The sequence below is a fragment of the Bubalus bubalis genome, chromosome 4 (genome assembly GCF_019923935.1).
Source record: "Bubalus bubalis isolate 160015118507 breed Murrah chromosome 4, NDDB_SH_1, whole genome shotgun sequence".
NCBI classification, from domain to species: domain Eukaryota; kingdom Metazoa; phylum Chordata; class Mammalia; order Artiodactyla; family Bovidae; genus Bubalus; species Bubalus bubalis.
This window is the reverse complement of record NC_059160.1, coordinates 72,711,850-72,780,250: the sequence shown is the minus strand read 5'-3', so window position 1 is coordinate 72,780,250 and position 68,401 is coordinate 72,711,850. Positions and strand designations below refer to the sequence as shown.

At 40.0% G+C, this 68,401-nt stretch overlaps 2 protein-coding genes across 2 annotated transcripts; both read left to right on the top strand.

Annotated features, from left to right (window-relative positions):
• Window positions 1-14,232: 14,232 nt before the first annotated feature.
• Window positions 14,233-29,200, top strand: TMBIM4 (transmembrane BAX inhibitor motif containing 4). Its single transcript, XM_025283913.2, has 7 exons — window positions 14,233-14,428; window positions 20,621-20,729; window positions 21,694-21,799; window positions 23,970-24,003; window positions 25,893-26,010; window positions 28,221-28,266; window positions 28,785-29,200. The coding sequence occupies exons 1-7, from the start codon at window positions 14,332-14,334 to the stop codon at window positions 28,989-28,991; spliced, it is 717 nt and encodes a 238-aa protein (XP_025139698.1). The 5' UTR covers window positions 14,233-14,331; the 3' UTR covers window positions 28,992-29,200.
• Window positions 29,201-35,941: 6,741 nt separating this feature from the next.
• Window positions 35,942-41,733, top strand: LLPH (LLP homolog, long-term synaptic facilitation factor). Its single transcript, XM_006066452.3, has 3 exons — window positions 35,942-36,096; window positions 37,960-38,170; window positions 41,373-41,733. Exons 2-3 carry the CDS (start codon window positions 37,966-37,968, stop codon window positions 41,549-41,551), a joined length of 384 nt encoding a protein of 127 aa, XP_006066514.1. The 5' UTR covers window positions 35,942-36,096; window positions 37,960-37,965; the 3' UTR covers window positions 41,552-41,733.
• The last annotated feature ends 26,668 nt before the right edge of the window (window positions 41,734-68,401 follow it).

The following is a 68,401-nucleotide window of genomic DNA, read 5'->3' as shown; positions in this document are numbered from 1 at the left end:
CACATCTGTGCTTTTATTTTACTCTTATGAACTCCTTGGCAACCGGTTTATGCCATCTCTCTTCTCAATCCCATCACCTTCTCTCCCATCCTCATGCTCATCTAATGAGCTTGAGAGCACTGATGCATCAGGAGAAAACTTCTGCAGAAGCAGAATCTCATTACCACATACCTACCTACCTACCAGCATCTGTGGCAATATATACTCCTCTCCCCAACCATTTTCATGGATTAATTATCTAGGCTCCTAAATCTAATCCCTTCACTTGGGCAATAGATCCTATCTTCTCTCCTGTACTCCTAGGCATTAAAGACAGCTGTTCTCATGATCTACAAAATCAGCAATTTCTCACTGTTTACTGGATCAGCTCTGTGCTTGTGCTTAGTTGCTCAGTCATGTCCAACTCTGTGCGACCCTATGGACTATAGCCTGCCAAGCTCCTCCGTCTGTGGGGATTTTCCAGGCAAGAGTCCTGGAGTGGCTTGCCATGCCCTCCTTCAGAGGGTCTTCCCAACCCAGGAATCAAACCCAGATCTCCTGCATTGCAGGTGGATTCTTTACCTTCTGAGCCACCAGGGAAGCCCAAGAATACTGGAGTGGGTAGCCTATCCCTTCTTCAGAGGATCTTCCTGACCCAGGAATTAAAACAGGATCTCCTGCATTGCAGGCATATTCTTTATCAGCTGAGCTACCAGGGAAGCCCTATCCATTGTTTATATGTACCACAACTTCTTTATCCATTGTGTATAAATATATGTACCAATTCTTTATTGATTCATCTGTTGATGGACATCTTGGTTGCTTCCATGTTCTCTTAACTCTTAATGTCAGACCACCCAGGGCTCAGTCCATATTTCTCTGTATTGACACCCACTCCCTTGGTGAGCTCAGCCAGTTCAGAGGCTTTAAATATCAACTGTCTACCCAGGTCTGCCAAATGTACTTGTTTAGCCTAGACTTCTCTCTTGAACTTCAGGCTCAGGTCCAAAACTGAACCCTCGATCATGCCTCCTGAACCTGCCTTTCGGTACTGTTCCTCATCTAGATTACACCATCCTTCCAGTTGCTTGAACCAAAAACTATAGAATCATCCTTGGCTCCTTTGTTTCTTCATAGCCCATGTTCAGTCCACCAGCAGATCCTGTTGACTCAATTCAGAATATATATTTTTTCCACTTGCACAACTGCCACCTGGTTTGAGTCATCGTGATGTTTTGTCCAGATCACTGTAGTTGTCTCCTAACTAAAAGTAGTTTTCACTATTGCTTCCTGCAGGCTTTCCTCAACACTGCAGCCAGCCTGATCCTTTTAAATCAAATCTGATTATGTCTCTCCTCTCTTCAGAAGCCAACAATGGCTTCTAATTTCAGTGAGAAGAAGTCAGATTCTTCCTATGAGCTACATTCTCTCTCCCACTCCCCCTCCACCCTGTTACCCTGTGATCATGTGTCCTTGTTCATTCTACATAGCCACACTGATTCCTGGCTGGTCCTTGAACACAGCAGGCAGAACCCCACATTAGAGCCCTTTGTACTTGCTATTCTCTTGCCTGGTATACTCTTCCCATATTCTTCTGGTCTACCCTGACCCCCGTATTTAAAATTGCTTTGGTCCTTGTACTCAGATTTAGGCTGGCATGTGACTGGAACTGGCAACAATTTATGGCTTGGGGGACCGAAATCTCATTCAGATCTCTCTCTCTCGACCTCTCTCGATCTGAAATAAGAACAGGTGGCAGCTCTGGCTGCCTCTGGAACCATTTTGCAACCACACAGAGATAGAGTGACGTCAGTCCTAGGGATGATCTGGTGAGAGAATGACCTTAATAAGGTCATTAACCAGCTCATTTGTTCTATGCCTGGGGAATGTCCTGCTCATGGATTTATATGACATAAATTCCCTTATTAGATCACTTTTTACACCAGGGACCTTGTCATTTGCAACTAAATGTATCCTAATTGATTCACTGAACAGACATTTGGTAATGCTCCCTGATTTTGCTGAAGGCCTGTAAAACCTCTAACCTCTATGCAAAACTGGAGCTCAAATGGACATATGCAGCTATATCTGTGGAATGTGAGACGAGCATGAAACTGGATTGCAGAGAGAGACAACTGAGCCCCTGAGAGAAAGTGAATGTTAGTGGAGAATGATTCTGGCAGTGGGGGTGGAAGTATGTGAAGTCCTAGACGTGCATGTGATGTCCAGGCAAACCCAGACCCACCGCCAGCATACATGCTTTCTAGTGAAGAGAGGGCTGTGGTGAAACCTCTCAACTGCTTCACACTGTGACCTAGCCCTTCGCCAGAGAATGCTCTCCAACTCCACCCTCTCCCTCAAGTTTTGGACATTAGAAGAAAGTGTTTCCACTGCAGCTGGAGGTAAGAGAGTAATGAACTGCAAAGATGAACAGACAGAGATGCTAAGGGAAACCCTGAAGGCCAGAGTGACAGTGGCACAGATACATGGTGTTATCAGTGGTGAAGCCCCAGGTGAGCACAGGCATCAAAACCTCAGAAATCTAAAAACAGGTGAGAGAGAAAGTAAGTGAGGCAGATAGCAGCGCTTCATATGTGTGAGACAACTACCTTGGCGACAGCTATTTGCTCAGTATCTCTAGGGCTGAATGTTCAAAGGACACCCAGGCTTGTGGGTTATGGGGGATTTTCCGGTTTCAGGGCTTTAAGACAAAGATCACTAATCTGTGCCACGTTTGAGCTTCATCCCATCCCTGAGCCTTATCCTAGAAGGTCATAGGTGCCCCAGGGTTCAGGAATAGGGTAAAGATCAGTAATGGGGTGGAAATGTTTGTAGTGCACATTAACTTGATAATTTTAAAAAGCGGAAGTTCAGTGGTTTCTTGGGCTTTCATCAAAATGACCTTGTGAAAATAACATGCAATAATTATTCCCCCAGGTTTCTTTTTCTCTCTCTCTCTGTATTTTTAAAGAACATTAGGCTTACATTGTCATGTAACTCAGCCTTTTCAAAAAGTATCAAAACATTTTTCTAAAAATCTATTATTTCACAACATGATATACACTAAAATTTTAACAATTATCCTTTTTAGGATTGATAGAAAGGATTTGGGGGATTTTATTCTCTTACATTGTGTTTTCCAGACTTACTAAAGTTGGCAGGTATTATTTCTGTAATTAGAAGACCCTCAACTATAGAAAATAATTTCTTCCAGCACTTAAAAAAATATTTATTTGTTTATTTATTTGGCTGCACTGGGTCTTAGTTGTGGTATGAGTAATCTTTAGTTGCAGCATATGGGATTTAGTTCCCTGACCAGGGACCAAAGTCAGACCACCTGCATTGGAAGTGCAGAGTCTTAGCCGCTGAACCCACGAAGCGAAGTCCCTCTTCCAACACTTTTATGATTCATCCTGTTTGACTATTTCAATAAAAATAATTTTCATAGTAGTTTTCATCCCAGAATATATTTCTGTAATAACTTTTTCCTAGTCACTACTGACTTCTAAAAGTCTGACTTTTATAACTGAATAATTTTCAGTCAAGGGATTTTCATGATAATTTCAATATTAGCTAATGTTCTATATCTGAAACATTTATTTATCCTTAGAAGAACCTCAAACGTGAAAAAAATCTGAGGTCATGGCAACATTTTTTCACTTGCAGTAAAATATCTGCTCAGATTGTCTGCAATTTGAGACTAGAAAAGGGCTTAGAGATCCTAACCCAACTCCTGCACTTTGCAGATGGTACAACAGCTGCTGGGTGTAAGAACCCTGGAAGCTATTTGTTGGAAAAATCCCCACTCCCCTCCCCAGCCTCATTTGAGATTTCCAAAATTTCCTTGTCAAGTTACAGCATAAATCTTGTTTATTTTTCCCACTCTAGGAGTTGGCTCCCTTTTCCTCACTGTCCCCTCAGTGAATCCCTTTATGAAGTCTGTTTGAGCTGGCATTTAGTACCACAGACTGTGTCACTTAAATAACAGAAATTTTATTTTCTCACAGCTACACAGGCTACAAGTTCAAGATCAAGGTGTCCGAGAGGTTCAGTTTCTGGTAAGAGAGCTCCTCCTGGCTTATAGATAGCCTTTGCTGGGCTCTTGCTTATACACAGAGAGGAAGAGGAAAAGGGAGAGAGATGACATTCTGGTGTCACTTCTTAGAAAGCCACTAATCTATCTGATCAGGGCCCCACCCTATATGACTGTTAGTATAACTGGGCCATCTTGGGCCTGTTCAGTTCCTCCTGTCCTTCCTCTGACCCTACCTAGGGCTGTACTGTGTAGTGAATCTCTTTTCTGCCATCAAGAGTTTTGTAGTTAATAGATATTGTTTAGTGATCATTAGGTCCAGATGGCCTCTATGCTGTTAGTCTCCAAACAATGATGAGGACTGTTGCTGACTTATTTTCTGTGCCCACAAGGCTAGTTACCTGTTTATAAATCTTGATTTATGAGTTCACGTGCTGTTTCCAAGCATCTACCCCCATGCCCTATAAAACTGTCTCAATGGCCTCTCAGCTGTGTGGAGTGCAGCTTTGAATACTTTCAGATTGTTGTCCAACTGATCCCACCTTGTGGGTGAGTTACCCTGTAATAAACATCCATCAACTGTATGAAGCTGCCTGACTCACTTTTCAGTCTCAAGATGCCTTCTCAGCTCAGTGGATACTTTTCATCTCCTCCATTCTCCAACACACCTAAGACCTCATTTAAGCTTAATTACTTCCTCAGAAACTCCTTCTCTGGACTCAGCCAAACTGGGGGTTTAGTCTTCAACATATAAATTGGGGTAAGGGGAGTGACACAGACTTCAGTTCATAATAAACTCTCTATACATAAATTCACGTAAGAAATGACATCATGTCACCCAGGTTCCAGAGTACACATCCTAACAACACTTTGTTAATTAGTTATCCACATCACCTAGACTTTCATAGTGGTCATAGTTCCTTTTGTTGTGAATTTATTTTATTGTTCTGAACTTTTGAAAGAAAAATAAAAGCTTGGATTTTAATCTGGTGCCTTGATAATGAAAGCAATAACAAGTCTGTATATGAAAATACCCAGCATATTTGGGTCTAAAGATATTAGTAATTTTCCAGATAAAATGGCTTCTGTGTTTATTCTGACAGTTTCATAGCATCAGTCCCTCATCAGAGCATCTTTCTTGAATTTTGGCCTTTTTTCCCCTCTATGATGATGCTTGGTATTTTCTTTGTATATTCCTGATGGTTTCTTCTGTTTTCCTAACTGACACTTCTCTAGCCTGTAATATGTACCCACAGGCTGGATTCTTGGATCTTTTTGTTCCAGGTCTTAGAGATTTCATATAATCTCATTTTCATCTATTATCTCTATGTGGACCACACTCATATTTATGTCTTCAGTCCTGGTCCACCCTGCAGACTCCTTTCTCACTCCTGTCTCCAGTGTTTATTTCATTTCAGGTGTTTTTTTTTTTTTTTTTTTTTTTTTTTTTGGCTTTCATCTCAAATCAGCATGTCCCAAACTGATCACTTCCCAAAAAGTCAATTTCCTTGTTTCTGGTGAAATAGGCCAATGGAACTCTTAATAATTTAGATTGATTTATTCAGAAGAATTTTCTCAGCATCTACTGTATCAGACATCATGCTTTGTGCCTATATTCAAATCTTATGCTTCTATAATGTCACCCATAAGTGTCTGTGTTGTTTTCAATTTGTCTTTACCAGTTATTTCATGCTTGTATTTTTTTAGTTTTTTAGTATCTCCTGCCAGGTGAACCCCTACTTATCCAATAAGACCAACTGAAAAGTCACCACTTCTGTGTTGTGAATTGACTTGTGTAACCCCAAAATATGTGTTTAAATCTTAAACCTTGATACCTCTAAATGACTGTAATTGGAAATAAAGTCTTTGCAGATGCAGTCAAGACAGGGTCATACCAGATGAGGGTGGGCCTTAATCCAGTGATTGGTGTCTTATAAAAAGAGGGAGATTTAGACATGGAGATACAGAAAGTAGAGGGCCTAGTGACAATGAAGGCAAAGACTGAAATGATACAGCCACAAGCCAAGAAAATCCAAAGGTTGTTGGTACATACCAGGGACCAATGAAGAGGCACAGAACAGATTTCTCTTTAAGAGCCTCTAGAGCAGTGATCCCAGTCTTTTTGGTACCAGGGACCAGTTTCATGAAAAACAATTTTTTCCACGGACTGGGGTGGCAGGGGATTGTTGCAAAATGATTCTCATAAGGAGCTTGCAATCTCACTCACTCACATGCACAGTTCACAGTAGGGTTCGTGATCCTATGAGAATTTGGTGCTGCGAGTGATGGGGAGCAGCTGTAAATACAGATGAAACTTCACTCACTTGCCTGCCCACCATTCACTTCCTGCTGTGTGGCCCCGTTCCTAACAGACCATTAAGCAGTACTGGTCCATAGCCCCAGGGGTTGGGGACCCCTGCTCTAGAGGAACTAACCCTGAGCACACCTTGATTGGCCTCCAGAACTGTGAGAAAAGAAACTTCTACTGTTTTAAGCCCCAGTTTATGGTAATTTGTTACAGCAGCCCTAGCAAACTAAGATACTCTGTGAAGCCATTTATAATCTCCCTAAAGTTAATCAGTTCTTTTTTGGTTCCATAACACTCAGCACTTATTTCCATCATCATGTTTTTTTGTTGTTGTTATTTCCCTGTGGGCTTGTTGAGGGTTGGGGTGTAGTGGGGTAGTTCTAATCATCCTGGGTACTTTACACTTTGCATACTGCTCAATAAATGCCTAATGAATGAAAAAAGTGATGACCTTGCCTCTTGCCAATAATTACAGCTATCATTTATTGGGCACCAATAGCCTGTATTGGGCACCATGTCAGTAATTTACATTGGTGTTCCAACTACAACATGCTTATCTCAACTGAGTGTCTTACTGTTCAGTCTAATTCTAACACTCACTGCTAGAGTTAGCGTGGACCCCACAAGTTAAGGTCAAAGGCCTTCATTTCTGACACTAATTACCCAGAGTTAATATAGGTCCTTTAAGTTAAGGGCTCAGTCCTGCATGACTTCAGATGCCAGTTGCAAGTCTCAGGTATCCCCAAGCTGCCTGTTCTTCTGCCTATTTGGCTATGTATTTGAGGATTCCCAGAATCCACGCTTTGTCCCAATTTGATAATTCACTAGAATGACTCACAGAAGTCAGGAAAGTACTATCCTTATGATGACCATTTTATTATAAAGGGAGCAAATGAATAGTAAGATGAAGAGGTGAACAGCATGACAAGGTCTGGAAGAGTCCTGAGCTTCCTTGCTGCCTCCAGGTGTACCATCCTCCCAGCTACATGGGTCCTTTCATCAACCAGCAAGCTCCCAGAGCCTCACTGCTTCAGAGTTTATATCTAGGGTTTTGTCACATAAGTATGATTGGTTAAATCATCAACCACTTGGTTGAATTCAAGATCTATGAGGGTGTGGCTGAAAGTTCCAAGTCTCTAATCACATGCTAGGTCTTTCCGGAATGGCCACCCCCTTCCTTGCAACTATCTCAAGGCTCATTGTAAGCCACCTTGTGAATTAGCATACATTCAGATATGGAGGAAATGGGGTCTCTGTGAATAACAACAGATACTCTGATCAGAAATTCCAAGGTTTCTTGAAACTCTGTGCCAAGAACCGGTAACAAAAAACAAAATACATTTCTTATTATACTACACACATATATATGGGCTGGTAAAGAACCTGCATGCAGTGCGGGAGACACATGAGATGTTGAGGGTTCAATCCCTGGGTCAGGAAGATCCCCTGGAGGAGGAAAATGGCAACCCACTCCAGTGTTCGTGCCTGGAGAATCCCATTGACAGAGGAGCCTGACTGGGTCCAGTCCATGAGGTCGCAAAGAGTAGGACAGGACTGAGTGACTAAGCACTCGCACAATAAGTATTCACACAAAGACTCCTTAAAGTAGGTATCAATGCCATCTGCACCTTACAGATGAGGAAACTGAGACTTAACCTCAAAGCTGTGCTGCCTCTAGCCCAGCTTTCTCCCAATCCAGTTTATTTCCAAATTAATCTCCCTTAAACAGAGATTTCATCACATTACTTCCTTAGTGACTTTCAATGACATACTAACATTTTATTATTCAAGTTTCTTTAAAGTCTGTTTCAGGGTGGTTGTGTTTATTTTTACCTTGGGCCATTCTTAATGCTTGCTTTTCCTGCCTCCTGACATTCTCCCCATTCCTCAGTAGTTATCAGATCCTACCTATTTTGCTTCAGTGAGGGAGGGGCAGTAAAGCACCTGCTATCACAGAGCTGAATGCTTTCTCTATGTTGTCTCCAACTTAACATATGTTAATACTCCAGCAACACAGTTTAAGTGTTCTAATTCTTAGCTTAATGGCAGAAAAACTCTGTGCCTGGAGATGTAAGTTTGGGTTGCTTGAAAGTTAGTGAGTGAGTGAGCTAGGATTCAGACTCAAATTTATTTAGCTCTAAAAGCCCATGCTCTTTTTCTGTAATTCCTGAAATTTGTGAACCTCTACTGTTCTGGCCCCTAAACTTGAGTCAAAGATAAAACTCTATAAAAAAAAAAAATTGAAGATAGTAGTAGTGTAAGTCCCTACTTCCTTCAATGTCAATTGCCAAAGATTATTTAGAAGCCAAAAAAAGAAAAAAATGTTCTCAATCTAGGAATAAGGATAGAATTATTACAGGGAATAATCTAGAAGAGATTTTAGCTTGGAGTTGATAGAACAAAGAGATGAAAAGGAGGGGAGAAAGATGAATAGACAGAAAGAAGAGCAAAGATGCAAGAAGACGAGAGATGCAGATAGGTCTTTAAAACCACTGAAATTTCTTTTTTTTTAATTTTATTATTTGTTTACTTTTTAAAATTTATTTAATTGGAGGCTAATTACTTTACAATATTGTAGTGGTTTTTGCCACACATTGACATGAATCAGCCACGGGTGTACATGTGTTCTTCATCCTGAATCCCCCTCCCACCTCCCTCCCCATCCCATCCCTCAGGGTCATCCCAGTGTACCGACCCTCAGCACCCTGTCTCATGCATAGAACTTGGACTGGCGATCTGTTTCACATATGATAATATACATGATTCAATGCTATTCTCTCAAATCATCCTACCCTCGCCTTCTCCCACAGAGTTCAAAAGTCTGTTCTTTACATCTGTGTCTCTTTTGCTGTCTCATATATAGGGTCATTGTTACCATCTTTCTAAATTCCATATATATATGCATTAATATACTGTATTGGTGTTTGTCTTTCTGACTTACTTCACTCTATGTAATAGGCTCCAGTTTCATCCACCTCATTAGAACTGATTCAAATGCATTCTTTTTAATAGCTGAGTAGTATTCCATTGTGTATATGTACCACAGCTTTCTTATCCATTCGTCTGCCGATGGACATCTAGGTTGCTTCCATGTCCTGGCTGTTATAAACAGTGCTGCGATGAACATTGGGGTACATGTGTCTCTTTCAATTCTGAATAAAACCACTGAAATTTCTTTAGTGACTTTATTACAAAGTACTTCTCTTAAAATTGCAGCTTTAAAGAAATAAAGGATCCTGAGTTACTGGATTTCATATCTGTAAGTAAATGCTTTATTTTCATAACTATCTTATCTAGTATAATACACAGAGCAGTACACAAACCCTTAGTATAAGCAGCTTGCTATTATCACAATAAAACATGTGTAATCAGCCAGAAAGTAGAATATTATCAGAATTCCAGAAGTCCTTCTAAGTGCTGAGTCATAGACCTTGTTGTGTATGTTCAGCTTTGGTAGACACTGGCAGTTTTCCAAAGTGGTTTCTCTGTTACAGTGGCACTCGCAAAGCCAGCGACATAATATGTGGGGCCCCTTGTTTCAAATGCAGGGAGAAGTCCCATTAAAAGTGCTAAAACACAAAGCCTTTTCATTTCTTTTGCAGTTTCTTGACTTGCCATGATTTTTTAACTTGCTATTTAATGCCATTTTAAGTAAAGATATCATTTAAAGTTATTAGCATAAATTTTACTATTGATCATTTTTTACAAAGAATTTTTATGATTACTATTTATTTATTTTTGGCTGCATGAGGCCTTTGGGGCTGTGAGCAGGCTTTTTCCCAGTTTTGGTGAGCAGGGGCTACTCTCTAGTTGCTGTGTGGGAGCTTGGGCTTCTCATTGCAGTGGCTTCTCTTGTTGCCAAACAAGGGATATAGGGTATGGGCTTCAGCTGTTGTGGCACATGGGGGCTTACTTGCCTCTTGAACCTGTGTCTCCTACATTGGCAGGCAGGTTCTTAACCACTGGACCACCAGGGAAGTCCCTACCACTGATCTTTATATTGTGCAATGCCAGTTTTAAATGCAAACTGATGTAAGAAATGACCTAAATTGCATAATTTGTATTTCATAGCTTGAACATGCAGATGACACCACCCTTATGGCAGAAAGTGAACAAGAACTAAAGAGCCTCTTGATGAAAGTTAAAGAGGAGAATGAAAAAGCTGGCTTAAAGCTCAACATTCAGAAAACTAAGATCATGGCATCTGGTCCCATCACTTCATGGCAAATAGATGGGGAACCAGTGGAAACAATGGCTGACTTTGTCTTTCTGGGCTCCAAAATCACTGCAGATGGTGACTGCAGCCATGAAATTAAAAGACCTTCCTTTTAATTAAAAGACCTTTCCTTCCTTGGAAGGAAAGTTATGACCAACCTAGACAGCATATTCAAAAGCAAAGACATTACTTTGCCAACAAAGGTCCATCTAGTCAAGGCTATGGTTTTTCCAGTAGTCATGTATAGATGTTAGAGTTGGACTATAAAGCAAGCTGAGTACCGAAGAATTGATGCTTTTGAACCATGGTGTTGGAGAAGACTCTTGAGAGTCCCTTGGACTACAAGGAGATCCAACCAGTGCATCCTAAAGGAGATCAGTCCTGGGTGTTCATTGGAAGGACTGATGTTGCAGCTGAAATACTTTGGCCACCTGATGCGAAGAACTGACTCATTTGAAAAGACCCCGATGCTGGGAAAGACTGACGGCAATAGGAGAAGGGGTTGACAGAGGATGAGATGGTTGGATGGCATCACTGACTCGATGGACATGGGTTTGGGTAGACTCTGGGAGTTGGTGATGGACAGGGAGGCCTGGCGTGTTCATGGGGTCACAAAGAGTTGGACACGACTGAGCGACTGAACTGAACTGAACATGCTTATGTATTTCACTCTCTACCTTCTGTTTATGGATAAGGATGGACTGAAAGGAAAAAAAATTATGGTTGTGAGAATAAGCATCTTTATACGTTTATTAGTCTTTGTGTGTGTGTGTGTGTCTATTTTTCTATTGACTGCCTGTCTCTCTTTTATTTCTTGATTTGTAACAATTGTTTTTATATTCTGGAAAGGAGCATTATGTACATTCCATGGGTAGTAAATATCTTCTCCCATTCTATGACTTCCTTTTTATTCTCTTATTGTGTACTTTGACTACTATAAAGTTCTTCATTTTAATATAGTTTGTCAATTTTCTCCTTTGGGGTTAACTGCTAGTTTATACTGGAGAAGGCGATGGCACGCCACTCCGGTACTCTCGCCTGGAGAATCCCATGGACAGAGGAGCCTGGTAGGCTGCAGTCCATGGGGTCGCTAAGAGTCTGATACGACTGAGCGACTTCACTTTCACTTTTCACTTTCATGCATTGGAGAAGGAAATGGCAACCCACTCCAGTGTTCTTGCCTGGAGAATCCCAGGGACGGCGGAGCCTGGTGGGCTGCCGTCTGTGGGGTCGCACAGAGTCGGACATGACTGACGTGACTTAGCAGCATCAGCTAGTTTATACATGGTTTCAGAAATCTTTTCTTTACTCAGATCATAAAGATATCCTCCTATATATCATCTTCTCAAAGCTTTATTGTTTTGTCTTTCACATTTAGGTCCCAAATCCATCTGAAATTTCCTTTTTTTGTAATTGGTAAGAGGTAGGAGATCAAACTTGGCTAATGCTACTTTTAGTCAATAAGACAGTGGATTCCCAGTCCAATCTGGTTAGTTCTATATACTAAATCCTATTATGACTTGATAGTAAAATGAGTAATGTGTTTTTGAAATGTTTGTAAAATCATAAAAAGATAAGTTTTTTGCTTGTCATTATGAAAAAGAGGTTAGTTCTTTAGACAAAAGCTTCCAATAAAGTCAAATTTAAGAATTTAATTTCAGAATAGATAATTCCACAACTATTCTGAGTTCTACTTGCTAAGTCTTTTCCATGTTATGGTTAAAGTGAGGATGGCAAATGTAGGTGGATCAAAGTAAAGTGTTAGTCGCTCAGTCGTGTCCGACTCTTTTGCAACCAGGCTCCTCTGTCCGTGGGATCAAAGTAAATTTGTTAAAAAAAATCCAGGGGATCCTGGGATATTACTCTGAGTATATCTACAGGTTGTCTTTGTAGTGGAATAACAGCAATACCATGAATATTCACTTTGATCCATCGTGTTTGCCATCATTTCTTTCATTAGTAGAGCGCAACATCCTCTTCCCTGCCTGTGGTCATGACTCTCTCCAAAAGTCTACATTTGGCATATAGTGATCTGGCCTTTATTGTGTCTCATTCTTTGCAATCTGTGCCCTTACTCCACCTGAGCTCTGCCCCTTGTGCCCTTACTGCTTTGCAGATGTTGGTCCCTTGAGAACCTACCTATATTACTCCACTCTTCCCTGGTTGGCTCTGCTCATGTCTGCCAGCATTAAGCATTATCTCATTCAGAAAGCTGGGTTTTTAGAAAGTGATTGATAATTTTAGGGATTATTATTGAAAATGAAGTGAAGGTCACTCAGTTGTGTCCGACTCTTTGTGACTGTATGGTCCATAGGCATTCTCCAGGTCATAACACTGGAGTGGGTAGACTTTCCCTTCTCCAGGGGATCTTCCCAACCCAGGGATTGAACCCAGGTGTCCCATATTGCAGGCAGATTCTTTACCAGCTGAGCCACAAGGGAAGCCCATCATTGAAAGTAGTATAATTAAAACCAACTGTACTTCAATAAAAATAAGGTAGGGACTTCTCTGGTGGTCCAGTGGTTAAGATTCTGAACTTCAATGCAGAGGGCTTGGGTTTGATCCCTGGTCAGGGAACTAGCTCTCACATGCTGAAACCACAAGTTCACATGCTGCAACTAGGACCTGGTGCTGCCAAATAAATAAATATTTTTTTAAAAATAATAATTTAATGAAAAGTATCTCCTCAGTGTGATTATTGCCACAGTAAATGAATGAGATGGGGGCTTCCCTGGTGGCTCAATGGTAAAGAATCAACCTGCCTATGCAGGAGACACGGGTTTGAGCCATTCCTGGGTCGGGAAGATCCCCTGGAGAAGGAAATGGCACCCCACTCCGGTATTCTTGCCTGGGAAATCCCATGGACAGAGGAGCCTGGCGGGCTACAGTCCATGGGGTCGCAAAGAGCAACTAAACAACAAGAAGAAAGAATGAGATGGGTATTTGTTGAACGGAAGGATGAAAGTGGACTTCATTTTTATCACTTTTAGCAACTTCTCTTGGTCAGAGGATTTAAGAAACTTGTGGAGGAAAATCTGAGAAAACCTTCATTTCAGATGACACTGAAAATGTAACTCATTTTCTCTCCCGCCCTAACATGAAGCAAACTCCTTTTTCCAGCCTAACTGAAGCATTTTAAAAAGCAGAGACATTACTTTGCCAACAAAGGTCCGTCTAGTCAAGGCTACGGTTTTTCCAGTGGTCATGTATGGATGTAAGAGTTGGACTACAAAGAAAGCTGAGCTCTGAAGAATTGATGCTTTTGAACGGTGGTGTTGGACTCTTGAGAGTCCCTTGGACTGCAAGGAGGTCCAACCAGTCCATCCTAAAGGAAATCAGTCCTGAATATTCTTTGAAGGACTGATGTTGAAGCTGAAACTCCAATACTTTGGCCACCTGATGCCAAGAACTGATTCGTTGGAAAAGACCCTGATGCTGGGGAAAATTGAGGGCAGGAGAAGGGGACGACAGAGGATGAGATGGTTGGATGGCATCACTGACTCAATGGACATGGGTTTGGATAAACTCCGGGAGTTGGTGATGGACAGGGAGGCCTGGCGTGCTGCAGTCCATGGGGTCGCAAACAGTCGGACACGACTGAGCGACTGAAGGGAACTGAACTAACTGAATGTTCGAGGCTACCTCATCGATTGGTTGGGGCTTGGCTCGGGCGCGGCCGCTCGGCTAGTTGGGGCTGGATCGCTTCCTCAGGAAGTGGAAGGCCTGAGGCCGTTGTGGTGGCGTCGTCAATTCAGCTCCGCGGGGGCCCTGGGGGGGAGGGGGTGCTGTGCGGACATGGCGGACCTTGACCCCCGCTACCCCTGCTCTTCCATCGAGGACGACTTCAACTATGGCAGCTGCGTGGCCTCCGCCAGCGTGCACATCCGAATGGGTACGTCGCCGGGTCCCTCCCGGCCGCCCCTTGTCGGTCCCGCGGCGTCGCCGGCCTCTGGGGGCTGGTTTCCGGCTTCTGAGGCGAGCATCCTCCGCGACCAGGCCCTGGAGATACCGCAGATCTCTTGGGGACAGCCTTCCCTCCTCCTTCCGGTCCCCCTGGCTGGGAAGAAGAGCTTTCTCCCTCCGCCGGGGCTGAGAGGGAGAGGCGAGGTGGCTCCCCAGCTGTACGCCCAGAGACCTGAAACTGAGTCCATCCTATAGTCTTCGGTGGAGAAGAGGTTGAAAACCTCACTAGCTTAAATTTGGCATCTTTCAGTTAAGAGAAACTTGGGTTATTTTTTTCCGTGAAAGTAAGTTTATTATATGATCATTGTGACGTATATCTGAATGGAAAATGAAAGCGAAGTCGCTCAGTCGTATCTGACTCTTTGCGATCCCATGGACTGGAGTCTACCAGGCTTCTCTGACCATGGGATTTTCCAGGCAAGAGTACTGGAGTGGGTTGCCATTTCCTTCTCAAGGGGATTTTCCTGACCCAGGGATCGAACCCAGGTCTCCTGCATTGCAGGCTGTGTTTTTGATATAAGGGCTGATTCTGTGTCCTCGTCTGTCTTTGCAGTTTCTATGTCCTGGTATGAGGCTGTGTTCACCCATCTGGAAGCCCTGCATACCCCGTACTATTGGGGTTTAATGGTGGCTTCCTCACGAAAGCGTGATTGATTACCTGCATTTTCAGCCCTTCTCTCTTCTCAGGAGAAACGGGTGTGGGGCTGAAAATTCTAAGCTTTAGATATATATTTAGAAAATTATAATCATGGCTCCTTTCTTGGTAACAGCTCTCATCCAGGAATTCACCCAGTGTGATCTCAGTAGAACAAAAGACACTCCTATCAGGAAATTACCAGTAAGGAACCCTGTGTCATGGTCATTGGACCTGTGACTAAGCTGACTGCATCTGTAGTTTAAAATGGTATCTGGTCTGTCAAAATTTTTTACGAATTAAAAGGTAAAACAGAAATGCCCCCCTCTATTTTTTAAGCAAATTAACCTGGCTGATCTAACTAGTGTCTTAAGGTGAGCAACTGTGACTTCCAAAACTTCTTTCCTCACTGCCTTTACATGAAGGAAAATGGGGTTGTTTTGAAAAGGTAATACGTATATCTTCTGGAAAATACTTTTGGAATATTATATATTTAAATAGGCTTATTGGTAGAAAACAACAAATTATGAAGCTACAGAAAAATGATGTGAGAATGAAAGCTGAGTACAATCTCTACCTTGAGCACTTTTATAGTACCATTAAGTTAGTTTATATAATTAGTTGTTACATATGTAATATACATAGTCTATTAAACTAATCTGTTTTAGCAGTCTACTATATTTGTATTTTTGAAACACTAAGACATACTGTTTTATACTAAGAAGCACAATGTTATAATTATTTCTTACATTTCTCCAACTTTGTATTTTTATTTAATGTATCATACTGAAAAATAGCAGTACATATATTTATAGCTTTATCATATTATTTTTAACTATGGTGATCATCTATAATATGTATGTTCCATAATTTAATCATCCTTTCTTGATGGGTATTTAGATTGTTACTTTTCATTCCTTTTATTCCTTCAAATAGAGCTTTAGGGGCCATTCTTCCATATGGTTGTGAATTTCTCCAATTATTGTTCTATAAATTTTTAGCAGTGAAATTATAGATCCAGAGAATATGTGCATTTAAAATTTGGTGTCATCAGCTACCCAGGAAACACCTGTTGACTCTCCAGCAAACAATACATGAGGGTACCTTCTACTGCACTCTCACCAGCACTGAGATCATCAAACTTCTTAGTATCTGGCAATCTGGTAGATCAGGGATTAGCAAACATTTTCTCCAAAGGGCCAGATAGTAAATATTTTCAGCTTTGTGGAGTCATAATAAAGGACTCTGTGGCACAGTTACAGAATTCTGCCATTGTCATGTAAAAGAAGCTATACAATTACAATTAGTCACTCAGTTGTATCTGACTCTTTGCAACCCCATGGATTGTAGCTTGCCAGGCCCCTCTGTCCATGGAATTATCCAGGCAAAAAAAGAAGCTATAGAGGACACAGAAATGGCTGTGACTGTGCCCAGGAACAGAGAAGGCAATGGCACCCCACTCCAGTACTCTTGCCTGGAAAATCCCATGGACGGAGGAGCCTGGTAGGCTGCAGTCCATGTGGTTGCTAGGAGTCGGACATGACTGAGCAACTTCACTTGCACTTTTCACTTTCATGCATAGGAGAAGGAAATGGCAACCCACTCCAGTGTTCTTGCCTGGAGAATCCCAGGGATGGGGGAGCCTGGTGGGCTGCCGTCTATGGGGTCGCACAGAGTTGGACACGACTGAAGTGACTTAGCAGCAGCAGTGCCCAGGAAAACTTTCTTATAAAATCAGGTGATGTGCTGGGTTTGGCCCTTAGCCATAGTTTACTGCCTCTTGTTGTGGGTAAAAAAATGTAATCTTGTTTTAATCTACATTTTTTTAGCCAGGTGAGTGAAGGTGAGCATTTTTCTTTTGTTGATACAACTTTATTGGGCTCCCTGCTGATATTAAGGATATAGCAGTAACCAGATAATATTTGAGTCCTCTAGATTTATTATTTGTGTGGAGTAGTAAGGGAGATAGGCCCTAAAGAGTTAAGCAAATAAATAGACTACTAGCAGGGTTTAACTCTCTGAAGAAAAGAAACAGTGATGAAATAGACACTAGAGCCTAGAATAGTAGCTTAGTAGCTATTTTAGTTAAGGAATGGTCAGGGAAAGAACTTTTAAAGGAGATGGCAGTTGTGTTGTTGAGAAGGAGCTAGCTAGGTTGTATTCGTTATCTATTGCTTTATTAAAAATTATTCCAAATTTTAGAAGCTTAAAACAACAGTTATTACTTCACAGTTTCTGAGAATCAGAAATCTGGGATAGGCGTAGCTAGGTGGTTCTGGCTCAGGGTGTCTTAGGAGAGTCCACTCAAGATGTGGGCTGGGACTGCTGTCATCTGAAGACTTCACTGGGTTGAAGATCTGCTTCCTGGAAACCCCACTCATGCAGATGTTGATACAAGGTGTTAATTCCTTGCCATGTGACCTTCTCCATTGGCTGCTTGAGCATCATGGCGTGGTAGCTGACTTCTCAAGAGCATGCAACCCAGGAGAGACCATTAAAGAAGCTACCGTGTCTTTTATGACCTAGTTATGATAATCACGGGCTTCCCAGTTGGCTCAGTGGTAAAGAATCCCTCTGCCAGTGCAGGAGATACAGGAGGTACAGGTTCAAGCCCTGGGTCCAAAAGATCCTCTGGAGAAGGAAATGGCAACCCACTCCAGAATTCTGTTCTGAGAAAGCCCACGGACAGAGGAGCCCGGTGGGCTGCAGTCTATGGGGTCACAAAGAGGCGGACATGACTGAGCACGCATGCACATGTCATGTAGGGCTTGCTGCTGCTGCTGCTGCTGCTAAGTCGCTTCAGTCGTGTCCGACTCTGTGCGACCCCATAGACGGCAGCTCACCAGGCTCCCCCGTCCCTGGGATTCTCCAGGCAAGAACACTGGAGTGGGCTGCCATTTTCTTCTCCAGTGCATGAAAATGAAGTCGTGTCCGACTCTTAGGCCCCATAAAAACTTTAAAATTTTATTGTAAGCAGAAGGGAAAGCATTAAAAGTATTTAAGCAGGCAGTCACATGATACAGATTACTCTACAAAAAGATGGCTGTCAACAGCTGTGGGACTATAGGTGGGACCAGTGAAAGCATGCAGACCAGTTAGAAGGCTACTATAACAGTGCAGGTGCTAGATCATAAGACTGACTGGAAGTGTAGCAAAGGAGACCAAAGAGGTGGATGACTTCCACTTTGCAAGTAGAAGCTACAGTAGTTGTTGATGGATTGGGAAGAGGGGAATCAGAGGTGACTCCTACATTTTTGGCTTGGGGGAGGTTGGTGCTGGTTACAGATTGGGTAGAAATGAAAAGTTCATGTTTCAGCCTGTCAAGTTTGAGTAGAAAGGGGAGAAGTGGAAGTAGAAAGCTGAAAAGTAGAAAGGCAGAAATAGGACTCAAAAAAAAAACCAACAAACAACAACTGAAAGATTGCAGTTTGACTTGTTTTCTTATCAGATCTTTTATTTTTTTCTGTGGGTGTATGTATATCTTTTGCCACTTTTTATATTAGTTATTCAAAATGGGTGTCACATGTTACTTTTTGTGGGATTTGATTTAACTTCTATTTTTAAAGAGTATAGAGGACTTCCCTGGGCATCCAGTGGTTGAAAGTCCATGTTGAAATGCAGGGGCCACCAGTTTGATCCTGATCCAGGAAGATTCCACATGCCAAGGAACAACTAAAGCCTGTGCGCCACAACTATTGAGCTACTGAAGGCCGTGTGCCCTAGAGAGTAGCCACTGCAGTGAGAAGCCCATGCAACTAGAGAGTAGCCCCCACTCACTGCAAGTAGAGAAAAGCCCTTGCAGCAGTGTACACCCAGCACAACCAAAAAATAAATAAATAATCTTATATTTTAAAAAAGATGTAATGGGAGGGCCTTTAAGGATTAAATCTTTATGAACATTCTCTTATTCTTATATTTATTTTACTACTTGATATTTGGCAGACATGCCATCAAAGCACTTCATCATTCCTTGAGGAATGAGGTCTTTAGTAGGAATTTTTTTCAAAGAGAACATTTATCGCATGCATATTGTCATGAGAGTCAAGAGACAGTACCATATCTTTTGTTGGGTAAAAATCATTCCACAGTGTTGTTCTTGCCTAAGAACAGTGCTCTATGGAAATTATGTGGCTCCATTATTGTGTCAGAATAACACCTTTTCTCTGGAAAAATTTACTTTTCATTAATTCAATATAAGTTTATTTAAAATCAAATAAAATTTAATGAGTATTTATTCTGTGCCAAGGGCTTCCCAGATGGCTCAGAGGAAAAGAATCCACCTGCCAATGCAGGAGATGCATGAGATGTGAGTTCGATCCCTGGGTTGGGACAATCCCCTGGAGAAGGCAATGGCAACCCACTCCAGTATTCTTGGTTGGAAAATCCCACAGACAGAGGGGCCTGGCGGACTGTAGTCCACAGGGTCACAGAGAGTTGAACCAGAGTTAGCGATTAAACAATATTCTGTGCCATCCCCTGGCAGAGTGGTAGGGACTCATGCTGAGTCGTGTCCTAAAATGGGAAGCTTAAAATGAATATTATTATCCCATTATTAGGGAGCTCTTTAGTCTTCATAGTCTAATAGTGAAGGACAAGTAGACATCACTATAAAATAAAGCATTTAGAAGTCTGTTTAGGGTCCTTCAGGAATATGAGGAACTCTTTGTGACCCTGTGGACTGTAGCCCACCAGCCTCTTCACTCTGGGATTCTGAAGGCAAGAATACTGGAGTGGGTTGCCATGCCCTTCTGCAGGAGATCTTCCTGACTCAGGGATCGAACCCATGTCTCTTACATCTTCTGCATTAGCAGGTGTGTTCTTTACCACTAGCGCCGCCTGGGAAGTCTTCTATGTATCAGAAGACTTATTTTTAGATCATTGCGCTTTGGAGTTGATTTATGGATGTTGGTAATAAGAATGTTGGTAATAACATATTTTGAAAGTCAGAATTTCTTATATAGAAACTAGAGGCAAAGGTACTAGAAGTGAGAAAAATAGGTGAGTGAAAGTAAGTTTATATATTATTTGCCTTTTATGGAGAAGCTTCATTTTAGGGAAACATTTGCACCGCTTGGAAATTAAGATTTCTTTTTAAATTTTATATCTAACCATATGCTTTTTATTCCTGCTTTTCACTTTCAAGATAACTTCGTTATTTAAAGCATGTTCTGGTTTTAATCCTTTGCTTTGTTGTATGTTGCACAAATATGGATTTGATGGTTTCGTTTTATTTTGATGGAAACATTTGTATTCTGGCCCATTAACTTAATTTTTTTAAGCTCATGCTTCCTGGAGTATAGTTAACAAAATTTTTTATTTTCTGGGAGGCTTTTTTTTTTTAAGTTTTAGTTACAGTTGTGATATTTGGATTAAGATTTAAGAAAGAATTTACATAGTAATTTAATGTGTCTAAGAAGAAACCTGATTTTGCTGTACTCTGATAAATGCTTAAGAAAATAGTCATGTGTAACTTTTTTCTCTTTTCAGCCTTTCTAAGAAAAGTCTACAGCATCCTTTCTCTCCAAGTTCTCTTAACTACAGTGACATCAGCATTTTTTTTATACTTTGATTCTATACGGACATTTGTACATGAAAGGTAAGGTAATGACATGATTCAGAATCGTTTTCAGCCACTGCATGTGACTCAAAAGGCATAAGATGAGCAAGGTAGTGGGTTTTTTCTTCTATTAACTTTTGAGGTTAGAATGTAAAAAGGATTGATTAACTCTTGTAAATAAATTTTTACAAGAAAAATAATCTACAATATGGTATTTACCGCTAACATTTTTAGCTTGGTTTCATAGAGTTAACCCCTCATCTCCATTAAGAATTTTTATTGAATGTAATTTTTTGAGTGTGTCTTTATTAGACTTATGCCCTGTCCCCAAAGCCCAAGACAGTGCTTGAAAAGTTAAATTTACCTTAGTGTCAGTTCACAGCTAAGAAAATTTCACTGAAAACCTTTCAGAGGAGTTCCATATGGTTCTTCCCTAATTTGTTTAAGATTTGACCTCCAAAATAATTATTTCCATGGGTAAGAGTAATTAATATAGACTTTATATTAAAGAAAAGTAAAGAATGAATATTTTCTGATAAGTAGATAATTTCTATCCTCCCTTTACAAAAGGGGAATCTTGAACTATTAGTTTGCTATTTGGAGTAAATTCTTTAAGTTACAGCTATATAGTAAATGCCCTAAAAAAGTAGTTAGGTATAAAATTTGCTTATTATTTAATAGTTTTTATTTATTGAGTTTTAGTTTTTAAAGGCAGTATGCTAATTGAAAAAATTATTCAATATAATAGAAATTCATGACGTAAAAAGGTTACATTTTCCACATTCATAGTGGGAAAGATTCTTTGTCTTCCTGCTCCTTCCCATCTCACAGTCCTCAAATTTTCCCCATGGAAAAATAATTTCTTTGGTCAGTTTGGTTTAGATCCTTCCAAATTTTTTTTTCCTGTACTTTCATGAACACATAGAGAAATTTTATTATAAAATTGGATGTTATTTATGGTATTTTTTTAAGTTGAGAATGCTTTTAATTTTTTGTCTTCCAGTCCTGCCTTAATTTTGGTGTTGGCCCTTGGATCCTTGGGTTTGATTTTAGCCTTGACTGTAAACAGACATAAGCATCCCCTTAACCTATACCTGCTTTTTGGATTTGTAAGTACTTTGACAATGTGTTCCCTTAACATTTATTCCTGAATTTTAAATTTATTTATTTGAATGCATATATATATGTAACAGTAGCAGAACCAAATTAATGAGTTTTTAAAAAAATCAAGGCATTTCCTTTATGATAATTGTCTATCAGATAAAATCTAACTATAATAAACAATTAAAACAAAGATGTAATTAAGGGGAAAGAGGCTTGAGGGTGAAGCTCAGTATCCCTAATTCTTATTTAGGATATGAGTTCAGCTACTTTTGACATGGCTTAAACAAGATAGCTAATGTCTCTTTCATATAAAAATCTGAATGACTGTTTAGTGAAGTTGTCAGGGGCTCAGACACTGCTATAGTTCAGACATTTCTAAAGTTGCATCGAATAAGAGCTTACTACCATACCTGCATTCTATCTATTTAAAAATGAAAAGAGAAAGGAGAGAGCAAACCTCTTTGCTTCTCAGGGTTGTATGTCTCTCTATTCACATTCTATTGACTAGAATATAGTCACACTATATTCTAGCTTTTAGATCTAGATTCTTGCAGATCTAGCTGCCAGGGAAGCTGAAAACGTAATGCTTAATCTGAATGGGTATATGTTTAGGCAAAATTCTGTTACCAAGAAAGAAAAAAAGAATATTGGGAGACAGTTTCAATACTCTGCCACACCAAGTTCAGTTCAGTCACTCAGTCATGTCCAGCTCTTTGCGATCCCATGAATCACAGCATGCCAGGCCTCCCTGTCCATCACCAACTCCCGGAGTTTACTCAAACTCATGTCCATTGAGTTGGTGATGCCAACCAGCCATCTCATCCTCTGTCATCCCCTTCTCCTCCTGCCCCCAATCCTTCCCAGCATCAGGGTTTTTTCCAATGAGTCAACTCTTCGCATGAGGTGGCCAAAGTATTGGAGTTTCAGCCTCAGCATCAGTCCTTCCAGTGAACACCCAGGACTGGTAGAACTGGACATGGAACAACAGACTGGTTCCAAATAGGAAAAGGAGTACGTCAAGGCTGTATATTGTCACCCTGCTTATTTAACTTAGATGCAGAGTACATCATGAGAAATGCTGGGCTATAAGAAGCACAAGCTGGAATCAAGATTGCCAGGAGAAATATCAATAACCTCAGATATGCAGATGACACCACCCTTATGTCAGAAAGTGAAGAGGAACTAAAAAGCCTCTTGATGAAAGTAAAAGTGGAGAGTGAAAAAGTTGGCTTAAAACTCATCCTTCAGAAGACTAAGATCATGGCATCTGGTCCCATCACTTCATGGCATATAGGTGGGGAAACAGTGGAAACAGTGTCAGACTTTATTTTTTGGGGCTCCAAAATCACTGCAGATGGTGACTGCAGCCATGAAATTAAAAGACTCTTACTCCTTGGAAGGAAAGTTATGACCAACCTAGACACCATATTGAAAAGCAGAGACATTACTTTGCCTACAAAGGTCTGTCTAGTCAAGGCTATGGTTTTTCCTCTGGTCATGTATGGATGTGAGAGCTGGACTGTGAAGAAAGCTGAGCGCCGAAGAATTGATGCTTTTGAAGTGTGGTGTTGGAGAAGACTCTTGAGAGTCCCTTGGACTGCAAGGAGATGCAACCAGTCCATCCTAAAGGAGACCAGTCCTGCCACACCAAAGTACTATCTAAATATTATATTCTTTCCATGTTTGTTTGTGTGAGGTAGTGAGGTTTTTTAAATGTGCATGTGATTTGCAGTTTCAACTTTATTTACATCATAAAGAGTGAGAAAAATAGAAAATTCTATATTACTTCTAGAATCTCCCTGTTACAGATATGAAAAATCTAGTTGAGTTTAAGGAGTAATGGTATCACAACTGGAATCTGTTCTCATGGAAATACCCTGGTTGTCCTATGGTTGGGACTCATTGCTTTTACTGCTATGGTTGGGGAACTAAGATACCACAAACTGTGCAGCACAGTCAAAAAAAGAAAAGAATCTAAATATTTTCATTTAATACATTGAGGTCTGATTTTTATTATGGTGGGCTTATTATATGTCCCATATACTTCAAAAGGCTGCTCTGAAACTAAAATGAGATCATGGGTATGAAATCACCTTGAATTCCTGGAAATCAGAACATGTACTTAACAGTATAAATTTTACATGCATCTATGTAATTTCAGTCTCTTTTTCTTAGACACTGTTGGAATCTCTGACCGTGGCCTTCGTTGGTAAGCCATAATTGTGCTTCTGTATATTACAGTAACTTTTTAAAGTGGATAAATCTTTTGGGTAAAAATGTTTGGGGCTAAAGCTTAACATCATGTAATGTCATATTAAAAAATGTGGCATAGAATGAAGAATTCCTAAAATATAAGCAAAAAGTAAATGTTTATATAGTTTTAGCTGAGTTTAGAGGAAGTCGAAAAGAATTAGGAAAACAATAGGAACAGAGAACAATATTCATTTTGTTTATCCAACAAGACAACATCAGATACTTCCCTGGCAATCCAGTGGTTAATCACTCTACCCTTCCACTGCAGAGGATATGGGTTCAGTCCCTGGTCAGGGAACTAAAAATCTCACATGCTGCATAGCTCAGCCAAAAATAAAAAAAGACAACTATAGCTAATCTTTTTTCTTGTTTAAAGGGATCTTAAAAGAACTAATAACATGTTTGGAACCATGCTCTTTCATCACATGAGCTCAGTATCTCAAATTGCCTGCACTGAACTGTACCTTATTATATCCTCATATTTCATCAGAGGGCACTACAAGAAACAGTAGTCATTTCTCTCTTGTATTTTGTGTTAAATATATATAATATTTAAAAGGAAGTATCTGTTATAATTATTTGATGTACCCTATATAATAATATCTCAAGTAAAAAATTTTGTGATTAAAAATAAAAATTCTGATTGTTTCAAAATTATTTGTCTGGGATACCAAAAAAGATCAGAATGTACTGTTACTGTCAATAGCAGTAAATTGTGGATCCATATTGTTAATGTATTTTTCTCTTCTTATTTTGTCATTACTGTTTTTAACTTTTTCATGCTAGGTTTTGTTTTGTCTATATGTTTTTTGGTAATTCATCTCTTCTTTTTATAAAAGAATCAGAATATAAATAAATAATCACCACCAAACTAAATAGGGTTGAAATTTCTCAACATGGAAAGGAAGTATTATTAATACTTACTTATTATTAGTGTTATTATCTATTACTTACTACTATGTTATTAAGTCTACCTCTGTCCTCTCTGGCACCCACCATTTGTAAGGGATGTTGGAGAGAGATGGAATCCACCCAAACTTACACTGAAATTTCTGAGAAGAAGCAAAAGTGATTTCATGTTTTATCTTTTCTGCATTCATCTTCTTAACCCTGTATGGGATAAATAAAGTCTAACTACTTAGGAACAGAAGGAACTTGGATAATTTATCCCTCTCAGATTAAAAATTACTTAAATGGATTTGAGTTGAAAACACTCAATTACCTTTAAAGAGGTTATAATTCAGTATTCTGTAAAATGTTGAGCAGTTTTATTACAATTGCTATGGTCAGTCTAGATGGTCATTCTAAAATTTCTGGAGTAAATTCGATATATATCCAGTAAACCCCAATAATGTACTCCAGGATAATGCAGACTTGGATATAAAGCAATTCGTGGTTGGTTTCTATTCCCTACAGTGCTGGTAAATGGCAGACAACCCCAGACAGCCCCAATATTTTTCTTGCCTAGGAATTCCCAGCCAGCCACAGGACTCAGAACCATCACTATTGATTGTTTAAGCCATAGTTGACAGTCACCACAAATGGTGATGAACTGCAGCTGGGATAGAAATGGGTGAAAATCATTTCACCATATTCCCTAAACTCCTAAACCAGCGAGCTCTGTATTATCTTCTAGCCATTTCTTTAACTTCATAATGATGTGATCTCCTGCACTATGGGTGTGGTTTTACCATACAAGAGTTGAAGACTGAATAAGGAATCTTTTCATAATTGTTTTTATTGGCAAGTAGTATAGGACAAAATAAGGCATTTCTATTATATGACAGAAAAAAAGCTTTTATATTGTTTATATGTATTTTTAATCAATGTTTTGTAATTTTACAGTTACTTTCTATGATGTGTATGTTGTCCTGCAAGCTTTCATACTGACTTGTGCAGTATTTCTTGGTTTGACTGTATATACTTTACAGTCTAAGAGAGATTTCAGCAAATTTGGAGCAGGGTAAGTGATATATTTATCATGGCTATGCTAGATAGATATCTTCACTACTACCTAGTTTTGAGAGAGGTGCTGTACTGTTAGCATTGGATACTTTAAAAATGGAGGTAATGAGAAGTCATCCCTTTGGGTACTAGGGCCCTACTCTCCTGGAGCATACATGATAGGAGATGGAAAGTAGCTTTGAGTTTATTGCTTCGCCTCTATATTGAAAGGGAAGTGAATGCCCTGAAATTTAAGCTTTCTAGAGAGGCTATAGGCTTGCATGCTTTATAAATGGTATGAAATTTACCTGAATTATTTAGATCTTAACATTAACTGTGGGAAATGTTACCATCCACATCTTTGTGGCAAAAGCAAGGTAATTGTGACCCAGGTGCTAAGGAAGCCTGCATGAACTTTAAATTTTTTGATCCATTTTAAGTAACCTGTATCCTTCTTCAAACTAATATAAGGAATGATCCTTTTTATATTATAATGGTACTGTGTTGCCCTCACCTTGGTAAGAATGCATAGAATCTTTCCTAAGCTCACAGTGGCTTTCTTTTGGCACATAATCACCAAACATTTTCTGTTCTTTTTTCCTGTTAAAGCACTAAAAATTTACAAGTAGTCTAGTCTTGCAAAACTTTCTTTCCTCCCCCTTTTTTCCTGGTACTCCAGATAGTGGAGATAGTGAAGGGACTGGGAAGTCTGGTGTGCTGCAGTCCATGGGGTCACAAGGAGTTGGACACAACTTAGCAACTGAACAACAACCAGATTATCAGAAGTCTCTACTGGGATAAAATATTAATTGGTCAGCCAACACTGACAGTTGTGCAGGATGCATAAACAGTTGTATTAGAATGGAGTTTGATTTAAGGGGAAGCTATATATATATATATATATTTTTTTTTTTTTTTTTTTTTTTTGCTTCCTGTTTTGCATATGTGTTAGGTTCTGTTCTTCTAGGAAGCAATTAAGTTCTTTGGAAATGGTCTGAATCTTTTGAGGCTTGTTTTTAAGCTCTGTTAGCTGGATCCAGAACAGCTTTTAGTTTAGGGCTAATTTGGCCCCACTCTTGAGATAGTATCCTTCTGAGGATTACTCAAAGCCCCATGTCTCAGGTCTTTCCACTCTACTGGTGTGAATCAAAACTATTCCTGGCTTTAGTGCGTCTGAGGATTTTTCTGCCTGGTTCTCTCTGGTGGTGGTTTCTCCAGACTTTGGTACTTCCTCACAAATATGCATTGATAAGTACTCAGCTAAAGACTGGAAGAGAACCCTCTGCATGCCACCAGAACTCTCTCTATAACCCTTTTTTTCTCTAGAACTTGGACCTTCAAAGTCTACCACTTTAGCTTCTCTGACCTCTGAATTCTTGTCTCTTCAACTCAAGGAAACCACAAAGCTGCATATGGATTCCGGTCCCTGCACTGTGGCCTGGGAACTCTAGCTGGGTCGTTTGTAGAGCTCACCTTCTTTGTTTCCCTTATCTCAGGACTATTGTCCTGTGCTGCTTATTGTTTGAAAACTGTTGTTTCGTATATTTTGTCTCATTTTTATTTAAGGAGGGAGCATAAATTTGGTCAGTGTACTTGTGGCCTGAGGCAGCAGATGTATATTCAGGCTTCCAAGTCTCATAAGATAATAGAACTGACTTCCTAGATGTCCTTGTCATATAATTATATCTTACATATATAATATATAATTTTATTTTATATATAATGAATAATAACTCATAAAATTATAGCAGTGGCAAATTTATGTGCATAAATTAAGTTCTTTAATACATCAGAATAAAACAGAGTGTACATTGGGAACTCTAATGGATATGCGTGTTCACAGAATCATTTGTTATTTGGTTAAAAATGAAATTATGCTTCATTGGTAAATTTATATATTTTTAAGAAGTTTTATAGCTCTTTGAATTAAATGATATTTCTAATGATATTTTGCTTATGTCAGTATTTTCTTTATATTCCAATTGAAACTTTAAAAATCATACTCTTAATTAGTCTCATACACCATAAAAACAAATGTTGAATAGATAGCTGTTCTTTCAATTTCTGGGTATTCTGTAATATTCATTGTAGGTTTAAGAATTCTTACATTTCAGTGATTCTTTGCCAAATATCAGGATGGATTTATTTATTCAGAAAATGCTGAATGAGTTTACAAAGGTTTTTGGTTAGGAACAATATTCTAAATTATTAAAATTTTTGTTTTTATAGACTGTTTGCTGGTTTGTGGATTTTGTGTTTGTCAGGAATCTTGAGGGTAAGTTGTTTCAGAATGATAACTTGAAATACAAATAATCTCAAAAAGCTGTAAGAGACATGTTATGGTAGGACACTTGGTTATAATTATCTGGAACATTTGTATGTAGAATGATTTTAAAATGATATTTTAAAAATCAGGGTCTTATGTTAATATTATTGGTTGAAAGAAAGATGAACAAATGAGTTAAATGAAATAGAAAGAGGTCCTCACTTGCAATTGCTAATCTTCAAGTGGCACATGTAATTCTGAGTAAGAAATAGATTTTAAATAATTTATGTTTGGAATGGTACTATTCAAAGTCAGGTGGATAATTTAATAGAAAGGAGGATATTCATTGGTTCCTCCCTTCACCCATTCATCCAACACAAGTGGACCTGCCCTGCCTTTTTCTACTTTTAACATTTGTATTCAAAGTTGTACAGAATTATTAAATATGTATGTAGAGTATAAGTAACTTAAGTATTCTTAATGCTGTTCTTAAATATAAAACTATTACAATAATCTCTTGCCTTTAGTTGTTTTTTTACAGTGAGACAGTAGAGTTGGTCTTGGCTGCTGGGGGAGCCCTTCTTTTCTGCGGATTCATCATCTATGACACACACTCACTGATGCACAGGCTGTCACCTGAAGAGTATGTATTAGCTGCCATCAACCTCTACTTGGATATCATCAATCTCTTCTTGCACCTGTTACGGGTTTTGGAAGCAGCTAATAAAAAGTGATTGAAAGCAGTATATAGAAACTGATTCCTTAAGTAATAAAGTTTGAGACATAATTGTTAAATACTTTTAAGATCTTATTTGTATGCTGTGTATTATAAAGTATAAATCTCCTTTGACTAGATTTTAATCTTATTTAGAAAGGAAAAAGTACGAAAGATAAATTACAGGGAATTATTCAGTATTACAATAAAATTATATTAAAATGTTAATGACATTTCATTACAGTATGATGCATTAAAAATTAAAAGTGTGCTTAAGTCAGTTATTTTGACATAGAAATTAACGTTCTTAGTTTTTAAAGTACAAGATTCATTTAAAAATTATAGCAGTATACCAGTGACCAATAAAACTTGAGCAAATTCCTGACAGCATTCATTTGCTAAGGTGCCATAACAAAGTACCACCGATTGCATGGCTTAAATAGAAATTTACTTTCTAAAGTTCTGGAGATTGGAAGTGTGAGGTCAAAGTAGGGTTGATTTCTTCTGAGTTCCCTCTCTTGCCTGAATGATGATCACCTCCCTGTGTCTTCACATGGACTTCTCTCTGTACTTGTCTGTATTCAAATTTCCTCTTATAAGAATACCAGTCATATTGGACTAGGGCCCACCCTAATGACTTCGTTTTACTCTAATTACTTCTTTATAAAGATTCTGTCTCCAAATACAGTCACATTCTGAGGTACCAGGAATTGGGACTTTGTATTGGTCCTAATGTTTGCATTCACTAAATAATTTGTTGAAACCTAATGCCCCCTGTGATGCTATGAGGAGGTAGGGCTTTTGGGATGTGCTTAGGTCATGAGGATGGAGTTCTCACGAGTGGGATTAGTGCTCTTTTTTTAAAAGAGAGCCCACAGACACTGCTTACCCTTTCTGCCACATGAGCTGATGATGAAAAGACAGTCTATGAACCAAGAAGAGGACCTTTAAACTAGACACTGAATATGCCTGCACCTTGATCTTGGACTTCCCAGCCTCTAGAACTGTGAGAAGTAAATTTTTGTTGTTTATAAACCACCCAGTCTCTATAGTGTGTTGTTTTGGCTGCCCGAATAGATTAGGACAGACTTCATTATATGAATTTTCAGGGGGTACAACTCAGCCTGTAACACTCACTAAGCATTGTTTCCCAGCTATTAAACTGAAATAAATTAGTAGTATATAGATACAGCCTTTGGTGAGTTTTAGATGTAAATTTGACCCCATCACTATCAATTAATTATTGAATATCCAGTTGCATAATGCTATACTCACGTTAACATAGCATCGTAGGTAAGAGAATCTAAATTGGAATCCTTTCTGTGTAACCAACTGGTGATTTGACCTTTGGCACGTTACTTATCCTTCCTTCCTTAGGCCTTTTACCTCATCTTTATAATAGGAATAACACCACCTTCTTTACTGATTGTTGTAAGGATTAAGTGAGATGAGTATATCATATAAACTAAGTGTTTATTAATGTCACCTGCTGTTATTAATGTTGTTATTGTTGGTCAAAAGGGAGAATGTACTGAATTGTGACTAAAGATAATAAATAAGCAAATGCAGATAATGACATTTAAAAAATGTAAAACAATACCGTTTTTTAAAATTTATTTTTAATTGGAGGATAATTGTTTTACAATGTTGTGTTGGTTTCTATAACTATATATATATCTCTCCCCTCCCTCCTGGGCCTCCTTCTCACCCCTGTAGCTCATCACAGAGCACTGAGCTGAGCTCCCCGTGTTACACAGCAGCTTCCTACTAGCTATCTCTTTTACACATGGTAGTGTGTATGTCAGCACTACTCTCAATTCATCCCACCCTCTCTTTCCCCATTGTTTTCACAAGTCCATTCTCTATGTCTGCATCTCTGTTCCTGCCCTGCAGATAGGTTCAGCAGTACCAGAACCATATAGATTGCATATATATGTATTAAAATATGATACTTGTTTTTCTCTTTCTGACTTACTTCACTCTGTAACAAGGTCATTTATTTTTTCTTTTTACCCAGCAAATCATTGTTTGGTTTGGGAAATACAGTTTTTAACCACTGGTGTAGTTATATTTTGTAAAAACAACCATCCGTTGAGTTCAGTCGCTCAGTCGTGTCCAACTCTTTGCGACCCCATGAACTACAGCACATCACCAGCTCCTGGAGTCCACCCAAACCCATGTCCATCGAGTCAGTGATGCCATCCAGCCATCTCATCCTCTGTTGTCCCCTTCTCCTCCTGCTCTCAATCCTTCCCAGCATCAGGGTCTTTTCAAATGAGTCAGCTCTTATTGGAGTTTCAGCTTCAACATCAGTCCTTCCAATGAACACCCAGGACTGATCTCCTTTAGGATGGACAGGTTGGATCTCCTTGCAGTCCAAGGGACTCTCAAGAGTCTTCTCCAACACCACAGTTCAAAAGCATCAGTTTTTCTGTGCTTAGCTTTCTTCACAGTCCAACTCTCACATCCACATTTGACCACTGGAAAAACCATAGCCTTGACTAGACGAACCTTTGTTGACAAAGTAATGTCTCTGCTTTTTAATATGCTATCTAGGTCGGTCGTAACTTTCCTTCCAAGGAGTAAGCATCTTTTAATTTCATGGCTGGAATTACCATCTGCAGTGATTTTGGAGCCCAGAAAAATAAAGTCAGCCACTGTTTCCACTGTTTCCCCACCTATATGCCATGAAGTGATGGGACCAGATGCCATGATCTTAGTCTTCTGAAGGATGAGTTTTAAGCCAACTTTTTCACTCTCCTTTTTCACTTTCATCAAGAGGCTCTTTAGTTCTTCACTTTCTGCATTAAGGGTGGTGTCATCTGCATATCTGAGGTTATTGATATTACTCCCGGCATTCTTGATTTCCAGCTTGTGCTTCTTCCAGCCCAGCGTTTCTCATGATGTACTCTGCATATAAGTTAAATAAGCAGCGTGACAATATATAGCCGTGACGTACTCCTTTTCCTATTTGGAACCAGTCTGTTCCATGTCCAGTTCTAACTGTTGCTTCCTGACCTGCATACAGGTTTCTCAAGAGGCAGGTCAGGTGGTATGCCCATCTCTTTCAGAATTTTCCACAGTTTATTGTGATCCACACAGTCAAAAACTTTGGCATAGTCAATAAAGCAGAAATAGAGTTTCTGGAATTCTCTTCACTTTTTTTCTAAAACCAGCTTGAACATTTGGAAGTTCATGGTTCACTTATTGCTGAAGCTTGGCTTGGAGAATTTTAAGCATTACTTTATTAGCGTGTGCTGCTGCTGCTAAGTCGCGTCAGTCGTGTCCGACTCTATGCGACCCCAAAGACAGAAGCCCACCAGGCTTCTCTATCCCTGGAATTCTCCAGGCAAGAACACTGGAGTGGGTTGCCATTTCCTTCTCCAATGCATGAAAGTGAAAAGTGAAAGTGAAGTTGCTCAGTCGTGTCCGACTCTTAGTAGCCCCATGGACTGTAGCCTAGCAGGCTCCTCCGTCCATGGGATTTTCCAGGCAAGAGTCCTGGAGTGGGGTGCCATCTCCTTCTCCTACTAGCGTGTGAGATGAGTGCAACTGTGTGGTAGTTTGAGCATTCTTTGGGATTGGAATAAAAACTGACCTTTTCCAGTCCTGTGGCCACTGCTGAGTTTCCCAAATTTGCTGGCATATTGCAGCTCACAGCAGCATCTTTCAGGATTTGAAATAGCTCAAGTGGAATTCCATCACCTCCACTAGCTTTGTTAGTAGTGATGCATCCTAAGGCCCACTTGACTTCACATTCCAGGATGTGTGGTTCTAGGTGAGTGATCATGATAATCACCATCATCATTATCTGGTCGTGAAGATCTTTTTTGTACAGTTCTCCTGTGTATTCTTGCCACCTCTTCTTAATATCTTCTGCTTCTGTTAGGTCCCTACCATTTCTGTCCTTTATCGAGCCCATCTTTGCATGAAATGTTTCCTTGGTGTCTCTAGTTTTCTTGATGTGATCTCTAGTCTTTCCCATTCTATTGTTTTCCTCTATTTCTGTGCATTGATCGCTGAGGAAGGCTTTCTTTTCTCTCCTTGCTATTCTTTGGAACTCTGCATTCAAATGGATATATCTTTCCTTTTCTCTTGCTTTTCGCTTCCCTTGTTTTCACAGCTACTTGTAAGGCCGCCTCAGACAGTTTGCTTTTTTCCATTTCTTTTTCTTGAAGATGGTCTTGATTCCTGTCTCCTGTACAGTGTCACATACCTCCATTCATAGTTCATCAGCGCTCTATCATTTATTATTGCATCAATGAACTTTATATGGCTCCTCCGTTTTTACTATCACAATCAGTATTGCCATGTACATCCCTGTATTTCCCCCAATGTGCATAGATACGAGAGTTTGCCTAGGTAGGGAATATACCTAGCAGTAGAATTGTTGGATAAAAGGGCATATGCAACCTCGGTTTATTAGTGTAATAAAGGTGAAAATACGCAGACTGCACAAAGAATAAGAAAGTAGAATTAGCAGGACTTTGACCGAGTGACAGGCACCTGAATGTACAAAGTACAGCGGGGAAGTAGGAGGAAAATAGGAAAGAGCAGTATCTGAGAACTGTTTTTATTGCGTATAATTTGGGGGAAAAAAGCACAATAGGCCCTTTTGCCCACGTTCATTTCTTTTCTGCAGATCTCACACCTGGCTTTTATCCAGGTATGACAGCCAGAGCAGGAGTTCCGTGGGTAAGGTCTGACTGTAGAGGCACCATTAGGTGGTGGTGTAACATGGTTTTAAGATGGGAAACCATTTTGCTTGCCAGGTATTCAAGTGCCTCCCATCCGATAGGCTCCTTCTGGCTCTGTAATGGAGCTGAAGCAATATCCAGTTTGATCCTTAAGCATTATCACATCAGAGGTTAAAGTTTCCTAAAGACAGTAGTTTGGTTCCCATCATTGTATCAGAGAAGTCAATGGCAACCCACTCCAGTACTCCTGCCTGGAAAATCCCATAGAGGAGCCTGGTGGGCTGCAGTCCATGGGGTTGCTAGAGCGACTTCACTTTCACTTTTCCCTTTCATGCATTGGAGAAGGAAATGGCAACCCGCTCCAGTGTTCTTGCCTGGAGAATCCCAGGGACAGAGGAGCCTAGTGGGCTGCCGTCTATGGGGTCGCACAGAGTCGTACACAACTGAAGAGACTTAGCAGCAGCAGCAGCATCTTCATATAGCCAGCACAGTGCCTGTCACAGAATGCATACTCAAATGTCTGAATGAGGGAATGAATTAAAGATTTTTAAGTATACCAAGGCCATTTAACTCTTCTGTTGGAACTGCTTTTATATGAACTGATGAGGAACATGTTAAAAAAATTTTTTGCCCTCAATAATGCAGTCTAGTGAAAGTGAAAGTCGTTCAGTCATGTCCAACTCTGTGACCCCGTGGATAATCCATGGAATTTTCAAGACCAGAATACTGAAGCTGGTAGCCATTCCCTTTTCCAGGGAATCTTCCCAACCCAGGGATTAAACCCAGGTCTCTCACATTGCAGGCGGATTCTTTACCAGCTGATCCACCAGGGAAGCTCAATGCAATCTAGGATTCAACCTTTTAAAGAACCAGTTGTGCAGAATTATGGCATATATTTAACACCATGACATTTTCATAAGATAGGCTTTAAAAAAATTTTTTTTTGTGCCAAGTATCTATTCAAAAGTCTTGGCCAGGTATGTTAAGCAAGGTGCTGTCAATTTGGACTGTCTGAAAGTGAGCTCTAATTTAAAATGCAATGTGAACATTATTTTTGGGAGAGGTGGCTAAGATCTAATATATAGTTAACTTTATAATAGAAATTCAGTTGCTGTAAAGGAATTTAATCTCTAAAGAAATCAAGTTTTTCAAGCTTTTTTTAAAAAAAATACCATATGTCATGAGCTTTTTCCAGCTTCTGTTCCATAAAAAAAAACTTGCTGTATTCATATGGAGTTTAGTAACTTCCATATGATGCACAGTTTCTTCAAGGGTGCAAATTTAAAGAAAAAAGGTACCCATAAATTCTTAGAACTCTTAGAAGTAACCTGACAGGAGTTTACTAGGCTATGATTATAGAATTTATTTCCTGGTTTTAGGTATATGTTGTAAATCTCTAGAAAATACTGTTGGCAAATAGTCCTGGCCATGTTTGAATTTATTATGTAAAAATGATAAGAGTGGCCATTTGCTGAACTCTTATATCCCCTACCTTGGATTATTAGGTTGTATTAGCTTCATTCTATAGATAAGGAAGTCCAGGCTCTGACATACTCATGTCACTCACAAAAAGTGTTAGAACCATAAATACCACAAACCTGTACGGTTCCAAAGCCAATACTATCAGAAACACATGTAAAGCAATCATAAAAAGAAGTGGTTGTGATCAATGTGACCACCACGTATGCCAAGTGTCCTAGGCTAAGCACGGTGTCTGGTATACGGTAAGTGATGAGTCAGGTAAACGTGAGTTGAACTGAATTAGTTTGATCATTTTACCCTTTGAACTTGTATTTGGGATGAAAAGGGGGTTTTTGGTAACAGCTTTGAAGTATAACTGACATACAATGAATTGCTCGTATTTAAAGATAAAGTTTGACAAGTTTTGACATGTGTACAACGATGAAGCCATCAGCTGGGATGGGGAAGTTTAAGGCTGCAAATAAAGATCTTAATTTGGCATCTAGAAGAACAGGTGACAGTGGTGAAGGTCCTGCGAACGGGGAGGCGTGACAGGAAACCTAAAGGTCAGCTCTGAGCTCCCTAACTGACGGGCACAGTCGTCTGGCGGTTATCCCTCCGTGGGTTAGTGTCAGGGCTATCCCGCTCATGCTCAGGACGTAGGCCTAGCTCGTGTCAAGAACCCTTGACTCGGGCACTCCGTCGCACTCTCCACAACCAACTTCAGAATCTATCTGGGAGGAGCCCAGCTCCAGGTACACAACCTATCCAAAAATCAGGAAGCGCGTCAGCTTGGGACTCTAGAGGACCCCACCTCTCTAAGACATCCGGGACATTTTGGCTCCCGGCAAGCAGCGCGCCACCCGGGAGGGGCGGGCCAGAGGAGCGGGTTGGCCGGAAGGCGGAAGTGCAGAGAATCCGGCGGCGTGAGCATCGTGCGTTATTTGAATTCCTGGGTTTTCGCAGGTGGGTTCTTTACCGCGTGGCTTCAGTGAGGCGTGGGCCGTGGTACTTGATTCCGCCGCTAATGGAGCGTTCCTCTTAAACCTTGTCCCTCTCTGGGCAAGCTTGAGCCCTGTCCAGAAAGGCAGGCCTCTCCTAGCGTCTCGCGTCGTCTTGGCGGCTCTGGTCGGGCTTCCCAGTGCTCTGTGGGAAGTGGATTCCTCCTTCAGCCCAGCTCAGGTTAACCTCGGCCCTCAGAGTTGTGTTCCGTAACCTTTTTCTTCCTGCCCCTCGCAGGGTTTGAGTTGTACACAAGAAGACAGAGTTAGTTTGTGATTGCTGGCGTCCAGAAATGATAACTCCGCCAGTCATCCGTTCAACGAGTGTTTACTTAAGCTTTACTATGTGCACAGCGCTAGGCACTGGGGGATCCAGCAGTGAACAAGATCTATTTATCCACTGCCTTCGTGGAGCCCATAGACCACCGGGAATGACAGAAAATAAACTTAATTTTAGATTGTAAAACGTATTAAGAAGAAAAGAATGATATAGAGAATAAAAGGCGGCGAGCTTACAGAGGTCAGAAAAACCCTTTCCGAGGTACTGAAGGATTAGTTCCTAGGCAAAAGAAGGGCAAATGTAAAGATACTGAACTCAACGTCATTTGGACATTTCTCTCTTTTTTTTTTCAAAATGTCATTTATTTAACTGCTTTATTGATGTGTAATTAGCACAACAAACTACACATATTTAAAGTGTATAGAATATTTTGAAATATATATACACACAAGGCACAATTAAGATGAGGTTATAAGTCATACCTACAAGTTTCCCTCTAAACTCAATAATCCCTGCAATCACTTCCCAGCCCTCATCACATTCCCACACTGTCCCTTGGTTGTCTTTAATGGGGCTATTCTCAGATGTAATTGTGGAGGGGTGGAGCATAGAAGATAGGAGTTGAAAGAGGCAGAAGCCAGATCATAAATAACCTTGTAGATCTTGAATATGTGAGGTGGAAAATCGTTAATTTCAAGAAAGACTGTATATGCCCTTCAAGTTTTTTAAAAGCTCACATTGACTACTCTGTGGGGGACAGGCTGGGACTAAAGGGTGGAGAGAAATCAAGAATAGAAATATACAAGTTTGAAATACCTGCTGGTTTAGTCACTAAGTCATGTCCTACTCTTGCGACCCCATGGACTGTAGACTGCCAGGCTCCTCTGTCCTTGGGATTCTCCAGGCAAGAATATTATGGGTTGCCATTTCCTTCTCCAGGGAATCTTCCTGACCCAGGGATCAAACCCGTGTCTCCTGCATTGCAGGCAGACTCTCTATCAGCTGAGATACAAGGGAAGCCCTTGAAATACCTAGATTGACTTAAAAGGGTGGATAATGAGGAAAATTGGGGTGGGTAAGATCACTTGTAGGTTTGGGAGAAATCAAGATGCAGTTAAAAGATTTATAAAATATAAGTTGTTACATGAATGTAAGGAGATGGTGCTCTTCGTGTTTTGGAGGAAATTAAATTTCTACATCATATATGGTTAAATTTCTGCATCTCGTATGGAAGCTATAGGAGCTTTCAGAATTGGCTGACATACAGTACAGTGTGCCAGTGGCCACAGGGAGTTTGGTTTGGTATTTGTGTTATTTAGTGGCTGTCAGATTTGGTGTTTTTAATTGTTATTTAGTGGCTGTATATGCCTTATTGATCCTCACATAATTTGCACATTATGCCATCATAATCCATGAACAAAGTGAAGAGTTTACTTTCCAATTGTTCATGTGGTGCAGAGATACCTTTTGACTTGGTTTTCCAAAGATTTGCCTTTTTTTTTTTAATAGTAAATAGTTGCTTTTGAAAATGTTTTGTGAACTTTCCAGGTAAAAATGGCTAAAAGTTTACGGAGTAAGTGGAAAAGGAAGATGCGTGCTGAAAAGAGAAAAAAGAATGCCCCAAAGGAGCTCAGCAGACTTAAAAGTATTCTTAAAATAGATGGTGATGTTTTAATGAAAGATGTTCAAGAGATAGCAACTGTGGTGGAACCCAGACATTGTCAAGAGAAAACGCAGTGTGTGGTGAAGGATGAAACAGGTGAGATTATGTTTAAAAACATTTTTTTTTAATTATATCAAACTTCCCTTTGTGACTTTTTCCTTTTCACCTATCTTCCATTCTTTCTCACACTTGCTTCTCTACAAACCTGCCATACCACATAATTCTTTGTAGGTGCTACTGGAGATTCTATGCTAAGCTATTTTAAAGCCAGTTCATGTGAATAAGCATGTTTTGGATTATTCAGAGCCTTTGGTGCTTATACAATAGCCTAGGTGAAGTGAAGTCACTTAGTCAGGTCCGACTCTTTGTGACCCCATGGACTGTAGCCTACCAGGCTCTCCCGTCCATGGGATTTTCCAGGCAAAGGTACTGGAATGGGTTGCCATTTCCTTCTTCAGGGGATCTTCCCAACCCAGGAATCTAACCCAGGTATCGAACCCAGGTCTACCCGCATTGTGGGCAGATGCTTTACTGTCTGAGCCACTAGGGAAGCCATTACAATACCCTAAGTGTCTCAGAAATAGACAGTACTATGGGAATAGGCAAACCTAGACACACACTTGTTGGAAGGGTACACAGGCATCAAGAACTAGGCAGGATAGAAGGAGGTCTCCTCATTTTACCCTTTGCATGATCTAGCTTCCATTCTGAGAGTCCTCTGTCCTTACTACCTTAAAGATCTGTTGCCCTGTATTAGATTTTGACAGATTCTGGGTGCTCTGTGTTTTAATATAGTCTGAAGTTGGAGGCTGTATATGTGTCATTATATAATATGTATATGTATTATACATAATATATATATTATATATGTATTATATGTATATTATGTATGATATGTGTATATAATGTCTCTATATAGTAGTCATTATCCCTGGTCTCTCTTTCCTTTATCACCCACCTGTAAACCATCAGCACATCTTGACTATCTCCAAAATACATTAGGAATCTATCCATTTTTCTTCTGCTTTCACGCTTTTACTTTAATGACAGTTATCTCTTGCCTGAACCACAGTAGTAGCCATTTTACTTCTATCTCAGCTTTTTCTCATTTCTGATTCATTTTTGTCACATCACCCAGTATAATCTTTTCGGGATATAAACCAATTATGTCACTCCCATGCTTAAATCACCTCATTATCTTTCCATGTGTTTACCACAGCCTGCCTGGTCCTACTTAATCTCATTTCAATACTTCCCTTTGAAAAGGCTCTAACCACAGGCTGAAGTTTGCTTTGTTATTCTCCCCTCAACAGACCATTGAGAAGTCCATGAGGGCAAAGCTTATTTGGACCATTGTATCCCTAGAACCTAGAACAGCACCCAGAATAAACATTCACTGACCAGTTATTGAATGGCTAATGTATATCAGGCACTGTTCTAGGTCCTGAGGCAACAATGATGAATAACAGAAATGGTCTCCATCCTAATGGGATTCACATCACATTGGAGGAGACAGACAGTAAACCAGACAAATGAACTAATCTAATGTCAGGTAGCAGAGTTCACAGAACTCTGGTGAGTTTCCAGAGGAGGACATTCTGGACATGTCCTCCACGATAAATAAGGTTGGTGATAGGTGGACCACAGCATTGCTGTGCTGATCTTCCTGTTAGAAGAGCTGGATACCTTGAGTGTGACCTGGATAAAGAAGTGTGGCAGCCCCAGGGTATCAGGCCTCTGTCATCAGAAGCTTGCTGCTTGCTACTGTACCTCTTCCAGGTACACTTCATTGAAAGTGACCAGTCATTCCTAATAGTTTATTTTCTTCTTAAGGCCTGTCTGTTAGAAGGGTGAGTGTACTTCTTATTGACGCAACTATTTTAGTTAGCTCAAGAAAGTAACTAATCTGAGAAGTGTTCTTTTAACTCACGTTTTCAGAACCATGTACTTAACCTCTAATGCAGTAATTCAAATCCGTATCTCCTAAATGTTTCCTATTTAACTTTTACTATCGTAAGGACAATCGTAAGCGTTCTCTTTTTTAAAATTTATTTTTTATTGAAGTATAGTTTAATTACAATGTTATGTTAATTACTGCTATATAGCAAAAGTGTTATATATATATATATATATATACACACACACACATTCTTATTCATATTCTTTTCCTTTGTGGTTTATCACAGGATGTTGAATATAATTCCCTATGCTATACAGTAGGACCTTGTTGATTAGCCATTCTATATATATGTGTTTGTATCTGCTAATCCCAAACTCCCAATCTAGCCCTCTCCCATTGCCCTCCCCCTTGGCAACCACCAGTTTATTCTCAATAGCCCTGATTCTGTTTCAGTTTTATAGATAGATTCATTTTTGTCATATTTTAGAGTTCACTCCTGAGTGATATCATGTTATATGTCTTTCTCCATCTGACTTACTTCACTTAGTATGATAATCTCTGGTTGTATCCATATTGCTGCACATGGCATTATTTCATTCTTTTTTTATGGCTGCGTAGTTTTCAATTGTATGTATGTGCCACATCTTCTTTATCCATTCATCTGTTGATGGACATTTAGGTTCTTTCCATGTCTTTGCTACTGTAAATAGTGCTGCTGCAAACATAAAGGTGCTTGTATCTTTTTCAATTATAGTTTTGTCTGGACATATGCCCAGGAGTGGATTGCTGTATTATATGGTAATTCTATTTTTAGTTTTCTGAGGAACCTCCATACTGTTTTCCACAGTGGCTGCCCCAATTCCTACCACCAGTGTAGGAGGGCTCCCTTTTCTCCACACTCCCTCCAGCATTATTTGTAGACTTTTTAATGATGACCATTCTGACCAGTGTGAGGTGGTACCTCACTGTAGTTTTGATCTGCATTTCTCTAATAATTAGCAATGTGAACACCTTTTCATGTGCTTATTGGCCATGTGTATTTCTTTGGAAAAATGTCCCTTTCAGACTTTGCCTTTTTTTTGATTGGATTGCATACCAACCTTCTTTAGAAAGTTTCTTAGTGATTAAATAGATGATGTTTCTAGTTCCTCACAGATAGTTTCTATGTCTTTCATGGTTGTGGGAACACATGGCATGTGTGTGATTCTCCTGAATGTGCTGTAAGGAGTGTTTTGAGTATTAGTCAAAGAGCATTGCACAAATAAAGGATGTGTATTTTTTTTTGCTTTTGTAGTTGCATGCCACTTTTAAATTCGCTGTCCTCATTACATTAATGTGCTTTACGTGGGGCTGTTTCTTCCTTTGTGAGTATTAATAGTTTTTCCATTTTTTATTCAGATGACATGAAAATGGAGACTGATATTAAGAGAAACAAAAAGACTCTTCTAGATCAGCATGGGCAGTACCCCATATGGATGAACCAGAGGCAAAGGAAAAGGCTGAAAGCAAAGCGAGAGAGAAAGAAGGGAAAAAGCAAAGTAAAAGCCATGAAGGCAGCAAAGGGTTTGACCTGGTAGACTCTAAAAACTTGAAAAATGCAACATGAGACAAATCTTTGATTAAATGTATACATGGATTTCAGCTTCCACCAAATGAAAAGTTTATTTCCATTTTTTAACTTGGCCTTTTTCTTCAAGCCCAACATAACTCCTCAAATTTGGTAACTTGAATAAAATATTTTATTTGATGAGTGAAAGTACACTTATATTTCCACTGAATGTTGTCCTGTATGTGGGGATTATCAGACATCAGAATTCTCTCAAGTGTTAATGCAGTTGTAATCATTCGATTTTAGAAAAAGTAAAATATGACATCATACTGACAAATTTGAGATAACTCAGATTTAAAGTAAATTGTTGTATAACTTGAAAAATATACTTATTTGGAGTTTTGATTTTGTATAATTCAGAATAAAAGATACATCCAGATCCTAAAGAACTGTTCTTTCATATATCATTAAGGTTTCCTAGTAGTAGAGAAGACCAGATTCTTTAATTTTTAAAAAATCTTAAATTTTTAGGTAGAATATTAACATGTACAAGTTAGTGTGTTCCATCTTTTCAGAAGATTTAAACATCCTGGGAACTAGGTTAATGTTCTTCAGTTTTTATATTATTCTCAGAGTATAGTTCTCAGATTTTCTGGATGTGTTGTGAAAAAAATACATTACATGGTCACATCAGTTTTGAAAGTGCTACATTCTTGAAGATTCAAAGAAAATATTAGCTTAGGACAGCATATCTTGGAGATACTGCACATTGTTCCAAACCACCACAATAAAGGGAACCACATGAGTTGTTTGGTTTGCTAGTGCATATAAAAATTATGTTTATACTAGTCTATTTTGCAGCAGCCTTTTATGTTAAAATATATGTCTATAACTTAAAAAAATAATGCTGTTGGGAAAATGGCACTGATAGGCTTATTTGACAGAGGGTTGCCACAAACCTTCAGTTTGTTTAAAAAAAAAAAGGTTATGTGCAGAGCACAATAAAATGAGGTCTGCATATGTGGTAGTGTAGAAATCTAGCAGACTTCCAGGTGTTAGGGACCCAGGGAACAAGGCAAGGTGTTCACCCTCATGGGTGAACTCAGAAGAGGCTGTTAGCTTCTCAGGAAAACCAAGTTAAAAGTGAGACCTATTAGAATAGTCACTTAATCATAAGGACACAAATATGGTACTGGGCATGTTGCTAGGCTGGGACACAATATAGAAATAAAAAGGACAACCCAAATCTTTCAGGAGATGTGAAGCTGAAATTTAATGCTAGTAAAGTGTTAGGATTATTTTATATAATAAACTTCTCAATCTACTTAGTGGTTAGTTCACCAAAAAGTGGATTATTTTTAAATATTTAAGCTAATAGAAGATGTGAGTTGAAAAGTTCAAAAAAGTTCATGGCCTTTTTTTGCCTTTTGGTGTAATTTTGAACAACAGAGTTTGTGAGTAACAGGAAATACATAAATGTTAATTCATGAAGTAAAAAGTCGCTAATATTGTCTATTTAAGCCATGACAATATCAGCATAAATATACCAGCTGTTTACTCTTTTCACCATCTTAGGAATTGTTTACATCAGGGATGTTACACACTTGGTGTTTATTTAAAATTCAGCAGCATTGGCAGGTGTTATTGCCAGATTTTCTTTAAGTTGGAGGTTAGCGGCCAGTGCTAAGTATTTGTTCATGTATTTTGAGACTGATAATCTCCAGTTTGACTCCCAACGGAGTAGCTTTTTTTCTATCCAGGGCCTTTCAGTGATGTTAGGCTGTTCACTTAACATTTGTCTACTCATGAAGTTTATACAGTCAGGATTTAACATAAAGGTTAACAGAATCAAAATACTATAAAGATGTATTTGAGAAATATGTTCTCAAGAGTCCTATGTCCTCTGACAAGTTGGCTATCAAAAACTGGCAGAGTTTGTGATTGGGTGCCTCTAAGGTCACTGAGTTCCTGAACTGTGTGGTCAGCAGGATTTTTGCCAGCTAATTTTGGTGGGAACTGTAGCATTCTGAAATAAGTACAGCGTATGATCACTTCTTTATTGCTTTTTCCCTGAAGGTTGTAAATTAGGAAGTATAGCAAAGTCCTCTAATCCCTTAAATGATTTAGCCTAGCTTTTTGTCATCTCTGACTGATGTCTTTCAGAGAATTCTGTAAAACCACCAGATGGAGCTCAAGCTAAGCACCAAATTTTTTTGGAATGAGATTGAGTGGGCTAAATCACATTAGGGATTTAATGTGACATTTTATTTTTGTTTTTTAAAAAATGAAGTTTAAAATTAAAATATTATCTAAGGACAATAAAAATTGCTTTCATTTATCGATTGCATATCAGGCCTTAGTCATTTAGTCCTAAAATCTTTCAAGTATTAACTCATTTAATCTTCTCAGCAATCTTATGAGCAATAATAGTAACAATGATAAGAGCAATCCTATTATCTCTATATACACCAGTGGAAACTGAAGCAGACAGGCCATATAGCTGGACTCAAATTCAGACAATCAAGCCAGAGACTATCCTCTTATAATGCCATTCTGCCTCTTAAGGGTGTGCAAACTTGCTAAGAAAAAAAGTAGTTTTAGGATAGAATACTTTTGGTTCAGTCCATTTGGGATACTCAAGATCAGATAAAGAGCAGATTTCAATAGAGAAATGATGTATAGCCTCTTCTCAAATCTCAAATCTCTAGGCCTAAACCAGACCGGCATTCTCTAGTAGCACACCCTTAGAATGGGTTGACCCCATCCTAATGGTATAGCACACATTCATTGGTACTCAAGCTGCTAATCAGAGAAGAAATGTAAACTGCAGTTGAAGCTCTAAGAATCAAGTGGTTTTGACTACATCTCTTCCTCTAATGTCATTTTATATAAGTTTCCTGTTAATAGTTCACATGCTGCCTAGAATAAATAGGTAGCAGAATATATTTGCTTATGAGGAGATGTGGATATTTTCAAAATTGGGCTCAATATATCTGGGATATGATTTTTAGGAGTTAGAGAAAGCAGTAATGGGCTATAAATGACTTGTTTTAAATATCTGAAATGTGTGTTAAATATCTGGAGTGTGTTGATGGTGAAGGGTAGTGTGTAGGAGTAGTGAAGTGAAGTGGTAGCCACAAATAGAACAAATAGGAGGAATCTAAAGAGACTTTAGGGAATTCCCACATATTTAAATACTAAACTGAGATGCAGATGGTGGGTTGTTGACTAAGCTTACGAGCTGAGAGACTGACTTCTGATGCCACTTGGCAGAGTAATTCACATTCACATTCATGCCAAACACAAAATATCATGCTTCGTATTTGTATCCTCTGTATTTGCCAGAATATAAAAACTCCATTGCATTAGGTGCATACCAGTTTAACAAGAAAATGTTTAGGGGGATTGTTGTTTAGTCACTAAATTATGTCTGATTCTTTTGACACCCCATGGACTGGAACCTGCCAAACACTTCTGTCCATGAGGGTTATTAGGGAACTGTTAAATCCTCATGCCAGTTTAAGGCCACTCTGTTGTTCGTGGAGTCCCATCAGGTAGCAGGAAGGCCAAGGCCAGCTCTGTGCCTGCTTACAAAGCCCCCTGAAGTTTACACAGTTGAATGCCAGGAGTCTCCTGCACATTTTAGAGCAGGAAAAAAAGGCGCGTGTGTGCTTAGTTGTGTCCGACTCTGCAACCCCATGGACTGTAGCCCACCAGGCTCCTCTGTCCATGATTTCCCACTGGAGTGGGTTGCCATTGCCTCCTCCTAGGCATCTTCCTGACCCAAGTATCTAACGGGCATCTCCTACATTGGCAGGAAGATGCTTACCCATGAACCACCTGGGAAGCCTAATTTCCTAGGATATTAGTAATAACAGCCAACATTTAGAGATTGCTTAATGGACTTCCCTGGTGGCTCAGATAGTAACGTGTCTGTCTACAATGCAGGAGACCCAGGTTCGATCCCTGGGTCGGGAATATCCCCTGGAGAAGGAAATGGCAATCCACTCCAGTACTATTGCCTGGAAAATCCCATGGACAGAGGAGCCTGGTAGGCTACAGTCCATGGGGTCACAAAGAGTCAGACACGACTGAGTGACTTCACTTTCACTTAATGTGTTAAATTCTTTACCTATATATACTATTTCACTTAATCCCTAAGACAATACTGTGAGATCAATACTCTTATAATCCCTGTTTGCAGAGGAGGAACCAACTTTGGAGAGGTAAGTAAACTTGCCCAAAGCTATGCAACTATTAAACTGCGATCAAGGCTCTCTGGTGTGTAGAATGAATGTCTCTGATGGTATGCTTCAGAGACTGGTTTCTATTCAGTCTTAAGGAAGAGCCTTCTAACTAAGATGTTTATTGGGAAATTAAACAAGTAGCCTTGGGAGGACTGTTCTGTCGAGGTAATGCTGGACAGCCACGTGGTTGGAATGTGGCAGAATGGACCCAAATATTGTACTTGGAATTTCAGTGGAAAGCTGGGTAAGTCTTCCAGCCAAGGAGTGCCTTGCAGAAAGTTGTTCACTTTGAAATGTGCTGTACTTATTTAGCCTTTTTTTAGTTTTTTGGTGCCCCATGATTGAAGACTTAAGTATCTTTTTGGCGGAAATAACAAAATCTGAAATCTTAAATTTGTTAATGTCGTTAAGTCTGGTATTCATTCCAAGTTCCGCTTTAAAGTATGGAAAAACGTTATAAACATCTGCTTTAAACAATGAATAGGGTGAAGTCCTTCGCATTTTAATTTAAAGAATGGCATTGTTTTATAATACATTAAGTTTATAATATGCAGAGTATATATTTAATTTCCTAAAGCGATGACTTGTCTTGGCATTATGCTATCTTATGAAACACTTTCTCACTCTCACATTGTGTCTTTATAGTTCTCAATATCAGCAAAACCTTTAAATAGTCTTAGTTGGGTGTTGTGTATCACTGTACAGTAACGGCTAGTACATATGGTATTTCTGATCCGTGTAATAAAGTACATTTGTCATGTATCTTGTGATCTGCATACCTTTCAGCTGTTACTTCATAAATCTGTTCCATCAGAGAACTGCTTTGTACAGCAATGGTTGAAGCTGCTTTTAATAAACTAATATTTTGTGTCTTTTATATGTAATCAACAGGGAGTATTACAGACTTGTGCCTCTGTGGAGAAACATTCCACTAAACTTCTTTTCTCTTGACAATAATGGGAAAAAAAAAATAGCTTAGGAAGAACACAGATGTTCAAGAACATATGTTGTTTGCTCCTAAAAGTCAGCTGAAGATCTTTTGTATTGCTCCAGGGTTTTATTTTTATGTTTGTTTTTATTTTTTAATTTTTTGTTTTTTAATCCTTTAGAGAAGATACTATACTATGTGATGAGAGGCAGGGAGATAAAATTACAGTGGGAGACCAACATTGGGTACTATTTTTCAAAATTTTTAAATACTTCATCTTGCTCACACAAAGAGGTGATATTCTTGAGCAGAGCGGTAGGCAATTGGCCAAGATTGGTCATTCCTACATGCTTCCCTGTGCAGACATAAGCACTCGCTCTGGGTTTAGTCTTTGTTCCGTCTGTCTTCAAACTAGTATCGTCTTCACAAAAGCATAGATACTTACTAATGCAGGAGTCCCTTGAGTAATTGGATAGGGGCTGTTGTGTTTATTCATCTGTAGAAATTTGCTCAGTGAGTAACCTCTCCACAGTCTGGGCAATTGGTTGCTGATAAATATAATGAAATATTCATGGAAAATACTCAGGGAAGCTGTATGCCTTGGGTGAAATTGGTATGGTCGTCCTTTATAAGCCTATGAATCTTTAAGAAGAATCACCGTAGAGAGAATGGGAACCAGCTGTTCTGAATCTCCACTGACGAAATGGGTTTTAACTGTAGCAGAAGGAATTTGGGTTAAATGTAAAGAAGAACTTCCTGAATGTGAGTGTTATTTAAAGCCAGGTTTGGATTGAGAAGAGGCTGTTGAATTGTCTCTCTTGAGGAGAAAGAGAGTGCTGCTGCTGCTGCTGCTAGGTCGCTTCAGTCATGTCCAACTCTGTGTGACCCCATAGACGGCAGCCCACCAGGCTCCCCCGTCCCTGGGATTCTCCAGGCAAGAACAGTGGAGTAGGTTGCCATTTCCTTCTCCAATGCATGAAAATGAAAAGTGAAGGTGAAGTCACTCAGTCGTGTCCGACTCTTAGCGACCCCATGGACAGCAGCCCACCAGGCTAGAGAAAGGAATGGAAGGGGGTGAAGAGTGGGAGTATGAGAGTGGGAGGCCCCTCACTTAATCAAGATGGTTTAAGTGTAATTCTGCCCAGTGGTTATGAGTTCTTTATTCTCTTCTCACACGTACCTCTCAGGTTTTGAAGTTTGAAAGGCCAGACTTGAAGAGTATACTCTAGTCATTAGAACTAAAGAGCCAGAGGACCCCTAGGTCTGGAGGTCATTTTGGTGTGATTTTTAAAGGAAATGCTAAGGTGTGACCAGTGGATGAGGAAATTAACCCAGGGTTGATTTTCCACCCTTGTCATTAAAGACCAGTGTACACTCTGAGTTCATAGTGCCAGGAAGGAATTTGACATTGAGCCATTTCTGGAAAGGCAAGTGGGTGGTAGGCTGGAACCGCTTGGGTTTAGGATGAGTGAAGGGGCTGTGCTGGGCACATGCCAGCAAAATTTTTTTTCCAGGAAATCTCCAGCAAGACCAGAGGGTTGCAGATCAAATTTGGCACTTTAAATTACAGAGAGCAGAGACTGAGAGGACAGGGAAAGTTTACACTTTTTTTTTTTTTTTCCTGTCACCACCCTGTCCTGTCCCCATTTGATACACTTTTGCACCTCCCTTTTCTCTGTATTCCTTCAGTCTGGTTTTCTTGCATATAATGTAAAAACATTTTTTTTATTAATAAAAACTTAAAGCTCTGAGTGAAACATTCTTTACTTCTTATGGGAAAAAAATCCCATCAAGTTTAGTTGTGTTTTTGTTTATAAATGACTCTTGGCATTTTTTCTTGGTGGAAAATTTGTCCACTGACAATAGTTGAAATAGATTTCCTACTTCTGTGCTGTTTTTCTTATCTTTTTCACTTTGTCTTTCTCTCTTCCTTTTTCCTCTTAAAAATATTTTTTTGTTGGTTGTTGTTGTTTTTCTACACTGACCTCTTTTTCTGTATGGATATTATTTTAATTTCCTCCTTAGGCTCAAATCACTACTCATCTTGCATTCTCTCTCTGCCTCTCCACTTAGCTCTTCCCTTTTCATCTCAGTTTTTCTGCTTACTATATTTTTCTTCCTCTTCCTTTTTACCCTCATCTTTTAAGCTTAACTGGATGCATAAAGAGAAGATGTGCTTTACAGCAGGGTCACGCCAATTGGCTGGCCATCAGTTTTTACAAATTAAGTTTTACTGGAACATAGCCACACCCACTCATTCATGTACATTATTTTCTGTGGAAGCTTTTGTAAGACAGAGGCAGAATTGAATATTTATGAATGAGACCCTTCTCTAACCTGAAAATCCCAAATTATTTACTATCTGGCCTTTTAAGAAAAAGTTTGCTGAATCTTGCTTTAAAATATTTTCTGTACTTACTAAATGAAGGCTTATGTCTTTTTCTGAAAATTAAGATGAGTTGGGTCTATTTTGTGTCTCCCTGTGCTATGCTGTGTTAATCACTCAGTCATGTCCAACTCTTTGTTACCCCATGAACTGTAGCCCACCAGACTCCTCTGTCCATGGGATTCTCCAGGCAAGAATACTGGAGTGGGTTGCCATGCCCTCCAGGGGATCTTCCCAATCCAGGGATCGAACCCAGGTCTCCAGCATGGCAGGTGGATTCTTTACTATCTGAGCCACCAGGGAAGCCCTTATGTCTCCCTCCTTAGTGAAATTGAGTTGTGTTTTATATTTTCAAATTTCCCCCAAATTTCTCAGTTAATGGTATTGGTGTCTAAAAGAAAAACACAAGCTAACTGTCTATCAAAGCAAAGTAGGTAATACCAAAAATATCCTTTATGGTCTGTTCTTGTCTGTGTGTTAAGAGGTCTTCCACATCTTTCACCTCTAGTTGGGCTCTTTTCCCGATTCGATTCCTGGGTTGGGAAGATCCACTGGAGAAGGGAAAGGCTACCCACTCCAGTATTCTGGTCTGGAGAATTCCATGGACTGTATAGTCCAGGGGGACTCATAGAGTCAGAAATGACTGAATGACTTTCACTTCACACTTTATCTTGGAGGGAAACAGAGGATAATTCCATTGTAAAGCTTTTCAAAAGTCTCACAGCTAACTTTTAAGTTTATGAACTATTTTTGGAAATGTTAGATGATGGAGAAAGTACTCTTAAATTTAATATGGCACCTAGAATACTGGCACATATAAAAAAGCATTTCAGTTTTATTTGGTGGATGGTCTATCTGAAAATGTTTCACACAAATATTCTTATAGATTGATTTCACTAACATGAATTAATATGGACTAAAATAGTCTTAAGACTTAAAGCTGAAAAATGTTTTAAAAATCATCTGTTTTAACCCTGCGCTGTTAACAAATGAGGAAACCTTTGAGATCCCTAGGTATTAGGAGTTCATGACTCAGTTCAGAGCCCAGGTCTCTTGTCAGAACAATCTTTTTCTAAACTGTAGGGGAGTGACAACTGGCCACACAAATGTAGCATTCTGACTAAGGTCAAGATTAATTCTATTCTTTTCCTCTGTATAAAAAGAGGGACTGCTAAAGCATGGGTGGAGGAAAGTTTTGGGGAAAACAGATCCATGTATATGTATGGCTGAGTCCCTTTGCTATCCACCCAAATCTGTCACAACATTGTTAATTAGTTATACTCCAACATAAAGTAAAAAGTTAAAAACAGAGGGGCAGCTAGATGAAGCCATGGTATGTAATTAAATTGTCTTTCCTGCAGCTCTATCCCTGCTGTGGTTAATAACTAGGCTTTCCAGTGGTGCCTCTTGGCCTCATAGGCAGTGTGACATCTTTCAGTTAAAACAGCACAATAACAAACTTCTCCTCTTGCCCTGTGCCCCCATAAAAGGCTAGATTTTTTGCTGTTTCTACTCTCTTCTAATCACCCTGTGTAGTTATCAATTTCTTATTTTTTTCTCGTAAAAGTAACTCAAGTGTTGTAGAAAATTAGAAAACCCAGTGAAGTCTACATGAAATATAATCATCCATAATCCAACTACCCAGAGAATATATGTGTCTATATCTTCACAACTGTCTCAACACTGTACAGTTTTATATTCTGTTTTTTTAACTTTACATCATGGGGATTTTCCCTACACCACAAAATGTTTTCAAAGGTAGCCTCATATTCCATCTTGTGGGTTAACTACATTTTCTTACTTGCCTATGTTTGGGTGTTTACATTTTTTCCGAAATATTTTTGTGTGTGTGTGATTAAAATACTTCTCTGTAATACTTATGGACTTACTAATCCTTATCTGATATATTCTTATAGAAGAGTTTTAGAAGAGAATGAACTTTTCTAAAAAGATTCCTGATCTATATTGCCAACTCACTTTCCTGAAAGTCTGAAACAATTAATAATCCTTCCTGGAGCGTGTGACTGCCTGTCTGGGTTATACTGGAAGGGCTGTAAATTAAGCTTTTAAAACATTCCTTTCAATATGTCACTCTCCGGCTAGGAAACTTCCCATGGCTGCAAGATCAAATCTAAGCATCTTAGTGTGTACATGCTTCCATTTCTTTACTTCCAACTAATTTCTCAACCACCAGAATCTGGCATCTGCCCCCATCCATGTGCCTGGAGGCATCCAGGAAACAGCCCTAGACTGGACTAAGTGTCAGGAAACTAGAGTTCAATTCCTAGCCTTGCTACTCGGTCGTAAGGACTTTCCAGGTGGCACACTGATAAAGAATTTGCCTGCCAGTGCAGGAGATGCAGAAGACTCAGTTTCAATCCCTGGGTCAGGAAGATCCCCCGAGGAGGAAATGGCAACCCACTCCAGTATGCTTGCCTGGAGAATCCCAAGGACAGAGGAGCCACTTAGTAGTATGTGACATTGGCAATTAAGTAACTTAATTTCTTTAAGCCTGTTTCCTTGGCTTTAAAATGGAAATAATAAAACATATCTTGATTTGTGGGTCTTCTGTGAGATGGTGACTACAGCCATGAAATTAAAAGACGCTTACTCCTTGGAAGGAAAGTTATGACCAACCTAGATAGCATATTCAAAAGCAGAGACATTACTTTGCCAACAAAGGCTCGTCTAGTCAAGGCCATGGTTTTTCCTGTGGTCATGTATGGTTGTGAGAGTTGGACTGTGAAGAAGGCTGAGCGCCGAAGAATTGATGCTTTTGAACTGTGGTGTTGGAGAAGACTCTTGAGAGTCCCTTGGACTGCAAGGAGATCCAGCCAGTCCATTCTGAAGGAGATCAGCCCTGGGATTTCTTTGGAAGGAATGATGCTAAAGCTGAAACTCCAGTACTTTGGCCACCTCATGCAAAGCCACCTCATGCGAAGAGTTGACTCATTGGAAAAGACTCTGATGCTGGGAGGGATTGGGGGCAGGAGGAGAAGGGGACGACAGAGGATGAGATGGCTGGATGGCATCACTGACTCGATGGACGTGAGTCTGAGTGAACTCCGGGAGTTGGTGATGGACAGGTAGGCCTGGCGTGCTGCGATTCATGGGGTCACAAAGAGTCGGACACAACTGAGCGACTGATCTGATCTGATCTGTGAGATAATGGAGGTAAGAAAAGTTTTTAATCTGGGGAGCACTGTAAACATTTGGGGGTGTATTGTAATTGAGACTCCTCATGGGTAGTTAGCAGAGCTGTCCACCAAATATTTCTGATCTCTTTTAGGCTCATGGTAAAATTTCACTTCCCCACCCCCTGCATTTGGATTTGGCTACATGGCTGGCTTCAACCAGTGAGATATGAGCAGAAGTAACACGTGCATTTACATGTGAAATCTTTTATGAGCTAGGCCTTAGTCAGCCACCCTCCTATTCTCTCTCCCATGCAAAGGGCAGTGCTTCAGATGGTGACTGCCAGGTCCTGGAGAAAGAACATCAGTGTGGAGAGGAATTCTAGCCACCCAGTGAGGGCCATGTATCTTGAGCAAAGCTTTGTTTTCTAAAGCCTGAGGTTTGGTGTGGATTGCTACAGCACTCTCACCTAATCTTGTTCCATCTTTCTCTGTAGCCTTTGATATTACTGAAATTCTTGAAACCTTCTTTTCCTTTGACTTGGTGCCATTCACACTCTTGGTATTTTCCTCCATCTCTAACAAATCCTCAGGCCCCATTGCATGCTCTTCCTTCATTTTCCACTCAAATATGCATATAAGATGAGTTTTTTACCGTATCCTCGTTTACTTTCACAGCTTTATGTCTCTCTTAACCCTGTATGTTTGAAAAAGAGTTCCAGTTTGAGGATTACTGGTCTACCCTTTTTTATGCCTTGAGGGCAGAGACTCTAAATTGGAACCAGATGGCCAGCTGGCTCTTCCACTTGTCTACCTGCCAGAGACCTAACCTCTTTATACCTCTGTTTCTGCATCTGTAACATGGGGATAAATATAATTCCTACCTCACAGGTGCTTGAGAGGATTAAATACGAAAATACATGTAAAACACTTCCAGTGCCTATGTAGGACGCAGTAAGTTTACTATAAATGGTGGTAGTTGTTTCGTTGTTACATATCTCCTCTTCTCTCTCCTTTACTCCCCAAGTTCTAGCTCCAGTTTCTGGTAGCATATGCTTAGAAATAGAAACCCCACAGTAAATATTTATTTTAGTTCTAACATCACATTGATGGCTGATGACAGGAGTGAAAAACTGGTATCCTTGCCCAGAAGATGCTTTGTGCAGTGTTTGCTTTGCTTTTTAATTGAATATTGCCTTTAGGCGGGTCAGACACTTGTAAATTCCCTCCGCCCTCCTCCCGTTTTCTACAGTTACCTGACCCTGGGAAGAAGTCTATTTTCTGCAATCCTGTTCTACCAGCACTCACTCATCTTTCCCTTGTGTACACCAGACTGTCTGCCAGGCACCTTGGCTTCCATTGTCTTTTCCCTGAGACTATCTTTTCTTTAATGGTGAATATACATAATATAAAATTTACCAATTAATCCATTTTTTAGTGTACAGTTCAGTTGGTCTTAAGTACATTCAAGATGTGGTGCTACCATTTCCACAATCCATTTCCAGAAGCTTTTCCACCATCCGAAACAGATACTCTGTCCCCATAAACAAAAACTCCCCATTCCACCCTCCTCTCAGCCTCCAGTAACCATTATTTGACTTTCTGTCTCTACGAATTTGCTTGTTCTAAGTATACCCCATACACATGGAATTATACAGTGTTCATTCTTTTGTGACCGGCTTCTTTCACTTAGCATAATGTTTTCAAGGTTGTGGCATGTGTCAGACTTTGATTTTAATGGCTGAATAATATTCTATTGTATGGATATACCACAAATTGTTTATCCATTCATCTATCTATGGACATTTAGATGGTTCTGTTGAGAATATTTTGAAGCCCCTGGTGCTGGCCCATCCAAGTCCTTCTTTCTCAGACACCCTTCCATTCTTGAAACGCCGTCGTACACTTTGTCTGCCTCAGAGTCATATACTGAGTGAGAAAATTGTTGAGGACAAAGGTTGAGAAGGAGCAGAGGGGGAGGTCATGGACCATATAAATATGATGGTGAAAGTTAAAGTCACTCAGTCATGTCCGACTCTCTTCAACCCCATGGACTGTAGCTTACCAGGCTCCTCTGTCCATGGGATTCTCCAGGCCAGAATACTGGAGTGGGTTGCCGTTCCCTTCTCCAGGGGATCTTCCCAACCCAGGGATAGAACCCAGGTCTCCCACATTGCAGGCAGATTCTTTACCACAGATCTTTAATTTCTTTTTGCAAACAAATATATGATTTAAAAAAATACTCTTATGTTTAACAATTATAATGCTGCAGGTTTCACATGCTTTTTGGTAGCTGATTTCATGTGTTTATCGATATGTTTTGACTGCTACAAATAGCTTTTGTGGTGTTGTTTGGCGAGCTGGTGGTAGGAGACACCCAGTGCCCTTCAGTGCTGTGCTCTACTTGTCTCATCTAGTATTTTGTTTGGGGTTTGACTTCTGAATTTAGGGAGCTGCAAATCTCATGTCTTTGGCACTATATTTTAAGTTTCTGCAGGGAGGAGACCATTCTATGGTTTGATATATCCAGACAAAAAACATTTCTTTAAGAACTTGATGCATACTTGGCACTCCCTAAATCATTTTTGTTTTTTAAATGGATTGGTCAAAAAGTTCACTTGGGTATTTTGTTGCAGCTTAAGGGAAAACCGTGAATGAACTTTTTGGCCAGCCCAATACTTTCTGTTTCTTTCAGCAACATCAGCACAACATTATGCAGCTAGTAAGTATGCTATAGTTTACTGCTTAACAGCTTGGTTAGTCTATGAATTCTAGCTTTCCAGAGTGCCTGCTTTTAAAAAATATCAACATTAGAATATTTAAAATAGTCATCTTCCCTTATACCAACCAACATTCTAATTAGGATACATTCAGTGCTGATCTTGAGCTACAATACAAAGTTATCCATTTATATCAGCCCTGAATATAGGGAAAAAAAATTCAGGGACAAAGGATGAAGTTTTTCCTTGCTAAATTTTATCTTTCTCTGTGAGCCCTGCTAGTTTGCAAACCTGGTTTATATAATAAAATATTTTAGTGCTTATTATAGTATCTTAACTCTGTGAGATTTACCAAGGATAAATGTATTTTTAATATTACATTGTATTTCATTTCACAGGTTTGCTTCATAACCTCAATGGTTATTTCTATATTTGCAATTCTGTTTCCTTTCTAAATGTGTTAATAAAACGCTTGCACTAAGATTGGCTTGACTCCAGAATCTGATACAGTCATTCTTCAAATAAGTGATAAAACTTGTGACAATATAGCACTTGGAGATCTTTGGATTCATCCTGACTATCCAAGTGGGGAAACTCTTAGTTCCTTATAGAGTTAAATTAAGGTCAGACCTGGTTTCCGACACGAAATTCAGATGTATTGGCAGATCCCCATGCTTGCATTTATTATACTGTAATTTGGGGCTTAAAGAGTTATATCCAGTCCATCCTCAACATCTGGATAGTGTTTATAACGATCACATTTGATCCTAATGTAATTTTGTTGGGGAATTCACTAGAATTCCTCTGTTGGCTACATTACAACTGAACATGAGATCTGCTAAAATATTACCCCAAACTAGTGACTATCCACGGAGAATACAAAAACAGATAGATTTCATCCCCCGTCCCCCACCCCCCACCACCACTAAGGCATCGTGTTCACCTATCTGGGCTTCCTTGTCTCCATTGATAAAAATGGGGGTGACCCTTTAACAGCAGCCAGCGTTCAAGGGCTTTGAACCTGGAAAAGCGGAGCAGGTACAGAAATCTTTCAAGGATGATTATTGTACACTTGCAACCACAATGGCAGCGTCATAGACTCAACAGATAGAGATGACATGAGCATGTTGGAGATTTTTCCTTTCATTTTCATTTTGATTTAGGTGCTGTTCCTTAAGGGTTAGGAAAACATGACTTGAAAAGTAGAGTCAAAGGATTGGTTTTGACCACCCTCCCCCATCAGTGGAAGCCCCAAATGAATTAAGTCAACCTTTTAAGGGCTGTAAAGGGAGCCTTTAATTATATGAGGGGATAGGATGGAGTTGGGGAAATGGGGAGGGTACATGGGAAGTTTAAGAGTGCAGTTTCAAGACCTCCCAGCCCTGCCAGCAGGAAGGTTATTAGCATATTTCATGTAATTTGTGCATAACCATGTACAATTCCCATGAAATAATTTTAACATTCAAGAAGAGACAGATGAGAAAAGAAAAAGACAGATAGGGAAGGACAGAGACTATAACAGTCTTTAGAGAAGGAAAATTATTTCATTAAATCTAAAGAGCATATGCTTTTCTGATGTATAGCATATGCAAGTCTATGCAAATTATTTAATAGCAGTGCACTCAGCGTAATTTCCATTTCCTCCCTCGCTTGTGACGGGAATATTCCTTTTAATCAGATTAGATGACATCCTCTGCAAACTTTTGGGGGTTTCAACTTAATTTACCATGCTAAGTAGTTAGGGTAATTTGAAATAAAGCAATCAGTGGGCTGAAATGAAGCCAAACCTCATTTCTGTCTTTGAGATGAGGAGCTGGCCGGCTATGTGAGCCCCATAGGACTTCTTCCCCCTCCTCTCCTCCTCCTGCTCCCCAGCACCCGAGACCTCAGCAGAGTTACTAATGGCCAGTTCCATGCTTTGATGGCACCTAGACAGATCTGTTTCCCATCCACAGAGCTTGCATTCCATTGGCCTTCACATGACTGTCACAATTTATGGTGCTGCCTCAAACAATGATGGAAAGATGAATTCACACTCCTTAAAAACTTTTTCACCTGGGAAGGTCATGGACGGATGAAGGCTCTTTAAAATGATATTCTTAGTCTAGAGGTTCTGGAGAAAGGGAGCAGTGTTTAATCCAGTACCATCAGTGTACAAGGAGAGTCCTTGCAAAGAATTCATGCAAGACCCATACCTAAAGGTGACAGCCGCTCATCAATTGTGTGTGCTGCAAGAGTTGTGCCTTGGCAAAACTATGAAGCTTGTTTTGAGGTGTTGCTCACAGTCATGCAGGTTTGTGGACTGTTGTTAGTCTCTCAGTCATGTCTGACTCTTTGTGACCCCACGGACTGGACTGCAGCCCGCCAGGCTTCTCTGTCCATAGAATTCTCCAGGCAAGAATACTGGAGTGGATTGCCATTCCCTTCTCCAGAGGAACTTTCCAACCTAGGGATCGAACCCTGGTTTCCTGCCTCGCAGGCAGATTGTTTACTATTTGAGCTTCCATTTGTGCAGGCTTTGTGGCTCCCAATTCCCGGAGGGCCATTGTCTCCAAAGAACCTGCATAGTTCATACCTACAGTTTTCCAGCAGATGGCGGTAAAGGGTCTTGAGGCAAGGTACTTTTAAAATTAACTTGTAGTTGGTGCTGGGCTAGGGGCTTCTCGGCCTCCCCTTTCACTGGTCCTCTGTTTTATGGGTGGTGGTGTTTGGGGAAGGGAAAGATTTTAATTGCTTAAACTAATTCCCTACAAAGTGTTAGCAGATGAGGTTTAAGTATCATCTATATCAAGGCTGCTAGGGATTTACTAGCCACTGGGATATAAAAGAGAAGTTTAATGGTGAAATGTCATGTACCAAGACAAGTAGTAAAAGTTTCTTTCCCTCTTTGCCTTCAAACCCACCTTTTCTCTCATGGTAACGCCTCAATCGGGATCTTGATTTAGAGGCACCAAGGTCTGTTCCCTGTGGCATAGGGAGGCATTCCTCATTAAAGACTTTTTTTTATAACCTTTGAATGTGGCAGAGATGAAAAGGGACAGCCTGCAATCAATTAACTCTTTAAAAATTATTAAGGACGTCATATAACCAAAGCAAGTCCCTTCCTACATGCTAGGAGGGAATCAGAGTTAGGGTTTTCTGAGTGCCTGCTGTGTTTTTCCATTCCTTCCCTAAAGTAGTTATCATTTCCGCCATTTCACAGAGGAGAGAACTTCAGGGAAGTTAAGGGACCCACAGAAAGCCTCTCAGTTAACATGTGGATTCAAATCTTAACCTGGTTCACCCCAAAGTTTGACCTTGTGTCAACAGAGCCCTTTGTGCTCCCATGGTGCTCAGTTGCTCAGTCATGTCCAACTCCTTGTACCCCCATGGGCTGTAGCCCACCAGGCTCCTCTGCCCGTGGGATTCTCCCGGCAAGAAGACTGGAGTTGCCATTTCCTTCTCCAAGGGAACTTCCCTAGCCCGGGATTGAACCTGCCTCTCCTGCATTGGCAGGTGGATTCTTTACCACTAGAGCCACCCATGGAGCACTCTGCCACATGACAACTCAAAAGGGGACCCGGGAGACTTCTTTCTGATTATTTTGCTTTTTTGTGGAGTGGATGTCATATGCATGATAAATTCAAAGACAGTCACGCTTAGGTTTCTATCCTTCCATTCCTCCTCCCCCGGCCACACTCTCTCTACCCACCACAGTCAAAGTTTCCTATGTGTTCTTTCAGAAATATTTTGTGCTTTTATAAACATATACATATATATTCTTTTTTCCTCTCATATAAATGGTAGCACACCGCACACTGTTGCATCTGTCTTTTTTCACTTATTAATGTATCCTGGAGGTGAGCTAAATAATTCTTTTTAACAGCGGCTGAGTCAGGAATACTTTCCATTGTATGTTTGCACAGTAATTTTATTTAGCTTAAATTGGTTTATTTAACTGAGATTGATGAACCCAACAGAGATTATATTGTCAAATGACTATATTCCTGTCAGTGTAGCCAGCCTTTAGAAATATCTTGATGAACAAATACCTCAAAGCTGAAATACTCATATGGCCTCCTAGGGTCACTTAATAGCAGGTATATTTTTGAAGAAAGTTGTTTTATGTTTTAAAAATATGTTGTCACTGGGACTTCCCTGGTGGTCCAGTGGTTACAACTCTGAGTTTCCACTGCAGGGGGGCTCAAGTTCAATCCCTGGTCAGGGAACTAAGATCCCACAAGCCTTACAGTTCAGCCAAAAATTAAAAATGAATATATATATGTAATATTTTTAGTTCCACATGTGCCTACACACATGCACACACACACACACACACACACCCCAAGATACCACCTGAATTACAATGAAAGTTACCTAAGAATGATACTAAAAATGTTTAAGAAAAGTTAGCAGTGCTTCTAGGATCCTTATGCCTCTCTTACAGTCATTGAACAATGAAATTTAGTCTGTGATCTATCTAAATCTAAGCTGTCTTGCTTTGGAGTAGGCTGAGATGGATCAGTAAAAAAGTAGGAAGAGATGAGCCTTCCAGGAGAGAAAGAGAAGGAAATAATAATAAAAGAAGGAATTCTAAAATCTCTAAAGATAAAGAGGGACATGCCTTTCTAATACAATCTAACTTCAGTCTCTTTAGATAGGAAGAATTCTTTCCAGGCTCATGTGAATACTGGTTGCCTTTCTATGTTGATGCCTTATTAAGATGAACTGCAACTTTAAAAGTGCTTAAGAGTTTCCCAAAAGGTGGAATTTATCTCCCACTAACTTCATCTGCTCTCCAAAAGTTACAGGGAGCTTGTTTAAAAAGAGAGAGACAGATATCACAGCAGTTATTTTCCCAATATCTATCTACATTTAAGGTCAGGCCCTGTCTAGGAATTTCCAGTATATCAATGGAATATCTGTGATGGTGAGACTTTCAAATATTCCACATAGTTTCATTTTTCCTCTATCTTAGGTCTTCTATTCAAGTGACAAATCAACCAAGTATCTATTAAGTGATCATATCTATCCACAATGCAGAGTACAGACCACTGTATGACCTTTGAGATGGCACTTATTTTTGGCCACGCCACTCGGCACGCAGGATCTTAGTTCCCTGACCATGAATTGAACCCGTGTCTCCTGCACTGGAAGCACGGAGTCCTAATCTCTGGACAGCCAGGGAAGTCCCTAATGTCTATCCAATATTCCCAGTATGGTACTTTTATTTTCCACGTTGGTACTATTAATCAAAATTTGACCTATTTCCCCCTTCCCAACTTATTACAAACAGTCATTTGACCTGGAAACCCAGGATCGTGCAGTGCCAACCATGTTCTCTGCTGCTGCTAAGTCGCTTCAGTCGTATCTGACTCTGTGTGACCCCATAGACGGCAGCCCACTAGGCTCCTCTGTCCCTGGGATTCTCCAGGCAAGAATACTGGAGTGGGTTGCCATTTCCTTCTCCAATGCCTGAAAGTGAAAAGTGAAAGTGAAGTCGTTCAGTCGTGCCCGACTCTTAGCAACCCCATGGACTGCAGCCTACCAGGCTCCTCCATCCATGGGATTTTCCAGGCAACAGTACTGGAGTGGGGTGCCATTGCCTTCTCTGAACCATCTTCTCTGCTCCTCCCTGAATCCTGCGGTAACTCATGCCATACCCCCTTCCATCTTTGTATGCACCTCCTTCCCCATCACCTAAAGGCTGTGCATAAGCCTCTAAAAAGTTGAGGGCCTCTTGAATTTGCTGGTTGCCAAGGATCTCAGAAGTAATGGCACCAAAGCATAGGGGCACACAGTGACCTCTGCCTGACTTAAAGCAGAAGCTGTCAGAATGGAGGGGCTACATGTAACACAGTGAATAAATGGCACAAGCTGGATCGTGTTGAATCATGAAGTTTGAGAATTTGGAAAACACCTTGGAGGTCACCTAGTGTAGCAGTTCCTGTGCCTGGCAATGAACATCAACTGAGAAATATTAGAACACACACACACACACGCAATCACACACACTGGCAGGAGTGAATTTACACCATATCATGCAGGTGCAAGAAATGTCACATCATTTATCTAAATCACACTAATCTCTTTGGCTTGTATAAGTGTTCCTGGGGACTTCTCTGTGGTTATGATAGTCAGTGATCACTTCAGTGATGTATCACAAAGTCAGTGGCTTGCAAGAGAACGTTTATTTCCTGTGTTCACAAGTCTGCAAGTTAGATAGAGCAGATCTGGGCTACAGGTTGGGTTCAAGTGTGCTCCACCAGTCTTTCATTTTCGTTCAACCAGCAGCCACCTAGAACATGTTCATCTCATAGGAAATGCCAGGAATGCAAGACATAGACCAAATCATGCAAGTGCACTTCAAGCCTCTGCTTCATTCACACCCACTGGAAATAAGTCATGTACCCAGGCCCAGTGGAGGTGGGAGGTACCCTCACCTGCAGTGGGCAGGCATTATAAAGCTACATGGCAAATGGTATGGGGGTATAGTCCTCTTACAGGTGAGTGAAGAACTGGATCAATAATCCTTGTCTTTATCTGCCTTCCAAGACATCTTACGATTATTTGCTTGCCTCTCTGGATATTGGCCTTCCTAGGTAGCACAATGGTAAGGAATCTGCCTGCCAGTGAAGAAGACTCAAGAGACGTGGGTTTGATCCCTGGGCCAGGAAGATCTCCTGGAGTAGGAAATGACAGCCAACTCCAGTATTCTTGACTGAAAATTCCTTGGACAGAGGAGCCTGGTGGGCTACAGTCCCTGGGGTTGCAAAAGAGTTGAACAACTGAGTGACTGAGCATGGCACGACCCTGAATATTCCTGCTAAGTTTCTTTTATAGATCCTTCTTTCCCCAAGCATTCAGCAGTAGATTCCCAGGGCTCATTCTTTTGTATTCTTCTCTATTTGCTTATATTCCTTTTTCATCACTTTGTAGACTTAGGGCTCTCTATACCAAGGACAGCCCACTTTCATTGCAAGCCAGTTCTGAGCTCCATATTCATATATCCTTTTGGATAACTAACAGACATCTGAAACTCAGTATGCCTTTCTAAAACTGCTCTACTCTCAGCCTTGTCTCTTTCAGTGATTGGAAAATCTATCTTTCAGGTTGATAACCTCGGAGTCATCAATAAGTCTTCTCTTTCTCTCACATCCCTTTCCAATCTCTAAGCAAATTCAGTTGGTTCTACCTTCCAAAGAAACCCAGAATCTTGCCACTTCTTACCTCTCTTAGGGTCTCTTTTGATGACTCCAGAGTTATTTGGTTTTGTGTGGTCTTAGTTGTGGCATGTGGGATCTAGTGCCTTGACCAGGGATTGAACCTAGGCCTCCTGCACTGGAAGTGTGGAGTCTTAGCCACTGGACCACCGGGGAAGTACCAGGCCAATAAATTTAATACTGAACCTGATACTGCTCCCTGATCCTGAGCCAGTACTTCTGATTCTCTTCAGTTTGCTCTGTTTTTTCTTTTTCAATAACACATCCCTTTCTAGCAGTATATCTACTAATTTATTGTGTTTATTGTTTATAGGAGAACAGTTTGTTGGATAGATGGAAAGAAGATGTCTTAAGGAAGGAACATCTCTTTGGTAGTCACACGGTGTTCTGTATTTGCTAGCAGTAGCCTTTGCTTGGTGTGAATTCATAAATTACCGATAGAATCCACTTCTTTTTCTCACTAGCCTATGATAACAAAAGTGGGACTCTTTGGTTTCTAAACAATTGTAAGCACTGTTGTAAATGTGGGCTTGGAATTTGAAAGACAATTGCAAACGTGGGCACTGAAAGTCACTTAATTAACTATGATCAGCTCATGCTGATAAGATTACATTAATTTTAATTAACTAGTTAGTTTACATTAATTTAAATGAAAACACAAAATTTACTCCAAAAAACTCTCTGGGTCTCCCAGAATACACCTAAGGACCCCAATTTTGGAAGCACTGCCCAGTGGAATGATAGTTCCCAAACAGATAAGGTCATTCAAGGTGGAGCATCAGACTTGGAACTTCTCGATTGTTTCTAATGCTATGACTTGTTCACCTTGTAAAACAAAGCATAAGTCACGTTCTTCTTCTCAACCCTCACCCCTAAAAGGTCAGGTTCAAAGTATTAGGTAAACAGGCCAAAAAAGGAAACAAGTATTTATAGATTCCCTTGATAAATGCCCAATATTTTTCATATACCATCTCACTTGTGGTATCAATCGTTTCAATGAAACAACTGAATTATTTCCCACTTTTACAGAACAAAAAACAAACTCAGGGAAGTTCATTGACTTGCCCAAGGTCACATAGAGAGTGGTTGAATTTTTTAAAGAATACCTTTTATTTGATAGATTTCAAACTTAGAGAAAATTTGCAAGAAAGGTAAAAAGAAATGTATAGTCTTCACCTAAAACCCCATTTAAATGTTGCCAGTTTTCCCAGTGATGCCTTGAATAACAAAGACTCTAATCCAGGGCCACATGTTATACTCAGTTGTGTTTTCAGTCTCTTTGTTCTGGAACATGTCATCAATCTTTTCATGATCTTGACATTTAAAAAAATTATACACTTGTCATTTTGTAAACTGTCCCTCTATTTGTGTTTCTCTGATGTTTTCTCATGATTAGGCCCCAGGATGCATTTTTGGCTATGATATCATGGATGCTGTATTCTCTTGATTGTATTTTATTGAGAGGCATGTGGTGTCTGTCCTGTGACTGGTGGTATTTGCTTTGACCTCTTGATTAAGACTATGGTGTCTGCCTTGTGTCTCTATTGTAAAAGTATTTTCCCTCTTGTATTAATAAATGCTTTGTGGGGATACACTTTGAGACTATGTTCCTCACTCCACTTCCACCCACTAGTTTTGACATCCACCGATGTTTCTCGCGAGAGTTAATTATTACTGTGGTGATTGCCACTATGGTGGTTTTCTAATTCCGTCATTCTTTCTGTATTTATTGACAGTTTTTCTACTTTCAGGAAGAACTTTCTCTTCATTTATTCATATCAGCATGGACTCATGGATTCTTATCAAAAGGATCATAATCCATTACTGTCATTTTTTATTTTGATGCTCAGATTGTCCCAGATTTAGACAGTGGGAGCCCCTTCAAACTGGTTTTGAATTCATGTTTTCCAGATCTGAAGTTTCTTTTATAATGCCATTTACATTACATTAAGTGGAAATAAGGGAAAAAATAAGTGCAAAATTAGAAAAGCAATGAAATAGGGATAGTGCATGGTATAGGTTAAGTATGGAATTTAGGCTTTGGAATTACCTAAATCTTGGTTAAAATCCTGGCTTCAACTTGTCTTAGTTGAATGATATTGAGCAAATCATCTCCTTGCTGTACCGTCATTTAGTCTAGCATGCTGCAGTCCACGGGGTTGCAAAGAGTTGGACATGCCTGAGCAACTGAACTGAACTGATGATAAGACTTACGTTACTAGGTTGTAAGAATTAAAAAGATACTGTGGGAACCTCCCTGGTGGTGGTCCAGTGGTTAAGAATCTGCCTGCCAATGCAGGGGACACAGGTTCCACTTTGGGTCCGGAAAGATCCCACGTGCCTTGGGGCAACTAAGCCTGTGCGCCACAGCTACTGAGGCCTCAAGCTCTAGCGTCTATTCTCCACAGCAGAGAAGACGCCACACAAGAAGAGTAGCCCCCACTCACGACAACTAGAGAAATCTCACGAGCAGCAGTGAAGACCCAGTGCAGCCAAAATAATAAATAAATAAAATTTTAAAAGATAATATATATATAAAATGTGATACAGTGATTATCACAGTACATACAGTACATAATTAGTATGTAATAAGTCGTAGCTATTATAAATAATCATGAGCTACATTCTCCTCACCTTTAAAACGGGGACAAAAATCTATCTCACAAAATCATTAAAGATTAGATGAAGCAGTGTGTGTAAAACCATCTAGCACATGTTAGTGTTATAAAAAGTAACTATTATTATTAATATTTTTATCCTCGGAGCTTTCGTTTCCTCATCTTTAAAGGGGCAACACTATCCGTATCACAGATTTGTTATGATGCTTAAATGAAATTACGCATTTAAACCTCAGCCCAGTACCCGAAACTGTGCACCATAAATAGCAAGTATTGTTATTGGAAAGCTAGAACATCTGGAGAAGTTACAAAGGGAAAATACCACTTCATCTGAGGAAAGTCACGCATACTGTGTGTGTGTGTGTGTGTGTGTGTGTGTGTGTGTGTAAAGCTACTGACAATAGCTTACCTCAGAGTTTGGGTCTCTTCTTTCCTGAATCACTGCTCACTCCTTTGGACTGGAAGAGAAGGCACATTTAAATGTAATTGGTTGGGGCAAGTGCAGTGATTTAGAGATGCGCTCACATTCCCTAATCTCATTTTTATCCACTTGCCTCTAAAGGGGATTCTAATCAGCCTCCCCACTGATTTGCCCTACTTCCTGTAATAAAAGAGCACTCAGAAGTGACATTAAATATGTGGAGGTGGTCACCAAGGGATCAGCACCTCAGCTGAAATGGATAGAAGGCTATTTTAATAGTAAAAGCAACAGATCAACATTAATGTTTGTAAATTAAGGAGTCCTGCCTTTGTTTCCATTTTCCTTTCAAAGCAAATCACCTTCAGCAGGTCTGCAGCCAATCAAGTCAAATGCCGAATTAGGTTTATCCTTCATAACTGATAACATTGGACATTGAAGTCTCAAAACTAGGTAACTAGTGCTTGGAAAATCTCACCTCAGAGGTCTTCTAAGAAAGAGGTTTAAAGTGGCTTGATGCCAGCCTAGTACTCGCCTTCCTCATTCATTCAAAATAAATGCCAAAGGCGTTTTCATAATCAGGTATTTTACAAAAATGAAGTAGTCAGTTCCATACTTTAAAAACAGCTGGGTGGCGCTGAAGCTGAAAAGGTCCAACAAGAATCCCAAATCATTTGTGTTTGGTGCACCAGGTATTGTCGTTAACACGGTCCGCAGATTGTTTTAATTAATCCTCACAGCAACACTGAGCTGGCAATACTGTGATTACCTCAATTTTCCGACTAGGGAACTGAGGTAAAGAAAATGTTCGCTAAGGCCACAGGACAGCGGCTCAGTGAGGATTCACACGGAGGCAGTCTGACCTTAGAGTTCAAGCTCCTATCCTCCTCTAATACCAGAGGGACTAGAGTTCTGTTATTATTGCTCTTGGTTTCTGATACTTCTATTTGATTATGGAGCTGTCGGTTGCGCTGGGAATTCACTTCGAGCCGAGTGATGACCTCAGAGGAGGCTGGATCACTACTGCCTCTGCATCCTCTCGGCACGCGGACCACCCTCCGCTGCCGGTGCTCGGTTCCATTTCTCAGACTAATCCAACAGCCGTCTGAAGCTTAAGGATGCTGCTCAAGAGCTTCTATATGATGATCCAAAAGCTGCGGTGCCTGTTTGTTTTGTTTCTGTGACTTATTTTCAACAATAATATCTAGGTATGTGACTTACCTTTAGTAATTTAACTTCCCCTGCGCTCTATTTCCGAATGTGTACTCTGAAGGGTTGGACGAGATGTTCTATAATATTCCTTCCATTTCGGACCTGCTGAGATTCTAAACAGCTGGGTAACCAGGTCATTACCTTTGTTTCTCAGCCTCTCCAGGGATCCATCCTTTACTACCTTTCTTTGACTCTCTCATTCAAAGAGAGAGAGAGAGAGAGTGCGTGTATGCGTGTGTGTATGTGCTCGTGTTTTCAGTCGTGTCCAACTCCTCAGACTGTAGCCCACCAGGCTCCTCCCTTCATGGAATTCTCCAGGCAAGAATATTGGAGTGGGTTGCCATTCTCTTCTCCAGGGGATCTTTCCGACCCAGAGATCAAACTCGGGTCTCCGTGTCCTGTGTCTCCTGCATTGGCAGTTGGTCTCTGAGCCACCAGGGAATCCCTCATTGCCCTCTATTCCTTGGTAATTTTTTCTCCCTGTCTCTTTTTCTACCCTTTCTCCCCTGCTTTTTTTTTTCCTTTTACCTTTCTCACCTTTCTTGTGCTGTACTCCCTCCTTTCTGCTTCCCCCACCTTTCCCTCCTCCCTTTTTGGATTTCATATCTCTGCCCCATCACTGTCTTATCCTCTGCCTCCTCTTCTGGCCCCTCTGATCTCTCTCTTTCTCCTTCTCCCTCTCTCTTTTCTCTGAATGTTCTCTTCTCTCCCTCTCTTCCTCACCCTTTTCTTTTTCTTTCTTTCTTTGAATTCAACACACCATGTTTGTATCTGTTGAAATATAGGTAGATCCTTGGAAAATAACAGGATTGATCAAAGGAAATTCAAAATGCGTGGTACATTTCTTTCAAAAAAGAGAGGCACAATCCTTGGGATAGTTAGGAGTTTATGTGCTGAAAATACATGACCTCAGTTTCTCTGTGGTGCTAGATAATCTCACCATTGTCTTTGCAAGTATGATTGAGATTCTAATTCAACAGAGACTGTTTTTCTTGGGTGTGCCGTGTTTTGGGTGCTCTCCTAGAATAATCCAGGTTCCTTTCTATAGTTAAAATAGCACTTTCAAGTTGGTAGTTTTATTTAGAAAACTTGAAACAAGAGACTGATCCTCAAAAAACCCAGAGATTATCTCTCTGCAAATAAATCAAATTGAAAATTTGCAAATTATATCAGCTGTATTTGGGCTCTGAATGTGTTGCAGGAAGGGGACCCCTTCCAGGGCCTGAAAGTGGGCTCTTGTCTAGCACTTGGAAATGAATTGTCTGAGGAGACAATGAGCTGACAAAGCAAGAGCTTTTATTGGGAAAGGGTGCCCGGGCAGACAGCAGTAGGGTAAGGGAACCCAGAACTGCTCTGCAGCATGGCTCGCAGTCTTGGGTTTTCTGGTAATGGGATTAATTTCCAGATAGTCTTTGGCCAGTCATTCTGACTCAAGTGTCTTTCCTGGTGGTGCACACATTGCTCAGCCAGGATGGATGCCAGTGAGAGGAATTCTGGGATGTGGTCAGACACAGTGGTGTCTCCTTTTGATCTTTCCTGAACTCTTCTGGTTGGTGGTGGCTTATTAGTTCCATTTCCCTTACTAGGACCTCCTGTTGTAAAACAACTCATCCCAATAGTTACTGTGGTGCCTGGCCAGGGAGGGCAGTTTCAGTGTGCTTCCCCTAACAAATGGACAGTGTCAATGATGTCACTATTTTATCTTGTTTTCTTTCTCTGTGCATCACAAATCTATTCTGTATACTTCCAATTAAAAAAAAAATTTTTTTTGGCCATGCCATGCAGCATGCAGGATCTCAGTTTCCCAACCAAGAACTGAGCCCTTGCCCAGTGCAATGAAAGTGCAGAGTCTTAACCACTGGAGTGCCAGGGAAGTATCCCACCATTTTTAATTAAACTATTGAAGACTTATCCCTTTCTAAAAGATTTCTTGTATGCATAACCCAGATATCGTAGGTAAAAAAACGACTGTTTTCTTTCCAGTAATAAATCTTCCATTTATCTCCTGAACAT

Bases quoted from the DNA above. Each gene is read 5' to 3' on its own strand.
- TMBIM4 (XM_025283913.2), top strand. From the start codon at position 14,332: ATGGCGGACCTTGACCCCCGCTACCCCTGCTCTTCCATCGAGGACGAC. The intron at 24,004-25,892 runs GTAAGCCATAAT...GTAATTTTACAG, and splicing joins TCTGACCGTGGCCTTCGTTG to TTACTTTCTATGATGTGTAT. The intron at 26,011-28,220 runs GTAAGTGATATA...TTGTTTTTATAG, and splicing joins TTCAGCAAATTTGGAGCAGG to ACTGTTTGCTGGTTTGTGGA.
- LLPH (XM_006066452.3), top strand. From the start codon at position 37,966: ATGGCTAAAAGTTTACGGAGTAAGTGGAAAAGGAAGATGCGTGCTGAA. The intron at 38,171-41,372 runs GTGAGATTATGT...TTTTTTATTCAG, and splicing joins TGTGGTGAAGGATGAAACAG to ATGACATGAAAATGGAGACT.